Genomic DNA, 72,089 nt, shown 5'->3' with positions numbered 1-72,089 from the left:
TGTTGAAACAACCATTTCAAGGGCATGTCCTCTTCAGCATAGGGCAACATGACCTCTTCAAGTATTTTAACATATGCAAACTGATCCATGATCCTGGTATGCGATAAATAGGCCCAACACCATAGTAGGAGAAACATGCCCATATCATGATGCTTGCACCTCCATGCTTCACTGTCTTCACTGTGTACTGTGGCTTGAATTCAGAGTTTGGGGGTCGTCTCACAAACTGCCTGTGGCCCTTGGACCCAAAAAGAACAATTTTACTCTCATCAGTCCACAAAATGTTCCTCCATTTCTCTTTAGGCCAGTTGATGTGTTCTTTGGCAAATTGTAACCTCTTCTGCACATGCCTTTTTTTTAACAGAGGGACTTTGCGGGGGATTCTTGAAAATAGATTAGCTTCACACAGACGTCTTCTAACTGTCACAGTACTTACAGGTAACTCCAGACTGTCTTTGGTCATCCTGGAGGTGATCATTGGCTGAGCCCTTTGCCATTCTGTTATTCTTCTATCCATTTTGATGGCTGTCTTCCGTTTCTTCCACGTCTCTCTGGTTTTGCTCTCCATTTTAAGGCATTGGAGATCATTTTAGCTGAACAGCCTATCATTTTTTGCACCTCTTTATAGGTTTTCCCCTCTCTAATCAACTTTTTAATCAAAGTACGCTGTTTCTTCTGAACAATGTCTTGAACAACCCATTTTCCCTCAGCTTTCAAATGCATGTTCAACAAGTGTTGGCTTCATCCTTAAATAGGGGCCACCTGATTCACACCTGTTTCTCCACAAAATTGATGACCTCAGTGATTGAATGCCACACTGCTATTTTTTTGAACACACCCCTTTCAACTAATTCAAATAATTGCCCAATTGCACAGCCTTAAGAGCGTGCATATCATGAATGCTGGGTCTCATTTGTTTTCTGAGAATCTACTGAACCTACTGGTAACTTGTTTGCCACGTAGCAATAAAAAAATACACGAAAAACCTTGATTATTCTGGTTAGTCACATTGTACTGCTATTATTTTGAACAATACTGTATGTGCACAGCCTCTCTCTGCTCTGCTATTTACGGAGCGCGCGCTTTCTTCCGGCAAACGTGCCTCAGGGCCCATATAAGGGAAATTCCGCTCCATCTAACGTCACACAGAGCCATACTCGAAAAAACTTTCCGAAACTTGTGACAAACCGGGAAAGAGTATTTTTGGAACAAGAAATACTCCTTCAAACGTACAACTTAATTTTTGAAACTTTGTCCATGTTTAGCATGGGAATCCAACTCTTTAACAGTGTAAAAAACTCAGTATGCATGAAATAGCATTTCACCCCCCCTTAATCAATGAAATTCATCCATATAAAATGGCCTTCCAATTGTCATCAGTGTTTAATTCTAAAGAGCATTAAAAAATGAATGCAAAACCCTTAGATAAAGAAATAAAAAGCTGGTTTTGCTGCAACCTTCTGCAGGAGAAGGTTGCTGGGTTTGCTGCAACCTTCTGCAGGAGAAGTTTCAAAGTATGACTTGCCATCTCCTCTGCTCACCAATGGATCCTCTGCAGTGAATGGGTGCCATCAGAATGAGAGGCTAAACAGCTGATAAAAACATCACAAGTAATCCACAATTAACCTACACCACACTAGTCCATCAACTGACATCATGTGAAGCAAAAAGCTGCTTGTTTGTAAGAAACCAAAAAACAAAAAGGCATTTTTAACTTCAAACCATTGAACCGTTGGAGTCCTCTATATATAATATTGCTTTCTTCAGTGAACAATCATCTTGTCTGAATCAGGATAGAAATATGTGTTTTATATCATCATTATTATATTATTATTATTATTATTTGTTATTATTTTTTAAGTAGGGAGTAGTCTAAGATTTCCCATTTGCTTCAAGATCCAACTGGTAGACTTAGACAAGGTTATTTTAGAGGGCCTCTTTGTTCCTTTACTTTGGAAAAAGGAAGCTCAAAGATTAAATGAGTGGATTTTTTTTTTTTTTTTTGGTAAATACGGTTAATCAGTGCAATTCATCCATATAAAATTGTTTTCCAAGTGGTATCAGTGCTCAATTCTAAGGACGAAATAAAGCAAATCCCTTCAGTAGATAAAGAAATAGATGGTTTTGCTGTAACCTTCTACAGGAGGACATTCAAAGTATGGCACGCCATCTCCTCATTTAATGCATTTGAGGTAATTCATGGCTAAGGGCCCATTGCGCAGTGAGAGGCTTATTTCATACATGTGACGCTCGCTTCTTGAGCTGTGACCGACCTGCAGAATTTCCCCGCTCTCTGCCTCATAAAGGTTGAAACTGTCTCTACTTGTGAATTATTTTATGGGAAGCGGTACCAGTTGAAATAACTTCTCAGTGATGAGCTTTCACATTCTTTCCACATCCATCCAGTTTTCAGTCCTGAAGGACACAGGATGTCCACATACAGTTCAACAGGTTTATATATGGATGAAAAAAAAAAAAAAAACTACAGGTATTTAAATCGACTTGTCTGTGGTTTGTAGTCTTCAGGAAGCCCTGTATAATAAAGCTGACACTCAGACACACTGCTGTGCCAAAGTCTTAGTCTTAGGCAGTCTTTTGTCAGACTGCTTGTGCATTCAACAATCTCACTAGATTATTATTAAAATTAATGGCAAAGTGAATGTTTGAAATGTAAACTGATATTTCCTACTGAAACAGTACAGCAAAATATATAAATAACTGGCTTAAAACCGTTTTTTGGGGTGAAATACTTATGTGCCTAAGACTGTACTTTACAAACGACTGTTGCTACTTTAAAAGAATGAGCATACAGTCATTCACAGAACTGATGAAAGACAAGTGACATGCACACTCATTTTAACTAAATATCAGAGTGATTGACAGAGAAACAGTAGAAACATTATGTGTGGTTTTGTATTAAATAATGACCCAGATCGTGAATACATTTTTTTTAGCCTTAGAGTAAGGGACGCTTAAATGAGAGCATCAAAGGTTGTGTTTGAATGCTATGGATTTTATATATATATATATATATAAAAATGTTCTTTAATTTATGCTTTTTAGGCTTTTTATTCATTTATTTTTTTATAGAGTATCGATTAGACATTGTTTGCGATCGGTGACCATTTTAAAAATCTGATGTGAGATAGTTATACACACAACAACACAAGCTCACACATCTGAATCTGACTCACTGCTAAGTTAACACAGAGATTAAAGGGTCTTACCGATTGTCCTTTTCGTTTGTGGAATGTTGGATAAACGTAAGTGATCTCTTCTTCACAACTTTGGTCTGTTTAAACAATAATAACAGATGCATTAAAACTACTAAACCTTAACTAGATGTTTCCATAAAACATCAAGGCTCAAACATAAGCATTAATGCACACAATTGAACATACTTAATGCTGCATTTAAAAAAGGAAGTAATTATTTTATTCAGTTTGACATTAGAACTGTTTCACACACAGGGTTTCCACTCATGAACACCAGATTCAAGGACTTTTTTAAAGTAACATTTTATTAAATCAGGCACCTTTGAAATACACACCCCCAGCACATAACATCATGGAAGTCCTTACTGTACTTACCATTTCACTTACACTTAATGTTTACATAAAGAAATGTCAGAATAATAATGATGTTTTGAATGTGTATGTTTTATAAATTTAAACCGTTAGACGGTCATGTTTAAAGGACTTGAAGTACATTAAATTGAACATTTTAAACCATGTACATGTGCAAATCTACAAAAAAAAATGAATAATATTATGAACAGATACTGAAACTAACTTAAGAACTAAAGGTGTTCTAAAACAGTGAATGTATAAACCCTCTTGTCTACTTGTCACTCGACAATAAAACACTTTTTTATGTAAAGGTTATCAGTCAAAATGCATTTGGAGAACAATAATTTAACTATAATACTTTCCAAAGAAAGTATGGTCACAAAGACAATAAAGGAAGATTTGTTACTGCCATTCTAAACAGTAATAGTAATAAAGAAATCCATATGAAATCAACGCGATGTCGAGTCTTTCACGTCTCCCTTCACTAACTCTAATGCGACCACCTGCTATAGATATATAATCATCAATGTGAAGCGTGCGGCACGTAAACATTATTAATATCATGTTTTTAAATATTCTAAAATATTCTAAAATTATATTTTATTATATAAAATATTCTAACATTCTAAACATGGTGAATATCTTCAAGAAGGACACCCAACATAATATGGTGTTTAGCATCTGAATCTAACCATATCATGTCAACAAATGGAAAAGTCAGCAGTCTATTAATAATCATGTTATTAATCACTGGCGCCTTTAGTCACTACAGAGGGGGCGCTTTTTACCCCAAATACCATACATTTCATATTCTTTCGTTATTTTTAAAACCGTTGCTTTAATTATCATAAACAAACTGAAAATCATAGAGAAGACCTTTGTCTCAAAATATATGCACTGATTTTAGCTATTGTCAATTGCTACTTAAATCTACAACATTTTAAAAAACAAAACAAAAATATTAGATCAAGCAAGCATCAACTTTGAGCTGCTGCGCGTGATCGCGTCAGAGATCAAACAGATAATCCCCCGTGTTTTGTTCTGTTTTTGACAGAAGCACATATCAGACAATTTAAAAAATAGCAGCATAAACAAAACTGATTTCAAATTTAATTCAAGCACTTTCAAGGACCTGTGTTAGTTTTCAAGTACTTTCCAGGCCTTGAATCCATATGTCTGAAATCCAAGTACTTTCAAGAAGAGTGGGAACCCTGCACACACAAAGTCCTCAGCAGAATTAGCAATAATTATATTTAGAAATTCTTCACGGTGTAATTTTCATTGAAGCTCAAGCAAGACCCACAAACGAAACATTGTCATTCATAGAGAAGACCGGCTGAATGATTAAAATATAGTTATGTTCTGCGGGGATTTGCTAATTATTTCTGATTTCTGTCCTAACGACTGATTCCTTAACTGTCCTGGCGACTGATTGATTTAAAAGCAGTAGGTAAGACTTGCCTTCTTGATCAGTTTTTCTGTATTTCTTGTAAATGCAGAAGAGAACGATGGCAGCTACAATCAACAGAGATCCAGCAGTAGAAATCAAAATATGTACAACATGGGTTGGCCCTGATCTGTCATGGACAACATTAGCATTAATGAATGTTTATGATCTATAACAAAATTCAGAGATCTGGTCAGTTATTTAAACACGCTAATACCTGTGCTGCCATACCTGAACATGTGTGACAGAGTTGTGCTGGTGTCCAGATGTGTTGGTCTGGTTTTCTGATGGGATTGTTGATCACACAGCTGTAGCTGTTTTTCTCCTGATATTCCACCTCCAGAGGTAGAGAGAGACTGATGCTGAGATCAGACACACTGATGCTGGACAATAAACTGTTTCCTTTGTACCAGGAGAGAGTCACATGACCCACATTCACCACTGAACACAACAATGAACAATTCTGCTGTGATGAAGATGAAGATGATGAAGAACATAGTGAAGAGTCTCTGCTGATAATAGGAACAGGCAGTCGAGCTGAAAACATGAGAAAATAAAGAGAAACTTTAATGTGTCGAGTGCATGTTTAGTGTAAATAGTTAGTAAAACAAGAATATATGAGCACAAGACAAATGACTCACCATAGACAGAAATGCTGAATGTTTTTGTTGATTTTTTTGGTCCACTAATTTGTAGTTGATAACGTCCAGTGTGTTGAGTTGTGATGTTTGTGATGGTCAGAGATCCAGTTTGATGATCCACCTTCATCTGTCTCTGAATCTCCCGTCAGGAACATTAAATGTGGAGATTATCTTTTTGTTTATTTTGATGTTCACTATTGGAGATGTTTCAGCTCCAAATTTCCACACTATCCTGCTGTCTTCACATTCAGTATCATCAGTGTTTAAAGTGACAGAATCTCCCTCCATTGCTGACACTGACTGTGTTTCATTTGTCTCAGAACCAAACACACCTGAAGAACATGGACATATTAAAGCTCCCTTTAGTTGAAAAAGCCTTCAATCAGTTGTAGATTGTATTAAATATGAAGTGAATAACATCCAAAACAGCAGAAGGTATTTAGTGTATTTTAAACATATCTGATGTACAATAAATGCAATGTGGGAAGTGGCATAATTTATATACGTTGGATTCTCTTAATTGACTAGTAAATTTCCTTCTGTAAAAGTCTTCTGTAGCTGTGTATGACTACTGCTGTATTCTTAATAATTCAATAATAAATTGCTGGAGAGCATTTGCATTTGTAACCCTCGTAATTAATATATATTAACAAAAGATGCCAGAGATTTGAAAGCGGTTCAATTTAATTTCTTTCTTTATGAGTAAGAAAAATGTACAATCCACAATGGGAGGGCTGGAAATTCCAATCAAATCAAAAAGTTTTCATAACTTACCAATCAGACGGCAGCAGCACAAACAGAACAAAACAAACACATGAACCATGTTCTTCAACAGTTAAGTGAAAAGTCTGATCTAATAAGACTGTACTCGACTTGTTAATCTGGTTTGTGAATCCTCCCCCGGAAGAGTTTGTCCCTCCTAACGCAGACGTACATGCTCTGAACACGTTTAATTTTTTTATGTATGTATTTTTATTTGTTTACTGCATTATATTGTATAATAATAATGTATAATATTCATAAAATTTGTATAAACTTCATAATGTTGGGGTATATATTATATATATATATATATATATATATATATATATATATATATATATATATATATTATGATTAAACATTTTATTTGTAAATAATTTAAGTTAAAAATGAGTTTTATCCTTTTTTGGATTAAATAAATTTTATTAAGTGGATCCACTCTTGATTTTTTAAATGGTTGTATATATTTATTTAGTTCACAGATATAGTATATGGAAAAAGCAACATACATGGTTAAAACTGTCTGCCACCTCCCAGTACTGGTTTAACTGAAGTACTGTTACTGATTCAAACTGAAACCGGCTGCGGTTGGTTTTGCTTTGAAGCATCAAGTACACGAGAATGGCCATTCAGAGCAGGTGTTTTATATGTGAAGAGTTTCTTCCTGTCCTGCTGCTGGCTTTTATGATTCTTTACTCTACAGAAACAATAAACCATGATGTTTGACACAAAGGGAGATAAACAGTGGTGGAAACAGGCAAAATATTGGGAGTTGATGGTGATGATAATGTAAGCATTGTTAATGAGCACTTGTTTAATAAAAAGGGAGAATTGGTTTAAAAACACCATAAAAAAAAAAAGGAGTAGTCAAAAATTTAAGCACACTTAACAAAAAGTTACCTTCACATTATAAGGCTATATTTGACCCCTTAAAGGGATAGTTCACCTAAAAATGAAAATTATGTCATTAATAACTCACCCTCATGTTGTTCCAAACCAGTGAGACCTCTGTTCATCTTCTGAACACAGTTTAAGATATTTTAGATTTAGTCCGAGAGCTCTCAGTCCCTCCATTGAAACTGTGTGTACGGTCTACTGTCCATGTCCAGAAAGGTAAGAAAAACATATACTTTTTTATTACTAATAATAAAAAATTATAATTCATCAAGTGCTCATTTACGAGATAGAGAGAGAGAGAGAGATAGTCTTTTTATTAACAGTGAAGTTGTGGATTTGATTCCCTTAGAAACAATGATGTTACCAGCTCCTTGTTGAGAAAGATAATGTAGCTCTTGAGGGTTTGAGCGATTTTATTGATAAAATTTTGGGGGAGCCCTAAAAAGTTTGTTCATGAATGTCGGAGTGACAACTGATCTGTGTGAGTGACTTGAGCGCGTGTGTGCATTAGATACAGCGAATACAGCGCATTAGTTTACAACTCTTTAAACGTAGAGAGTGTGTTAATTTGTGCAATGACAACCTACCAGCAATGTAAATATGATTTTTTTGTATATATATTAGAATGAGTACATTGCAATATAAATTTATTAGAACTAGTACATTATTATTTATAGGCTTTAAAAAAATGCAGACAATCAGAATATTGAGGTAAGATTTTGTTGCGGCCATGTATCATAAAAGCGTATCATATCGTGGCATCTGTATCGCAATACGTATTGTATTGTGACTTTGATGGCGATACACAGCCCTAGTTAATACACAGGGGAGATTAAAAATATATAAATAGAATTGTTAACCATATGTTAACCAACTCTACGTTAGAAGTAACTAAATGGTCTTACGTTTATTCTTTTGTTTCAGGTTTTCCCCTTTCCCCTTTCCCCTTACCACAAAAGATCTGCAGCAAATGCACAGAAATCAAGAATAAGAAAAGAGCTGTAATAGTTGTTTAAAATTACAACAATAAAAATAAACTTTAAATGTTTTATTGATGACTGTAGTGTACTTACACAAATCCTGTGATGGCAGCATTTCTTCCTCAAGTCTCTCTTCGGCAGATAAACACACGTTTGTCTCATCTGTTCCTGTAACATCCAGAGAAGAGTCAGTCTCCGCTCTGATTTATCTGTGATATACTGCATTTACATGTTGAGTTAGTAACTGACTTTTGATGTAACTCACTTTTCATCCTACACAAATTTTCCTTAAATTACCAATATTGCAAATGGACAAATAAAACAGATAACTTATGTTTAGTTAGTCTATGTAGATGTGCTTGTTTCCATGACTTAAGCCCCGTTCACACCAAGAACGATAACTATAAAGATAACTATAAAGATAACGATATTAGCGTCCACACCAGCGAACGATATCGTCTGTACACGTGCGTCTACCTCTTTAATCCTCGAGCTCGTTATAGCAGGATGGATTCTGATTGGATGTCAATGTTTGTATCGTTCATCAGCTGGAAAAAAATCGTTCTGAAAATGATTCCAACGATACCCTTTTTGCATTTATCATTATAGAAGTAGTGTGGACTCTGCTATTCTTTAATATTGAGAACGATTTTTAGAACTATATCTTTATAGTTTTCGTGCCTTGTTGTGAACGGGCCTTTACACTCATCTGAAGCAGTGTTGTGAGTGAAGAAAATCACACACATCACTCAGATCAGATGCATGTTTCATGTCTATCAGATGAGCTCATATTAAATACTTTTCAAGTATTTGCCAAACAAGCCAGGCAGAAACTAAGTTAACATTACAGTTTGTTACATTTAACAAAACATAATTTACAAAGGAAGAGTAAGAACCATTCTCAAAATCCTAAATCCGACTTTAAAATGCGATTTTGTCCGAGACTATCTCCGTGAATAATGGCGCCTGCTCAAGCACTGGTTTCGCACCGATTGTCGACTGAGCTTCTTGTACCCACAATGCTAAGCGTAATTTAAAAAAAAATACGGAAAAACACCTGTAAATACCCACGACTTAGGTGCCCTTGAGCAAGGCATCGAACCCCCAACTGCTCCCCGGGCGCCGCAGCATAAATGGCTTCCCACTGCTCCGGGTGTGTGTTCACAGTGTATGTGTGTGTGTTCACTGCTCTGTGTGTGTGCACTTCGGATGGGTTAAATGCAGAGCACAAATTCTGAGTATGGGTCACCATACGTGGCTGAATGTCACTTCACTTTCACTTTCACTCACTTTCAAAAAGAAAATACGGACAATTCATTTAAATTATTGCAGTATATTGTACTGTGTTTTTATGGACTTTTCTTTTTTTACAGGGTATGAAATCTAATGTAATCAATCAGAAAATTATTGAGGTGATTAAAAAACTGTCATTACACTATCTGTCTCAGGAGCAGAGGTGGGAAGTCCAGGGGCCAAAGAGTAAAAGTCCTGCCAGATTTTTGTTCCACCCATGAACTCACCAGACGATTTCATCAGAGGAGGAACCAAGTCATTCCTTCCAAGTCACAAACGAGTCTTGAGTCAAATCCCAAGTCCTCAAAGAGTTAAAGTTAATGAGATAATTAAGTGACTAATTAAATGAAGATGCATTAGTGATGAACACCTGCTGTTTACAATCAACATCACTGAAGTAAAGAGAAACACAAGAACTACAACTGACTTTAAGCACAGCCTTGGATGAAATCAATTGAAAAAAAAAAAAAAAAAAAAAAATCACCTTTGCCACCATAATTGTGGTGAGTATTTGCTTCAGTTGATATCTTGAGCCTTTAAGCGGTTTTCACAAATTTGCTTCTATACAATTGTATTATTGGTTTGCAGCAAACATTTGTGCAATGCTGATACAACTCTTGATCTAACAGGTGACTTATGCTTTTGGTGACTGTATGATCTTGATTAAATTTCTTGATTATATGAGAAGAGTTCGTGGCTTAGTTGTTAGAGAGAACTGCCGTGAATTCACTGCTCTGTCTGTGCACTTTGGATGGGTTAAATACAGAATATGATTTCTGAGTACGGGTCACCACACTTAACTGTATGTCACTTTCACAAAAAAGAGAGAAATCGCATGATGCAAATGCCACCATATAATGCTTTATAACACTTCAATATTAATAAAATAAAAATTGGATTTAGGCATTTAGCCATGAACATTTATCATGTGATCCTCAACAGTGGTGAAAATTATTATTCATACTGCAGTGCATTATGGGAGTAATTCATGTATTGCAACATGAAGCATTTTGTTGATTGTAACCATTGTAGAGATTCATATGCTGGTTCTTGATATCTGTGTGTGTCTAAAAAGCACTGGTGTTCAAACTTTTATATGTGTTACAAATAAAAAAAATCCATATCCTGTAAATATTAGAGCAATGCTTTTTTTGTGTGCATGCTGTAGTTTCACTGGAATTATTCAAAACCTAGACACGTGATAAGGAAGAAGACAAAAATATTTGAGATATTTAACCCCTTTCTAGGCACCTCCTTTTTTGGAATGGAGACAGAAATGACATACCCAAAATAAAAAGGTTTCTGCTCATGATTCTTTCTGACTAGATACATATTCAACATATGTTCACAAAGCTGACACTTTAAAGTTTACTGTTCAGGAATCAGAATCACTCAGACTGTTATGATAATAGAGATATATAAGCTCAAACATAAAAACAAAAATAAAAATATTAAAAACATATTTTTTAAATGTATTTAAAAAATGTGTTGATGTAAGATATGAGTTTAGAAATAGAGTGTAGCTAAAGCCACAAGTCTTTCAAAACTTCATTAGAAATTTCATAATCGAATCTGTAAAACTGTGAATTTTATGAAATATTTTCTAAGGCCATGTCATGTGTGTTTTTTAGAGAAGGCAAATCAGATTGATTTATGGCCCTTGTCATCTCTGTAAGATCTCACATGTAAACTCTTCTGTGAATTTTGTATGTGTGTTGGCTTTGCAAAACTCCCCATTCATGATTGTATTGTTCTCACCAAACGAGTCTTTCACACCTCCGCCAGGTACGACACATTATCCACATTATTCTTTTATCATTATTCTTTTGTTTTTATTCCACCTTTATTAGCATTGATTGTGGTTTTTCAGGCTTTACAAAGCAACAAAGCAGCGATCTCACTTCAGTCTCTCTTTGCATTTAGCCCTTATTTATCAAAAGTCTTAATATAAAAATACAACAAAACATTTTCTTACGACATTGACGTGAATTATTGAGACAAAAATGCATTATGAAGAAGAAAAGCACCTGCTATTAGTAGCATCGGAGCTAACGTTAGCATCAAGCTACATCAGACAATTTATGAAATTATTAGTACACTTTTATACAAAACTCACTTTAAACCCCGATCGAGTGTTTATAATAACTTCCTTTAGCGATCAGGGGTGGAATTTGGTCGTTTACTATTGTAAAAATATGCTATTTGTAGCCTTTTTCATCGCTGCACAAGTTAGCATTTCCCATGTACATTTTTTTGTATATTTTATAAAATGCCCCAGATCTCAAGAAAATCTCATACCAAGCTTTTCTATTGTAATCGCGGGTTTATTATTCGGATATTTCGTGTATACAGAGATGTTTCAGTGTTGTTGTGAGCAGATATGAACCAGGAACTGTTCACGAACCATGTGACACGATCTGACGCTGTCCGGTTTTGGGACTGTCAGATTGGCAACCCAAAGGTCCAATCAGAGTCTGTCTGGGTCACAGCTCGAGCACATGGAAGCAAACAAACAGAGACGGCTCTGGCAGAGGCTATTTATCATCAGATCGCGTAAATCAGTGGAAAATGAATAGAAATGACGATTCTGTCTGAAGAAATATGAAGTAAACATCAGTAAATATATCCATATATCTCCGCAGATATGCATCTTTGGTCTATAAATCCTTATTGACGCTGTTCAGTGAGTCTATGTGAACACAAATAAACCGCTGCTGACCTGACTGAATATGAGTGAGTGATTAATTTCTATTCAAAATGGGGCATAATACGGATTTATTATTTTGCACTCCTGACATAAATCACTAAATATCTGTCACTGCAACAATGTTGTATCAAAATATTGGTCAAATATCGAAGCTAGAGTCTTTAAACTTTCAATTGATGCACAGTTTGTCCTGATCAAGTAAGAGAGTGATGTTTAACATGCTGTGAAAGTGAAACAATAATAAACTGGGGCCGTCGGCGATGTTTGCACGTAAAGGGGTTAAACCAGCTCATTGTAACTGTATGTTTTTCATATGTCACAGTTCTGTCTTCTCCACAACAACCCATGCAGAGCTATAGAGAGAGATCTAGCAAAAGTCAAGGGTCAAGAGCAAAATTTAACCAAACACTGATCTCCATGATGGTGGCATATTTTTAAACAATAAAACATCCACATCTGATCCTCTGTAATTCTCAATAACAGCAGGTGTTCATCACTAATGCACATTCAATAGTCACTTAATTATCTCATTAACTTTAACTCTTTGAGGACTTGGGATTTGACTCAAGACTCGTTTGTGACATGGAAGGAATGACTTGGTTCCTCCTCTGGTGAAATCGGCTGATGAGTTCATGGGTGGAGCAAAAATATGGCAGGACTTTTACTCTTTGGCCCCTGGACTTCTCACCTCTGCTCAGGAGATGATTGAGTTCTCCCGAGGCATGCTGACAACCCACCGTGCGCAACAGAGAACACTAGCCGAAAAACTGACCCGCCCTCCTCTGACTCTGATTGGCCGTGAATCTGAAACAAACCAATCAATCCAACGATGGCAGTGAGTCTTACCCAATCAGGGTGAGAATTGGACGAGTCTTCACAGAATGTCGGTGGAATAATTTGTATGGGATGCTGCATTGAAGGCAACTCCGAAAGTACGGGACAAGCCCCGTCCCGTTTTGAATTAATAACATTAATTCAATATTTTATTCTCAAATACGGGATGATTCCGTATTTTAAGGGACGAGTGGCAACCCTAATAGGAAACCTGACAGATCCGTTAATTAATTATTAAAATGTTGTATTGATCTTAGTTAATAAAAACACAACTGTTCATTGTTTGTTGTTCACGTTACTTCACAGTTTATTAACTATGTTAACAAATACAACTTTTATGAACTGCTCCGCTTCCTCCGGTATTTCGCTCGATGGTTTTGTTTTCGCACTATTCGTGTTTACAGCGGAAGTGTGAGAAGGCTGAGCCGGATGTGAGGCGCATAACTCACGTCATTTCTGAACGAATGTGATTGGCTTACAGGTAACCAATGATTTTAAACTTCAGAGAAGCCCTTCAGTTGGTATTACCAGGCTACGTTACAGATAAGCATATCAAAACGAAAAGAACATAAAGCAGCTAGCAGTAATGTATGATAGATACAGAAGAAGAAGAAAAACAAGCAAGGGATAATTAATCGGAATCTGCTGTCATATCATCTTTGTCAGAGGTGGGAAGGCCAGGGGCCAAAGAGTAAAAGTCCTGCCATATTTTTGTTCCACCCATGAACTCATCAGCCGATTTCACCAGAGGAGGAACCAAATCATTCCTTCCAAGTCACAAACGAGTCTTGAGTCAAATCCCAAGTCCTCAAAGAGTTAAAGTTAATGAGATAATTAATTGACTAATTAAATGATGATTGTGCATTAATGATTAACATCTGCTGTTATTGAGAATTACAGAGGATCAGACGTTGATGTTTTATTGGTTAAAATAATGCCACCATCATGGAGATCAGTGTTTGGTTTAATTGTGCTCTTGACCCTTGACTTGTTGTGCTAAATCTCTCTCTGTAGCTCTGCAGGGGTGTTGTGGAGAAGACAGAACTGTGACATATGAAGAACATATAGTCACAATATTCTGGTTTAACTATATCTCAAATGTTTTTTGTTTTCTTTCTTATCAGATGTCTAGGCGTTGAATGATTCCAGTGAAACTACAGCATGCACAAAAAAAAGCATTGCTCTAATGTTTACAGGATATTGATTTTTTTATTGTAACACATATACAAGTTTGATCTCCAGTGCATTTTAGACACACACACACGTATATCAAGAACCAGCATATGAATCTCTACAATGGTGACCATCAACAAAATGCTTCATGGTGCAATACATGAATTACTCCCATAATGCACTGCACTATGAATAATAATTCTCACCACTGTTGAGGATCACATGATAAATGTTCATGGCTAAATGCCTAATTCCAAAACGTTCTTTTGTCCTTAATATTGACGCGTTATATGGTGGCATTTGCATAATGAGATTTCTCTCTTTTTTGTGAAAGTGACATACAGTTAAGTGTGGTGACCTGTACTCAGAATTTGTATTCAACCCATCCAAAGTGCACAGACAGAGCAGTGAATACATGGCAGCTCTCTCTAACAACTAAGCCATGAACTTTTCTCACATAATAAAGATCATACAGTCATCAAAGCATAAGTCACCTGCTAGATCAAGAGTTGTATCAGCATTGCACAAATTTTTGCTGCAAAACAATAATTTAACTGTTTAGAAGCAATTTTTTAAACTCTGTTTAAAGGCTCAAGAGCTCAACTGAAGCAAATACTCACCACAATTATGGTGGCAAAGTTTTCTTTTATTCAATTGATTTCATCCAAGGCTGTGTTTAAATTCAGTTGTAGTTCTTGTGTTTCTCTTTTCTTCAATGATGTTGATTGTAAACAGCAGGTGTTCAGCACTAATGCGTCTTCATTTAATTAGTCACTTAATTATCTCATTAACTTTTACTCTTTGAGGACTTGGGATTTGACTCAAGACTCGTTTGTGACTTGGAAGGAATGACTTGGTTCCTCCTCTGGTGAAATCGTCTGGTGAGTTCATGGGTGGAACAAAAATATGGCAGGACTTTTACTCTTTGGCCCCTGGACTTCCCACCTCTGATCTTTGTTAAAAATGCCTCGGTTTATTTTGATCTCAGTGTTGTCTTTATTCGCTAATGGTAAGACTTTTTATGTTACGATCTGGAGAAATCAACCTTTGAAACGAATATTGATCGACATTATTTTGATAGATTATTTGAGTTAGAGAAGCTTTTAGCCAACCCTCTCACACGTGCTCGATAGTTATATTGAATTATAAATGTTTAAATCTTTTACATCAGATCTCATCACTGTAACGTTACAGTTAGGTATTCCCGCAATCTACCTTATATCTGATGAGTGAATGTGTAAATCAATTATGTTATTCTGCTGTTTGTTTGTATGTGCTACATTATGAATCCAGATAGAACTGTACACTCTTAAAAATAAAGGTGCTTCAAGCGATAATGAAGCTAAACTTTGCAGGACACTAGATTGCTAGGAACAGGAGAAACTGTCTTAGAAGAAACATTTTTGGTTCCACAAAGAACCATTCAGTCAAAGGTTCTTCTATACAGCCTTTCTCAAAGTGGGTGCCGCAGCACACTGGGGTGCCCCCTGACTGTCAGGGGTGCCGCCAAAAAAATACGTACCCACACAGCAAAAGGATCCGCCGCGGAGGTATCGCGGCTTCCGGAATGGACCCGCGAAACGGACCCGTATCGGCGTCCACTTGCGCGCAATGACGGATCCGAAACGAAGGCGGATCGCGGACCCGCCGTCCATTTTGGACCCGCACATTGAAACATATATCCGCCATGGACCCCTAAAAATACTGTCTCATCTGGCCAAGTAACCATGTTAGAGATCAGTGTCTGCTTTAGTTGGGCTCTTGACCCTTGATTTCTGTCTTAGTCTTTTCTCTGGCTGTTATAACCATGTGTTTCTAAAACACATTTGTTGTAACTCAAAAGCCGAAAAGAAATACGTGTTAACCTGTACTTAGGTGTAGGTTGTTATACTTCATATCGGTGATGATAATTGTTCATAATTATTGAACTGTATGGAGTTTAATCTCTGATGAAGTAGGTGTTGTGTAATTAGTAGAAGTGGTTCTAGTAAAAATGACACTAAGAGCCAGTGACTCTGTGATAATTAGTTAATATAAAAATGACTTTTTAAACATTTTGTACAGGTACATTCTTCTTCTATGCCAGTAACTGGTCATACACAGACATCAATAATCAGAATATGAACCTCTACAATGGTGACAAAAAAAACATGCTGCTGGGTACTATTGTAGAACAAAACTCATCCATGGCTCCCAGCATGCTCTGCAAAATTTTTTTATGGTCACCATTGTTGAGATTCATAATCTGATTATTGATGTCTTTGTGTGACTGTTTGACACTGTAGAAGACCAATCTTTTTGAAAAATTGTTCAGATTAACTGATTATCACAGAAGCACTGGCTCTTATAATCACTTTTACTATAATCAATCAAATTACACAACACTTATTTCATCGGAGAGTAGACTCTGTACAGTTCAATAACTGATGATTATCATCACCAACATTAAGTGTAGCAACCTACACCTAGGTTCAGGTTAACACTTTTTCCTTCTGGGCTTTTGAGTTACAAAAAATGTGTTTTAGAAACACATTGTTATAACAGCCAGTGAAAAGACTAAGACAGAAATCAAGGGTCAAGAGCCCAACTAAAGCAGACACTAGCCGCATTTCCACTGTCGGGCCAGTGCGAGCCAGGGCTTAAAGCAGGCCGGGCGGGGCTCATAGCCTCGGGCCAGTAGCACCGAGGCCAGAATAGCGCAGGGTTTCCACCGTGGAGCTTGAAGCACCGCTGCACGTCACTAAAACACGCCCTTTACACGCCTCTCAGAACAACGTCATGCAACCTCATCATTTCACCAACAAAGAGAAGTTATCAGAAAACTAAGAAATAAGTCACTGGAACATGTGCGATCACAAAACGAAGATGATAAAAGCGGCCGTTTGTTTGCATGCTTTGTTATATATTCAAATTAAAAAGCATCGATGTTTTAACTATAGAATAAGTGATACATAATCACACATAAATACACTTATTTCTATTTTATTTATTTATTTTTAACGCTCATGAAAATAGCCTGCTTATTCAGTCGAGTCTGTTTCTGTTTATTAGCCACAGTAGCAGTCATATTTAGAATGAATGATAATATCTCTATTTTTATAAAAGCTCCCGAACAAAAAACATTATTAGGCTATATTCTTTTATGATAGTCAACGTGAGATAAACTCTCGAGACGAGGCTTGTGACAGATAATATAAGTTACTAAATAAATACACGATTGTGATAGAGAATACGGAGCTGACGTCTGATTTCTTCAAACAGTCATATTTACCATGTTTACTGTGGTAACATGTTTAGCGTGCATATCCTTTTCATCGCTTATAAATATTTCTGCCTTGTATGGTGATTATAATCTCAAACACTTGCTGCTGACTGAAAGAGAGTTTTGAGCTCGACTTATTTAAAAAAAAAAAAAAAAAAAAAAAGTGTTTAATGCTGGTGGTAAAGCTGTTATCTTTCTGAAATGATCCTCAGCGCAGACTCTCTATTTTTATAAAAGCTCCCAAACAAAAATCATTATTATATTTTGATGATATGCAACGTGGAGCTAAACTCACGAAACGAGACGACAGATAAAATGTTAGATACTTAATAAATACACAATTGTGATAGAGAATAAGAAGCTGACGTCTGATTTATCCAAGGGGTCCTATTTACCATGTTTACTATGGTAGCGTTAATGTTTAGCGTGCATATTCTTTTACATCGCTTATAAATATTTCTGCCTTGTTTAGTGATTATAATCCACATCGGATCAAGTTATTTCAAACACTTGCTGCTAACTAAGAGTGAGTTTTGAGCTCAACTTATTTTAAAACGTCTTTAATGCTGCTGTTAAAGCTGTTATCTTTCTGAAATGATCCGCGCTGACGCTCTCCAGACGCTGAGAAACTCCGCCTTTGTTCATAACCCCTCCTCTAGCCCCAGCTGGCCCGCTTTGGCCCAAGCTTTTCGTCGGTCCAAAAAACCCTGGCCGTTGGCCCCGAGGAAGCCCCAGCGAAGCACGATCAAGCCCCGGAAGTGACAGTGGAAACGCGACTGGCCCTGGCACGCACTAGCACGCCCGGTCCTAGCTCGATAGTGGAAACACGGCTACTGATCTCTAACATGGTTACTTGGCAAGATGAGACAGTATATTTTTAGGAGTCCATTGCGGGTCCGTGGCGGATATGTTTCAATGTGCGGGTCCAAAACGGACCCGCCGTGGAGGTAAGGTTTTAATCGCGGATGCGGAGCGGATGCAGCGCGGAGCAACGACGGGTCCGCGATCCGCCTTCGTTTCGGATCCGTCATTGCGCGCAAGTGGACGCCGATACGGGTCCGTTTCGCGGGTCCATTCCGGAAGCCGCGATACCTCCGCGGCGGATCCTTTTGCTGTGTGGGAAATGACCCAAGCGGGTCCATATCGGATCCGCGGCGGATCAGGTGCTTCATAAACGGCTCCTGATCAGATCCGCGGCGGTGAACTTCCTTATCGGCGGACACGGGGCAGGTCTGCCCCGGATCTGATCTGAAACCACAATCCTTATCTGTTCCGGATCCGCTGCGCTGTGCAAGTAGACTCCGTTCCGGACCCGTTTGGAGCTTGTGATACCTCTGGGGCGGATCCGTTGCGGAGTCAGTTTGCTATCTGGGCTCTTTCTCTTGGGTTTATTTGTGTTCTTTTTGTTTGTTTTCTGAGTTGTAAATATTTGTATATATTGGTTGTCTCTTTAATGATTTATATTCTTTTTGGTAGTTATTTGGGATTTTCACGTTGTACAATAAATCACATTTGTTGGCAACCAGTGTCTCTGCATTGTCTCTTGCTGCCTCCATCAGTTTCACAGGTTTACCACAAAAATTTTGAATGTTACTCCTTTTACCCCTAGACCATTTTAAGAGGATCGTAACAGTTGGATTACTGTCTTTGATACATGCATCAGTTTTGATGGTTTGGTTCAGTGCTTTTTTATGCTGGAAAACAGATGTATTCAGAGGTAAAGTCAGGCTTTGCTTTGACTGTGAGGTTCATGCAGAAGAACAGGAAGAAGCCCTTTATCTATGAACTAAACGCACTGAACAAATGGCCACTCTCACCTATTTGTTCACCCATGCAGATCAAAGCACTTTTCTGCAGAATCAGACCACAGGTTTCAGTTTGACTTGATGTTGTGCTGCCTTTGTCACACCTCAATACGACTGGCAATAGAATCTTTTAACTTTAGTTTTTTTTTCCATGTACACAATTTAAATATGGATATTCATCTGAATTATAAAATAGGTTAGATCTATTTTACCATGTAACTAAAGGAGATTGACACAATATTCCACAATTCAGCTTTTGCAAACTTAATATAGTCAGATATCTATACCTTTCAAACATTATCAATGTTAAAAATAAAAAAAATGCATGTTGATGTCAAATATTAATAATGGTTAAAGTCTTTGTAAGAACCAGAAGAGCATTTATATGTAACTATATATAACACCTTTTAAGAGAGCATGTGTGTGAACTAGGAGGGTCAAACTCTGTCGTGGGAGGATTCACACCAGACTGCGTGTTTTCAGCTAATAGTCTTATGGAACTGTTGAAGAAAATGTTTCACATGTTTGTTTTGTTCTGTTTGCGCTGGTGGCTCTTGATTGGTAAGTTTTAAAAACGTTTTAATGGCTTTATGGCATTTTTATCTCATATCTGTTTCAGAACATATAGCAAACTGCTCCTACTGTTTAGATTAGACCGTTAACATTAGCTGTTATCTCAGATCAGATCAAACTGGGATATTAATGTAAGATTTACTTTGGATTCAGGTCTGTCAGGCAATATATATTTACTAATTAAAACTACAGGACTTGTAAACCATTAGGGGCCTTAATCTACATAAAACCTCCTTCTGTTTGATATTCAGGTGCATTTGCTGTTGATATGAAGTCAGTGATGGAGGGAGAATCTGTCCTTTTACACTCGATTGTTACTGAAATACATGAAGACGATGACATGCTGTGGACATTTGGAAAGGAAGACTCTCTCATAGCTAAAATCAATAGAGAAAAACAAATCTTCTCTATATTTGATGTTCCTGATGGGAGATTCAGAGACAGACTGAAGCTAGATGATACAACTGGATCTCTGACCATTACAAACATCACAACTCAACATGCTGGACTTTATCAACTAGATGTATTTGGAGCTGAACATTCATCAAAAGTATTCAGTGTTTCTGTCTATGGTGAGTATAGAGATTATTTGTTCAAATATTTATGTTTAATATATATTCACATATTCACACATATTCACAAGTTAAGTTCAATCCAGAGGTGGAGAGTCCAGGGGTCAGAAAGTAAAAGTCCTGCCACATTTTTGCTCCACCCATGAACTCAGCAGCTGATTTCACCAGAGGAGGAAACAAGTCATTCCTTCCAGGTCACAAACTAGTCTCAACTCAAATCCCAAGTCCTCAAAGAGTTAAAGTCAATGAGATAATTAAGAGACTAATTAAATGATGATTGTGCATTGGTGATGAACACCTGCTGTTATTGGGCGTTACAGAGGATCAGATGCTGATGTTTTATTGGTTAAAATTATGCCACCATCATGGAGATCAGTGTTTGCTTTAGTTGGGCTCTTGACCCTTTTAATAATTCAAAGTAATTTGCTTTTAAACACTTGCGGTTGTGTTACGTAGATAACATTAACACATTGCTGAATTAAAAGCTTGAAGTAGAAAATTTAATTGCCCTTTTTTCATCTAAAACATTTTAATTAACTTCATGAAGGTGTCTCTCTTTGGTTTGTTAAATTATGTTCAGCAATTACTGAACTACAAAAAAAGTCCTATTAAACAAATATTATTGTAATGCTTAAATATTGGGGGAAAAAATTGTACAGGCTCGGGATTTTAGACATGAGCACTTATCATATGATCCTCAACAGTGGTTACAATAATTATTCATGCTACAGTGCATAATCAGAGTTTTTACAGAGTTTTATGGTGTTACCCAGCATGCACTTCAGCTTGAAGCGTTTTGTTGATTGTCACCATTGTTGAGATTCATATGCTGGGTCATCATGTCTGTGCGTCTTATTAGGAAAAGATTTTGAAAAATGTATATTTATTACATACATTAGGAAATGTATTCATTATAGTGATTATACCAACGGTTCCACAAGGTAGGTTATTTAAAAACTGAACATTTGTTAATAATAAATACATAAAATTGTTTTGGAAATAAACAGGCTGATGCCTAATAATTACTTCATCATGTAAAACCGGCTAGTAACGGTTTTCTGCACAGCACTGATCGCACTGTTTTATAACAGCACATGTACTTTTACAGAGAAATATCTAACAAAAGAAACCAAAGGTCAAGAGCCCAACTGAAGCAAACACTGATCTCCATGATGGTGGCATAATTTTAACCAATAAAACATCAGCATCTGATCCTCTGTAACGCCCAATAACAGCAGGTGTTCATCACCAATGCACAATCATCATTTAATTAGTCTCTTAATTATCTCATTGACTTTAACTCTTTGAGGACTTGGGATTTGAGTTGAGACTAGTTTGTGACTTGGAAGGAATGACTTGTTTCCTCCTCTGGTGAAATCAGCTGCTGAGTTCATGGGTGGAGCAAAAATGTGGCAGGACTTTTACTTTCTGACCCCTGGACTCTCCACCTCTGGTTCAATCCAATGCATTTATGGCATAAGGCTGATTACCATAAAAATAATGATCACTCTTATATTATTTGTGTCACTGTACTCCTGAAACGATTAGTATTTTATTGTTTGCAGATGAGCCACTTTCACTGACTTTGTGAGTCTCATTGTTTCTCACAGATTTGTGCATTTCTGCTGTAAATACATTGTGGCTCTGTTTATTCTATTGTGTCCGCCAGCTCATCTCCCTGTTCCTGTCATCAGCAGTAACTCTTCAACCTGTTCTTCATCTTCATCACAGCAGAATTGTTCATTGGTGTGTTCAGTGGTGAATGTGGATCATGTGACTCTCTCCTGGTACAAAGGAAACAGTTTATTGTCCAGCATCAGTGTGTCTGATCTCAGCATCAGTCTCTCTCTACCTCTGGAGGTGGAATATCAGGAGAAAAACAGCTACAGCTGTGTGATCAACAATCCCATCACAAACCAGACCACACATCTCAACATTAGTCAACTCTGTTGGACATGTTATGTTAGTGCTGATGTTAGAGGTATGTCAGTGTAGCTATGTAAAGGTTAATTTATAGATCTATTATTGTGTTTTGTAGACAGGACAGACAAGTTCTATCACACTTGAAGGAACACTCCGCTATTTTTTAAAAAAATAGGCTAATTTTTCAACTGTCCTAGAGTTGAGTATTTCCGTTTTCAAATCCATTCAGCCAGTCTCTGGTTCTGGCGGTAGCACTATTAGCTTAGCTTAGCATAGATCATTGACCAATCTGATTAGACCGTTAGCATCTCGGTAAAAAATGACCAAATATTTTTCCTATTTAAAACTGGACTCTTCTGTAGTTAATAATACTGACGTAAAATTAGTATTTTGGCACCAAGTATCTTTGTTTTCAGGCAGAGCGTTAAAGATTTTTCGCGGAAATCCTTTAGAATTCAACCAATCTGATGAAGACTTCGACAGTCCTGAAGTGTTTCTACTTTGTGTCCCATATGGATTAAAAGTTTAGCCAACAGCCCAGCTAGTAACTTCTAACATGACCTAAACTCTTTGGTGATATTTGAGCGTGATGCTAACCGTTTAATCAGATTCAATCATCTATGCTAAGTTAAGCTAAAAGTGCTAACGCCAGACCCGGATATCGGCTGAATGGATCCGAAAATGGTAAAACTCAACTGTTTAACTCTAGGGAAGTTGGTAAATGTGCCTATTTTCAAAAAAGTGGAGTGTCCATTTAACAGCTATTTTTGTTAATTACAGATCAGAGTCTGCCTTCATTGAACATGATGCTGATTTCTGCTGCCGCAGCTGCTGGATCTCTGTTGATTGTAGCTGCTGCCGTGACTTACCTCATCTGCAAGAAATGTAAAAAAACAGGTGAGGAATTCAGTTAAATGACATCAATGAATGACAAATATTAATTCATGCATTTCAATAAGATATGCAGATTACTTATACAAGATTGCAAGCTTTGTTGTTTCAAATTGTTTGTATTATTGTTAATGCAGTCCAGACACAGGAAGAAGACAGAACTGATTCAGCCTTGTGTAAAACAAAATCACAAAAAGCGGTAAGATCATTTGTGATTGTGTTGCAGAAAGACATGTTGCAGTCAGTTATGCTGATTTACGTTTTGTGTGTAATGTGCATCATGTAGTCAGTGAACAGACAAGTGAAATAGAATTGCCCTCAAAGGATCCCTACTAGATAGTTTTTAAGCTTGTTTTTCATTTACATTAAAGGATTAGCTCTCCTCAAAATAATAATTGACAGAAAGGGTATTACCACAATCAAGGTCCAGAAAGGTAACAAGAATATCGACAAAACAGTCCATGTGACATCAGTGGATAAACTGTAATTTTATGAAGCTACGAGAATACTTTGCTGTTGCACAAAAACACTAAAATAACTTTCAAACAACTTTATTCAACAATTCTTCTCCTTCGCATCATCCTAACACCACCTAGTACCACCATGCATACATCAGCAGCACCACACACATTTTTTGTTCATGTGCAGATAAAAGCACATGCGTGTGTGGTGATACTCTCAAAAATGGTGCTAGGGTGACGCTGAGTTTTTTTTGTGCACAGAAGGTATTTTTGTAGCATCATAAAATGTTTTGTTGATGTTCATGGTATCTTTCTGGACCCTGAACACAATAGGACACTTGGTGTCTATGGAGGGACAGAGAGCTCTCGGATTTCATCTAAAATATCATAATTTGCGTTTCAAAGACAAACAAAGGTCTCATGGGATTGGAATGACATAAGGGTGAGTAATTAATGAAAGAATTTTCATTTTTGGATGAACTATCTCTTTACGTGTTTTGTGCTGTTTGCAGTGTAAATATTCACATACCGTATTTCCATTTTGCATGGATAGTTTTAGTTTTGCAGACCTAATGAAGTTAAGTAGCATAAATCAGCACAGAAAAGCATTACACTTTTCTCAATCATCATTCTATTTATGATGTACTTTGCTATTTCTGAGACATACGACAAATGTATTTGCTACTGTTGATTTGTTGCGTTTAGTGTAGACACACTGTCCATTCATATTCCGTGTATATCTATTTATGCAGTCTAATATATAAAGTTGAGGTCAAAAGTTTACATACAGAATTTTGACCTCAGAATTTGCAATATGTCAATTATTTTACCATAAGAAAAGAGCAGAAGTAAAGTTTGATGAGACTAAGTGGTGTTTCTTCTCATGGTGGTTAAGTAGCAGCAGGCTTGCAGGCCAAAGCACGCTGGAACTGCGCTCAAAGAACACTAAAAGTCATGAATATGATACATTTGACAAATGATTGGTGGTCAGAAACATTTCAGGCAAGAAGATTAGTATATATTACCCACATAGCAACATTTTGTCGGCCCAGATCCGGCCCACATCTGGCACCCGTGGAAAGATGATCTGGCCCACATGCAGCGTGGAATGATGGCACTTGGGCGGACCGCTCCTGTTTGCCAGAATTGAGCCACAAGCAGACCATAGCAATGCCACATGTCAGCCAAGAGTAAAGAAATTAAACAGAACTGGACCTTATCTGAGCCACAAAATCTGTGTATATTAAATATGAAGTAATTTCAGCCTTAATAAGCCTGTAACAAGCAGAATCCCTGAAGGAAAGAAGAGAACAGAAAAAGAGATGAGCAGAAACACAAGAACTACAACTGACTTCAGCCACAACCTTAGATGAAATCAAATGAGGATAAAAGAAGACATTAAATCTCTGGAGATCTCACCAGAGGAGGATTAAACAACTCCACAAACAGCTTTACCAGCTTCACTTATTACTAACCAGACTGACTTTATTTCTGTTAGACATCTAAAAAAGTTTTTAATGAGAATTAACAGAGGTTTAACTCTAATGTGTGTCACCATAACAGTGATTAGTGTTTCCATTAGTTTGGCTCTTAACTCTTATTCTATTGTTTATCTTTTTTGGCTGCTGTGAGAGTGTGTTTGTTAAACACATTTGTGGTATCAAAGCAAGCTAACTGAGGTCAGATGATGGTGGTTATCTGTTGATGGTTTTATATTCCTCATGAAAGAGGCTGATTTGCTTTTTTTATCTAACAGTTGTTTCATACATCATAAACCACGTGTTTCTGCCACATGAGAGCCAGCAATATTACAACAATCAGTTAGAAGATTTTAACAAACATGAAAAAGTCAATCTATGATGACACACACAGACATCAACAATCAGCACATGAATCTCAACAATGGTGAGAATCAAATGTACCTTGCTGCAATGCATGCTGGGTACTAGCATAGTACAAAACCCCAGCATGCATTGCAACATGAATAAATTATGCAGCTGAATTGTCCTATTATTTTGTTTAATTCAAAACATTTGCTTATATTTTTTGCTTTTGTTTTCGTTTGTGACTTAGTAGCTTTTCAGTGAAGTTCTGAATTGATCAGTTTATCTAAATATTTTTGATTGTCACCATTATTGAGATTCATGTGCTGATTGTTTATATCTGTGTGTGTCAGCTTAGGTTAAGTTTTTTAAGCTCATGTTTGTTAAAAGATTTTAACTGCTTGTTACAAAACTGCTGGATCTCATGTGGCAGAAACACAGGGTTTGTAATATGAATGGATCATTGGAACAACATAATTGCTAGACTAAAAAAAAACTTTAGTAAACCAGTGTACTTCATGATGATTATGACACCACAACAGATAACAGCCATCACTTGATATCAAGCTACTCTAGCATTGTTTGAAGCTGCAAATGTGTTTAACAAACACACCGTCACAGCAGCCAAAAAATGACAAAATATACAATAAGAGTTAAGAGCCCAACTAATGGAAACACTAATCACTGTTATGGTGAAACACATTAGAGTTAAACCTCTGTTAATTCTCAATAAAAAAATATTTTTAGATGTCTAACAGAAATAAAGTCAGTCTGGTTAGTAATAAGTGAAGCTGGTAATGCAGTTTGTGGAGTTGATTAATCCTCCTCTGGTGACATCTCCAGAGATGTAATGTCTTCTTTTATCTTCAGTTGATTTCATCTAAGGTTGTGGCTGAGGTCAGTTGTAGTTCTTGTGTTTCTGCTCATCTCTTTTTCTGTTCTCTACTCTCCTTCAGTGATTCTGCTTGTTAACAGGCTTATTAAGACTGGAATTACTTCATATTTAATATATACACATATTTTGTGGCTCAGATAAGGTCCAGTTCTGTTTAATTTCTTTACTCTTGGCTGACATGTGGCATTGCTATGGCCTGCTTGTGGCTCAAATCTGGCAAACAGGAGCGGTCCGCCCAAGTGCCATCATTCCACGCTGCATGTGGGCCAGATCATCTTTCCACAGGTGCCAGATGTGGGCCAGATCTGGGCCGACAAAATGTTGCTATGTGGGTATTACATACTAATCTTCTTGCCCCCACAGGCAGATTAATATCTGTTTATTAAACATTATTTTTTATAGTATCATGAGATCATGATCAGCTTTTTAGCGTTTATTTTACATTATAATAATAATAATAATAATTCCTTACATTTATATAGCGCTTTTCTAGGCACTCAAGGCGCTTTACATAGACAGGGGCTATCTTCTCATCCACCACCAGTGTGCAGCATCCACCTGGATGATGCGACGGCAGCCATATTGTGCCAGAACGCCCACCACACACTACCTTACTGGTGGAGAGGAGACGGAGACATTAATCACCAATAGGATAAGACACAGCCACCTGTGTTTTATAGCCTAAAATAAAAGCTAGGTAAAAAGCAATACAAAACAAACAATGTACCGGTTATGTTGTCATTTCTTTTCTAACTGAATGTAATGTTATAATAGGCCTAATCATTACAACAAAATAAGTCTTAATGTTAAGAAAGAATAGTACACAAACATTTCCAAAACTGTAAAAGGTTATTTAAAAAATAAGGCATTCATGAATTATTTTATGACAAACATTTTTTACTGTCTCAAGTGCACTCATTGTTTAAGCCTATAAATTAAAATAATAATAATAAAATAACTATTATTTTTTATCATTATTATATATTATTATACCTACAGTTTATGCATAAGGAACTTTTATCCAAAACAACTTAAAAAAGAAGAACAAATTACTCCAGAGTCAGTCACAAAGCCAGGTTTATTTTATAATAATAATCAAGTGCTTAGATTATCACAAATTAAACAAGATTTTGATGCACATCTTCTTATTCAATCGTTGTATTCCACCTCTTACTACACTTGAAAGAGAATCACTAAAGACACTTTGCTGTAAACCTATTCCACATAATAATATTCATTAAAACTTTATGTTAACACGTAGGAGTTTGCTGCATGAATCTGTGAGTACAGTTTATAAATCAGAGGGAACGGATAGCGAAAGCGTGTGCACAGATAATGAATTTGTGGGTACAGATTCTAAAACAGAGGGTATGGTTTACAAAATCTGAGTGCATGGATTGTAAATTCATGGGGACGGTTTGTTAATCCGTGGGCACGATTTGTTAAACCGAGGGAACAGTTTATGAATTCGTGAGTATGGTTTATGAACTAACAGGACGGATTGCAAAACCGTTGCCACGGAATGATTTTTTTTCTTACGGGTGACGTGCGGGGCTCCGTACATTCGAACCAGAAAGACACAGCTCACATTTGACTGATGGGGCGGTCACACTGCACTTTTCGTTCCATTGACTTCCATTCATACGCATGTGAATGCGTCAGACCGGAAACGCAAGCTCATGCAAAAAATTTTGCATTTCGCTGTGTTCCAAAGTTCAAGTTTGGTGAACTCTGACCTGCGAATTCGCATCACGTGAAGCGTTGGGACAAGTAGAAGATCGATACGTCACTGCGTGACCTCTCTGTAACGTTACAGAAATTCAAAAATAAAGGAAGCGCTATATAACTTTAGCTGTAGCGCAGCGTCCTATTTTATATAGTACATATTTAAAAGATTATAAAAAGAAAAAAAAAAAGCTGCATGGTTAGTGTCAGTGTAAACAGGAACAGATGGTACATTTGAATGAGGACCTTTTATAATTTTTTATTGCTTAGGGTGTAAGAATATATTTATATATTGTGTATGAGGAGATGTCATCACGACACAGCGCCCCGCCCCCAGAGACCGCGTCTCCTCCCCTTTCCGGCATTTTGGGAGGATACCCGCCAGCACAGTTCATTGTTTACATTGGTAGTAGAGGAGGTTGTCGCACTATTCTAGAATGCCTGGAAAACACTGCTGTGTAAAAAACTGCTCCAGTGTCTCACACGATTGTCGTGGAAACCATAGGAACCATTTGTTACAGTTTTTTCGTTTCCCTACATGGAAAAAGCATTTCATTTGAACTGAACGCCACCATGTTTGATCCAGAGCTGCTGTAAGTTACAGCAGAAACAAACTTTGTTATTTTACTGTTGTTATTATTATTATATTATTAATCTGCTTTGATACAATCTGGATTGTAAAAAGCACTATATAATTAAAAGTGACTTGACAAAAGGTGAAGCAACTTACCTTTGCCAGTACAACGGTGTTTTCACAGTTTGGGGGCTTGTAGATGACCAAGTCGCGCACCCAGCCGCAGCACAATGTCTTGTAACTTTCCAAGGATTTCAGGCTTTTGAATTCTAGCATAGTGTAATAACTGATGCCAAAAACCAAGTAATTAACTATTTCCATGTAAGTGCAAGGTGGTAAAGAGTCTAGGTCTTTGTTTCATTCAGCTGCAGGCTGGGTCGACGTTTTTAATATTAGCCAGTTTCTCTAAATACCTCTGTTTGGCATTGGTAGTAAGTTTCTCCCTGTAAGGACCCTTTTCTTTTGCCGCATTCTTCTCCATTTCTTCTTAATTTCTATATTATATATATGTATTTATTTATGTAATTTCTCGTAATTTCTATCCGTATATCCGTTACAATTTGTATCCTTCTCTGTATCGCTCTTACACTGTTGCCCCTGGCAACCAATAGCGTATCCTCCCAAAATGGTGGGCGGGCTCAATTCGTCACGTGACAGCAAGCTACCGTGACGCATCTCCTCATTCTCAATAGAGAGAGAGATACAGAGAGTACAATATAATAAGACGCTTTCGACGCCGTCGGAAAAGACACAGTACAATTACATATTAATCCATGTGATAATTGAGGAAAGACCATTTTATCTTGCTCCCGCCCATATTCGGAGCGGCGTCCGAAATAATTTCACACGTTTAAAGTCTAGTGTGACCGCCCCTTAAAAGGTTTTTGTCTTTATGTTCAACTGAAGTGAAATAATGAGCATATGTCAAATTTGAGAAACTCATTGCTCTCGCTCGCCTTGACTCACCATGACTGCCGCACATATACTTGAATAACGGAAACACACCCACGGTGCGTCTTCGTGTTTACAGTGGTTGGCATCCACCAATCCTACAATGTGTCACTGCTGCAAACCGGTTAGGCTGTAGGCTACACTTAAGCAAAAATGAATTAATTAAAAAAAGTAACGGACAATGCACCATGTGTTATAGTGATGGGAAGTTCAAATATATAAAGTCAATAATCATAACTTTAGTCAGTTAAAAACCTCATAATCATGAAAAATTTACAATTAAGTTTTGCAACAACGCACCCAAATACAGTAACAGCAATAATGTGCATAGGAGGATTTAAGTCTTGAAGATATAAAGTAAATAAATGTCATCAGCAGATAAACCATGATACACTTACTATACATAATCCATTGCAATGTATTTATTATTAAATGAACTTAACGTTTCGCCAGATTGCCCTTCATTTCAAGCCCTCGGTTTACCCACGCTCATGACATTAGCACAGAATCAGTTCAAATTCAATCACAAAAAGAATCAGTTCGGTTCAGACGCGCTGTGAGTCAGTCGGCTTTACGCTGAATCACACATGCACAGTATCATCAGTATAGACAACCCTGCACAGATCACCCCCCCCCCCCCCCAAAAAAAACAGCATTAAGGGACCAGTGGATGGAGTTTATTTTTACAGAGCATCAACGGAGTTGTGCAAGTGTTTGTGTTTGTTCCCTGCATTTCGAAGATGCTTGTTTTACAAACAAGGCCCAGTTTTATGCCGGATTTGTGTATCGTTTATTTCTTAAGGATAATGCAGTCCCAACGAAAAAGGGTCATGATCGTGTGTTGGAACCGCAGGCGGTGAGTAAAACTGCTTCAATATCTCTGTGTTGTTAACTTAACTATTGGCGCGTAAGCACATCAAGTAAACAACATGCGATGTTGGCATCAAACCGCACTTTCCACATGTATAGCTTAAAAAAAAAAGAAAAAAAGACAACATAAAGTGGAACTTAGTCATTTTCCAAAACCGCTAAGCAAATATATACAGTTTCAATACATACCACATAGAGACGTCCTGCACTGTAAACCCTAATGTTGCCTTGACTTAAAAAAATCAAGTAATGTTGACTAAACATTACTTAAAATTTTGCATTTTGGTCCTGTCACTTAAAAATATGAGTTAATTTAACTAATTTACCTAAAAATGCATAAATTTAAGATTTCAAGTGTTGTGAGCTCAAAATCATGAGTAATCCTTTCGAAAAACTCAACGTCACTCTGTTCTTTCTTTAATGTGATTGGCCATGGGAGAAATTCTGCCTAGCAACAAGAGAACAAAAGCACTGATTGGTGGGTTACAAAATTCGTCCCTTTTGGTCTGTTTGGTTGCTGAACTACAATTTCTTTGTGTACTATGTTCGGTGACTAAAATTATGTAGATATAAAGTTGTTTTGCATGATTTCTACTGGTGAAATATGTTAATTTAAATCCTTGTGGTACGTGATTTTTAGATGATTATTGAAACGACAACTTAAGTATTTGATGAAGTGGCCCAATCGTTTTCCTTTGAGCGAAAGAACATGGCAGCTAAAGTTACTGCTTAACTCGTTAGATCGAAAACCCTAATAAGTTGAATGAACTGTAGGGGAATTTACAGTTAAAACCCAAGGACCAGATATGTCGCAATGAAGACCAGGAGTCAGAGATGAGTTCAATTAAAAATAATAATTTTACTTGAAGAAAATAGTTTGCAATTTCATCAGCAGAAGTCAGCTTCAACACTCTCGAAGGAGTTCGCAGGCCGCCCCCAGTACAATACAAAATCAACCACAGTTATACCCTGACAGAGGATACTAATTGCGTCAATACATGAGTCAACAAAATTCTGATTGGTTCCAAAACCTAGATAAACTCTCCAAAGACGTAGATCTGATATGCTGGACACTGGCAGTTGATCGTTTGTCCTGGGACTGTCTGAGCTTCTCCCTGTACAGACAGATACTAACACACATACACAGAGAACTTATCTAAAATTCAAGGCTTTCTAGCACTGGCGAGTGTCTTATCATTACGGTTGGACACACACACATAATATGCGGACATTAATCTTGAGGAAAAGAAATACAGCACACATTAGGTTACACATTTCACTCTTGCTATAACTTGATTAATAGTCAAACAAGAAATCATGTAATAATATAATATAATATAAGTATGAAGGATATGGCAACTTGGCATCCACTCCTTCAGTCCCCCGTTTTAGATCAATGTGGGGTCCAATACCCCACATCTGGTCTAATAAATAAGGTCAGGTGTCGTTGTGATGCATGCTAATAATGCAGGCTGTTGGTCAACTTAAACATCTGCATATACTTAAGATCTCTGGTACTGGCTGACATTTTCTATTAATAAACACATTATTTTGTACAAAATACTTCCCATATACATTCTTACTTCCCATATACATTCATCTACTTACTTAATCCCACAATATCTGCACTTGCACTAGTCTTTCTTCACATAATGTCTTTTCCAGTGAATCATTCTGTGTCCCTCTACCTGGAAAAGTGTCCTCCATCCATATATACTTTCATCAACATATCTTTGTAAATACCTCTCTTCCTACTACAGCTACTTCACACTTACCCTCTAAAACAAAACATTAATCCAACAGCCTTAAGACTAAATTTGCATATTCATTAACCAGATTTAACAAATCATTAAAGAAAACCGCATACACTATAACCAATTAATTTTTTTTTTTTAACCCTTAAGAAGGATATTTGCCTTATTTGTTTTCTTTTAACATGTCTTATACAAATATGATGAATTTTAGTTAATTTGGTCATATCGTAAAATAAACTCATTACAATAAACGTATATATATATTATTCTCTGGAAGCCGGGCTAAATGAATAACCACTGTTATTGCATTCCTGACATATGTCAGACCCTCAGTCACTTCACAAATACCAAATATAGACATTGCTTATAACCTAAATCCCAGTAAAGAGACCCTTATGTTATGAAAATCTATAATTTTCCAGATCAATGGTGCAATTAGAGGGATTGAACATCCATTATACCCTTTCACTCCAAACTTGGTGTTAAAAACACAAAAATAAACAAACCATAAATAAGTAAGATCAATATTGAGCCATCTTTAAAAATAAAAATAATCTTAATCATTATTTCCTCCAAAACCTAGAGCAGTTCCTAGTTTATTACTTAATAGCCCTTTTATTAAGTTTTACTTTCACCACGAATCCAGTTGCAGTCATCATAGTTCACATGCTGTTTAAACATACATGAACCATAAACCTAAACTTGTCATTGTTAACAACATTTGGTCAAAATTACATTTTAAGTATCGAAGTGTCTAACTTTTAAAATACAACTAACCTTTCCACTTATTGTCATGCATGTATTTTTATACCATGTCATTACTGTTAATCATACTTATTGCCTTATTATTACTTTTTTTATGCAAATCTTGTCAATTATCATACCATATTACTGTACTCAGACTATATTAACGACACATTCAGAAGCAAATCCTCAATAATTTGTATAAAGTTAATTTAGTTCTCACTGTTTTGTCAGTGATAAATGCTTACAGGTCAGCAACGTGATCAATGTCTTAAAAACCCTCGTTCATGTTTGTCATTTGGCAGTGATATTTATTTACTCAAAATTATTATAAACTGAAAAAGAGCACACAGGTTTCCCAATACTATTACTAAATGAACAATACTATTACTTAGTTCTAAACGCCCAAATATTTATTAAAGAGACATCCTCAGTTTCTGTAAAACTGTATTGAAACAGTATACATTATCAAAAAGCCCTGTCAGTGTTCACAATATTAATTTGATTTGACCTGACAGGTGTTCATAAGCAGCTCCATAGAGCCTATTACAATTGTTTTGTTCAAACAAAATTTATTATTATTATTATTATTTTTTTTTTGCTATGCTATTTCAATTAATTCAAACCTCTTGTTATGGATTTGCTCCATTAAGGGGCTATCCACACGTTTTTGTTCAACTTATCTCTGTTCTACATAAACCAAACTATTGCGTCATTCAGACCTTGAAGAGCCACAAAGCCTTACAGCTGCTTTTGCTTTTGCACTATATTACATAAACAGGATTCACTCCTTTGTTTTCCCACCAGGCTTCTTTATGTGAGTGTGCTCTCTGGATAATTTGGTTAGTGACTTAGCCAATCTGTCACTGTTTTTCTGCCGTCAAGTCTAAAATATTTACCTTCACCATTCAAACAACAAAGTGTTAACTTGTTAAAATTTAGACCCTCATTTAAATTTAGGCATGGATTTTAAACCCATTTTTGGACGGCAAACTTAAATTTCACAAATCCAATCATATAAACACTCTTTAACATATTAATCCAGAGAGTGATTTAAATCAGTATTATAAAAGACAAAACAAGTCATTATTACCAGTAGCAGACAGAGCTGAATAACCAATCCACTTAAAGCTCGTCCCATGTTTGGCATTGTCTTTTCATTAGTTTCACTCAGAATTATCGACTTCTGTAAAGTAATTTCACTTAACACATCTGTAATGATAAAACACTCATTCCAGAAGTTAGTGACTCAATTGAAACAAAACAGGAACAGAATTGTCCCCCAATAATATATATATAGACATCCTCATGCATGCACATACTTGACACATTTATATTTTAACAGCTCATATTTAAGGTTTTCCTTTTGGTATTAAATCGGAAGGATTTAAACTCAAACATTGTCTGTGCATTTTACCAAGTTTGTACCTAATCTCTTATCTAATCTCAAAATTTGCCTGTTCATTAATGATTTTTATTTTGAGAAAAATCAGCTGGGTTGTTTTGGTCTTAAAATCATTGCTCTGTTTTGGTTACTCTTTCTTAGCAGGCCAATAATAGAAGAAAAGCACCATCCCTGCCTCCACTCAAGCACTCTCTCTCTCTCTCTCTTACTGTGCAAAATATTATTTATTTATTTTGACAATTTTTGCCAAACTTTAACTTAGACTATAATATAAAATTCATTACAACATATAACCCTAAATTATTCAAATAAGTTAAAAATGTCAAAGTTTCTAGATCTAAAATCTCAGTTTAAACTGTTTAAAATACATAATGCTAGGAACATTTCTTTAAAATTATTTTTACCTTACATGCTTAATTCCCTTAACCTTTGTTATCTAAACCATCTCTTGATTAAGCAGAAGCAGTCTTCATTTTTAGCCACCACCATATCTTGTTATTATCTTGTGTCATGCCTAATGACCTGCATGAGTAAAGACTATGATATAGACATATTAGTTCAATATCATTTTAGCCTTATAAGAAATTTTTGTCTCAAAATAATGGCTGTCATCACATGGTCTCAGATGGTTCTTGAAAGCCCATTGCCATTAACTTTTTATAAATAAGCTCCTTGTCCTCAGGGTGTGATCCACTGGTATAGTTGCATCAAGTTGTGGACTCTTGTCACAACAATCAATTAAGGAATGTGGTTGCTGGTGATCAGGTCTGGAGGAGCTCACATTTTGAGGCAGATTGCTGTACTTCATACAGTTCCTCTCGTAATGATGCTCTAGGCCTATCAAGCATCCGCTCAACTCCACTACCATCTCACATTAAACACCTCCCTTCAGGGCAGGTGCCCAGTGGCGGTGACCCCCTGCCTTAGGTTGTCCCCTATTGGCCAGAAGAAGATCTTACCCGTCATTGAGAAATCACCTCATGCACACTGGTAACCACTCTTTCCCATTGCAACATCCTCGACAGTCTTCTTCCAGAATCCAGTATTTCCTGCAGCTTAGGAAAGGTGCACTCAAGAACCATGAGAGCCATTGACAGCACCTACTAGTGTTAAAACATTGAAAAAGGTTAATCAAAACTAATATTTAATCGCTAAACTCAATTGGATACCTCCAAACTATCATGCTGAGATTACTCAGTGAATTTATTTATTTATTTATTTTTTTACACCCGTCCATTCATTGTAATTTTCTGTTGCTTCTGTAGCTGCAGCCATCAGGCCCTGTATGATGGTGGAGACTAAAAAAATAAGACAGATAAGTTACTGGTCATAGAACAAATAGCCAACAATTGCTCCTAAATTGTTATTCATTATTTTTATAATCTCTTATTTCTTACATGCATTGGGCAGTTGAACATTTAACTACCAATTGCCCTCTTAATGCATTAAATCTGAACTCTTTTTAGCATGTCCTTTAGCATCTCTGCCTATGATTTGACTGAAACACTGTGCTGTACTATAAATATCTTATCACTTAAACACAGGCTCAGATAACGGCATTTTAGCTTACTTTGAATGAGAGAGAGAGAGAACTCAGAGGGATTCAGAACTCGTAACAATGCATTATCATTCATTTTTAACATAATTTCATCATACTATCATTTTACAAAACTTGTCAGAAATTATATGCATTAAAAAAAAAACATCTTTATATTTGTATTTTTACTTTATTTTCGCAACTCAAATGTTTCTCAAAGTTCTTTGCAGTCATTGTCATTACTTTTACATCAACTTGTATTTATTCATTCACTTAATTCTGGCCATGGCTTCTGAATTTCAACATGGGTTTTAAATCTGTCAGAGGTTATCTGACCCAGGTATATTACTTTGGGTCTTGCTAGCATGCTGTTTTCAAAGTTACTTTGAAACCCCCGTTTATGTTACTTGTTTACAACTTTATCATCTCATAAACAAAAAATTATAATTTTCTTTTCTCTTCTTTTTCTTTTTTTTTATGATGCTGCGTGACTACAATTTTGCAATCCAACAATAAAATTAATCTTTTGGCCAAACATTAGTAAATATAGGAATTACCAATTTTTCACTCAGAACATGTGTCTGGTACTTTTAAAGCTTAAGCCAGAGTCATGGTGGGGGCCAGCATGAGATAAAACAACTGCTTCATTGTAGTCAAAGCAATTTTATCTTTTAAAGCAAAACATAAGCTTCTAAGTTTTTCCAAAATGCCACTGCCAATTTGTGTGCCTTCAGTTTTTATTTTTTTTACTAACCCAGAATTCTGTTCAGTATGCCCTGTCAGGACTTTCAACAATTATATAGGAACTAGAACAGATCTTATGATATCATTCTTTGTCATTTGAACCTTCTATGCACAGAGAATCAGATTAAATCATCACTCAGTTACTTCTGGGATTATTTTTAACAAATCGGCACATACATTTATACATTTTTATTTCTCTCTGGTTCTTTAAAGTTTAAAGTCAATCAAGTTTTTGTTTTAACATTACAATCAGAATCAAAGCTCAGACTGACCATTCTTTCAATGAATTCAGAGAATATTTTTAAAGTCAGAGCTTCAGAGCCAAACTGTTTACAGCATTTGCTCTCTTCTGTTTCATTATTTCTATCAGGGCTGCCCAGGTTACCTAATTTGTCAGTCATATTTCTATCATAAACCAAAAACATATTGAGGCGGCGATCTTACCAACAGCACTTGACTTCTGCGTGATGAAATTGCAAAGTATATTCCAGAATTTCCATATACTGGTCCAATCCAATCAGGGTCATGAAAACTACATTTTAGCTCTTTTGGGGTTGTTCCTGAGGCATCCCAGATCAATCAATACTTTCCCTTTGCATATATCCCTATATTTTTATAGGTGCACATATGAATTATCACTATTTATTTTTAAACACTAATTTTGGATACTCTTTTCCCTAACCACTGACCTGGCCTATTTCTAAGCTCGGGGCGCCCCTGTCTGTAATGGTGGGTGATCGAGAGTTGGAAGAGCGAGATACGACTAGAACCCCGTCTAGTGTCTTACATTCTTCTCGGGATTTCCCATACCCCCTACTTTGGCTTACCCGGCCGTAAATGCACTGCCCTTTATGGCCTCTCGTGCTTTTTGGCTCTCTGTGCTTGACCCAGCACTGCCTATTTACGGCCCTATGTGTCCCTTGTCCCTCGGTGCTTGACCCAGCACTGCCCTTTACGGGTTCACATGCCTGTTAAGAATGCGTTTTGTCCCCCCCTGGACTGTGCAGCACACCTAGAAACAAATTTTTACGTCTCTCTCTAAGACCTATAGGTGTGCACCTGTTCCCTCTGTAACTGTACACATCTCTAAATATCTTATATCAAGACCTACCGATGTGTACTAGTACCCCTTATACTCACAAGGTTACTTATTTACAGGTATATTGTGACACCAATTTACCTACTCCACCCTGGAGCTGGTGTCTACCCCCTCACGTCTGAGTGAGTCTATCGTTCCTCCTTCTCTCGACCCCCTCCACTTACAGACAGTCCCTAACCAATAATATTAAATCTAAAATCTTTCCTACCTTGGTTTGATGATTGATCAGGGATGTCACCAAAGAACTATTGCCCGCGAATCCTCCACCATAACTGTAGGGGAATTTACAGTTAAAACCCAAGGACCAGATATGTCGCAATGAAGACCAGGAGTCAGAGATGAGTTCAATTAAAAATAATAATTTTACTTGAAGAAAATAGTTTGCAATTTCATCAGCAGAAGTCAGCTTCAACACTCTCGAAGGAGTTCGCAGGCCGCCCCCAGTACAATACAAAATCAACCACAGTTATACCCTGACAGAGGATACTAATTGCGTCAATACATGAGTCAACAAAATTCTGATTGGTTCCAAAACCTAGATAAACTCTCCAAAGACGTAGATCTGATATGCTGGACACCGGCAGTTGATCGTTTGTCCTGGGACTGTCTGAGCTTCTCCCTGTACAGACAGATACTAACACACATACACAGAGAACTTATCTAAAATTCAAGGCTTTCTAGCACTGGCGAGTGTCTTATCATTACGGTTGGACACACACACATAATATGCGGACATTAATCTTGAGGAAAAGAAATACAGCACACATTAGGTTACACATTTCACTCTTGCTATAACTTGATTAATAGTCAAACAAGAAATCATGTAATAATATAATATAATATAAGTATGAAGGATATGGCAACTTGGCATCCACTCCTTCAGAACTAAATTGATTGAGTAAACTCATTGCCTCAATTTAATTGAGTAATGGAGTCTCCCAAAACTTACATATTTAAGTTTATTTAACTTGACGGTTTTGTAGACTGTACACTGAAAACCCTAATAAGTTGACTGAACTAAATTGATTGAGTAAACTCGTTGCCTCAATTTAATTGAGTAATGGAGTCTCCCAAAACTTACATATTTAAGTTTATTTAACTTGACGGTTTTGTAGATTGTACTTAAATCACTCAGTTCACCAAACTTGATGCTTATTTAATGTTCTTAAACAATTATGTTCACTTAACTTGGTACTAATTTCAAGCGCACTTATATATTTGTTAACTCAACATGTAAATTTAACTGAAAATGATGTTCTTATTTTTGACAGCACACTGAAGTAAAACAAATAACAGCATATTTAAACTTTGACCTTTTGACAAACTGTCACAATATTCATGAAAATACAGTAAACCCTATACTGCACTGTAAAAAAAAAAGTATTTTTATGTCTTTGCAGACATTGAAAAGACATCCATTGAGGAGAGAATGTTTTTTATGTCTTCTGTACATCCGATATAGATGTTCACATATCCTCCTTACAAGGTTCTGTGACTTTATTTCTGTCAGACATCTAGAGAAGCTCTTATTGAGAATTAACAGAGGTTTAAATGTGCATACATGATTCATTTGAAGTCACCATTGTGGTGGAAAGTGTTTGGTTTAGTTGGGATCTTGGTCCAGATACTTCTTATGTTCGCTTGTCTCTTGCTGCTATAACAGTATGTTTTAAAAATGCTGTTTTTGTGGTGAAGAAAGATGACGTTTAAAAGAGCTGAGATGTTATCAGCTTTTTGTTGGTGTTAGCTTGTCTCTTGCTGCTGTAACTTGTGTGTTGTAAAACACTGTTACTGTAGCAAAGAGAGTTGAGATCTAACATACACATATCTTGCTTGTAATGGTGACTAATTATAGTAAAATAAAATGTATTGCTGCAACTATGGATATACTTTTATGGATCTAAACTTTGTAGATAAAACAATGTACTTACTTTTAGAAAACCGATCATGTCGTCACAAACAGACATCAAGATTTTGGATATGCATCACATCAATGGTGACAATCAGAACAAAAAAGGCTGGAAAATAAGGAGTTTGTGCTATGGAGCTCTTTTGTTTGTCACCATTATTGTGATGCATATGCTACATCTAGAAGTCTGTGTGTGTGAAAACTTGATTGATTCTTTTACTCAAATTATTTCAAACACATTCATTTCGTCCATCTTTAAAATAAGTATTTTACTCCTGGTGCCTGTTAAAAATATCAAACAAAACTTATTTTATGATCTCAAATACGTTTTATGCGATGAGTTTCTCATCAACAAAAACATCAAATAACACCTGAGCTCATTTAAATTTGTCTTTTTTCACCACTAAAACAGCGTTTTAAAATACACTGTTACAGCAGCAAGAGACAAATTAACACAAGAAGTAACTGGACCAAGATCCCAACTAAAGCCGCGTTTCCACCGCAGGAGCTTTACCCAGGAACTAGGGACTTTGGCCTGGTACTTGGTGTGTTTCCACCGCAGGAACCAGGAACTAAATAAAGTTCCGGGTAAAAAAATGCCCCTCAGAAAGTCCCTGCTGGCGAGGTGGTACTTTTTCAAAGTTCAGGAACTTTCGGGGGCGGGACTTTGGCGCTAAACATTCTGATTGGTTGAGTTCAAACACCATTTATTCGGATCATTTTCAAATATTACTGTTATTGTGTCATGAAATGTAATTTTAAAAGTATTTCAGGCGAGAATGTAGTTGTTTAAAACTCAAATCTGTGGTTTATTTATAAAGACAGCGCCTATTTAAAAATGTGTTTCGCCGATCTCTGCGACGGTGAGCTCCACTCGATCAGCGGGAGCTCAGTCCTCATATATCCGCCGAGAAACAGCCTCTCCTGGGATAGACCTTCTGATATGTGCCGCTGGCTCTGATGTGTCTTTAATGGTTATACATAAAATATAATTCAGCTGCGGGGTATACCTAACAGGTTTTCTTTGGCCTGTATTCAATTTATCTATATGTTAAAATGAAAATAAAAAAGGCAAATTTATATAATATTTCGTTTCATATATATATAGTATATAATTACACTGCTGTTTATAGATTTACCGGACTTGCATCGTTGCGGACATCACACTCCCCAGTCGAATGCACAAAGTCTGACCTACCGATGATGCACGTCCAAAATCAGCGTACTTTTTTTTTTTTTTTTTTTTTCAGCAGTACTTTGTATTGAGAAACGCGCACGGACCTACGTCACCAGTCATTTGCCTAATCTTCCCGGTACTTTACACCGCGGTGGAAACGCAGAAAGCAACAGGTCTGGGGGGAAAAAAGTTCCTGGTAAAAATGTTCCGGGTAATTTTGGTGGAAACGCGGCATTAACCAACACTTTCCACCACAATGGTGACTTCAAATGAATCATGTATCAACATTTAAACTACAAAACCTTCAAGTTAAATAAACTTAAATATGTAAGTTTTGGGAGACTCCATTACTCAATTAAATTGAGGCAACAAGTTTACTCAATAAATTTAGTTCAGTCAACTTATTAGGGTTTTCAGTGTGCTGTAGTCATTGCTGCTGCTGCTCTTGTTAAATTTCAGCCTCGGGATCTGATTCTGGATCATAAATATACGGCTGAATCTGACTGTTAGCCATGGTTTGTTTTAGATGATGGTTTTTTCCTCACGGTAATGTCACAACTTCCAAACTCTCTCAACGCAAAAGACTACTCGCGCTCATGATTCTTTAGCTCCGCCCACACATCACGCCTCCAGCCGCTCTTGTTTTTCCGGGAAAATAATGGTACAGACTATCTTTCTCTTATAAATATAATAAAACTAAAGACTTTTTGGAGTTATGAAGGATGCAGTACTACTCTATAGGTACTCAAGATTAACAGGATATTGAGGGAAAACGAGCATTTCACCCCCCCTTTAAGTACATGAATTACTCCGAGATATTGGTTTATTCTGACTCAGAGGGAGTGTCAGTCATGTTAAAAAAGTTAACAGCTTAAGGAATTTGTGGATTAATGCTTATTGGAGGAGTGAACTGTTTCAAACAATTCAGTTCGATTTGGTGAACTGGTTCAACCAGTTCACTAAGAAGAACCGGTTAAATTAAACGATTCGTTCGCGAATGGTAACGTAACGGAGTTAATTTATTTAAAAATAATGCAGTATTTGAAGTAACAGTATTAGTTACTGTCAAAAGTAATTGCGTTAAGGCGGTCGCACACCGGACGAAAAGCGCCGCGTCGCATCGCGCCACATCGCGCCACATTTAGGACAACTCGAGGCATCGCACACCGGACGCGCACATTCTATATGCGTGAGCTCAATTTCGCAGCAAGATGGGAGAGTTTTAACTTCATCTATTATTATTATTTTAAATATATGATTTTAATTGATAAAAGCTGAGTTTTGAACGTTAATTAATGAAAATAATCTGTGTTATAATCACTGATCTATATTATAGATCAGTGGTATAATAAGTCTGTTATTGTTTTGTTGTATCTGTTGTCTAGGCAACTGTGCAGCCTTACTGAAAACATAACCAAACACTTTTTAATGTTTTATTTGAATGAAACAAATGTACTGTATTTTAGTTTCAGTTTCAGTTTATAACATCTGTTTTTTTTTAATATAAAACTATGCAGATGGCGCTCTGTGGCACGGCAGAAATTTGAACCGCGTTCTGAGTCGTAGCTGGGCGCTGGGGACAGACACCGAATGGTGCCGCCGGTGTGTGTACGCTCATAGAGAATAATGTGTTCGAATTTTAAAGACGTGGCGTGACGCGACGCTTCTCGTCCGGTGTGCGACCCCCTTTACTGTAATCATACAGTGGGTACGGAAAGTATTCAGAATCATTTAATTTCATTTTATTTTCCTCAGTAATGTACACACAGCACCCCATATTGACAGAAAAACACAGAATTGTTGACATTTTTGCAGATTTATTAAAAAAGAAAAACTGAAATATCACATGGTCCTAAGTAGGGCTGGGCGATATATCTAACGATATGATCATGCGCATCTAATCAGTAAAGCTGCTTCCGTGATCACCGCTAAAGTCGCCATCACCTGCTTATAATTGGAGTGGCATTTAATAGACAGAGCCGTAGATCGCTGACAAGCCACGCCATATCGCGTTCATTATCGCAGATGAATCGCCTTCGATATGAACGCGATATGGCGTGGCTTGTCAGCGATCTACGGCTCTGTCTATCAGAGGTGGGACTTTCAAGTCACAAGCAAGTCTTCAAGTCATATCCCAAGTCCTCAAAGGGTTAAAGTTAATGAGATAATTAAGTGACTAATTAAATGATGATTGTACATTAGTGATGAACATCTGCTGTTAACAATCAACATCACTGAAGTAAAGAGAAACACAAGAACTACAACTGAATTTAGCCACAGCCTTCAACTGAAAAAAAAAAAAAAAACACTATGCCACCATATTTGTGGTCAGGGTTTGCTTTAGGTAGTCTCTTGACCCTTTTACTAATTCAAAGTAATTTGATTCAAAACAACTTCAACATTGTTTTTGCAACAAACATGTATGCATTGCTGAATCAAACCTTGTAGTGACAGATGATCTTATGCTTTTTCTGCTTATAACTCATGTTGATTTGGACATCATGAGATAGTCTTCTTTGGATTGTTGACTGACATTCAGCTTTTACCAGAGTTGGGACTTTCAAGTCACAAGCAAGTCTTCAAGTCATATCCCAAGTCCTCAAAGGGTTAAAGTTAATGAGATAATTAAGTGACTAATTAAATGATGATTGTGCATTAATGATGAACACCTGCTGTTCTTGAGAATTACAGAGGATCAGATGTTGATGTTTTATTGGTTAAAGTGATGCAACCATAATGGAGATCAGCGTGTGCTTTAGTGGGGCTCTTGACCCTTGACTTTCATGTTAGATCTCTTTATGTAGCATTGCATGTGGTGCTGTAAAGCAGCAAGACGAAATTAATTTATTTAAGTTTAGCATAATCAACTCAGTTAAACTACACTATGGAAAAAAAATTAAAGTAAGTGAATTTTAAATCTACTAAGTGCATACAAAATTTGAAAATCTATACTCTGTAGACACACACAGACATCAAGAACCAGCATATGACTCTCAACAGTGGTGACAATCAACAAAATGTTGCATGCTGGGTAAAAACTCCCGTCATGCACTGGAGTATGAAAAATTGTCACCACTGTTGAGGATCGTGTGATAAGTGTGTTTGTCTAAAAACCTGAACTGATTGTCTCCTTTTGTGTCTTTCAACATTTAGATTTTTTTTTTTTTACTTCAGTTCAGTAATAGCTGAGTGTCAGTCTACTATCCAAGATAAACACAATTTCATGATGTTCAGTCATCATGAGTTATAATTAGAAAACACATAAGATCATCTGTTACTGCAAGGTTCGACTCAACAATGCATACATGTTTGTTGCAAAAACAATATTGCAATTGTTTTGAATCAAATTGGTTTGAATTAGTAAAAGGGTCAAGACACTACTTAAAGCAAACCTTGACCACAATTATGGTGACATAGTGTTTGTTTTTTTTCGTTTACTTTTTTTTCAGTTGAAGGCTGTGGCTAAATTCAGTTGTAGTTCTTGTGTTTCTCTTTACTTCAGTGATGTTGATTGTTGACAGCAGGTGTTCATCACTAATGCACAATCATCATTTAATTAGTCACTTAATTATCTCTTTAGCTTTAACCCTTTGAGGACTTGAATATGACTTGAAGACTTGCTTGTGACTTGAAAGTCCCACCTCTGATAGACAGAGCCGTAGATAGCTGACAAGCCACGCCATATCGCGTTCATTATAATGAACGCGATATGGCGTGGCTTGTCAGCGATCTACGGCTCTGTCTATTAAATGCCACTCCAATTATAAGCAGGTGATGGAGATTTTAGCGATGATCACGGAAGCAGCTTTACTGATTAGATGCGCATGATCATATCGTTAGATATATTCCCCAGCCCTAGTCCTAAGTATTCAGACCCTTTGCTGTGACACACATATATTAAACTCAGGTGCTGTCCATTTCTTCTGATCATCCTTGAGATGGTTCTACACCTTAATTTGAGTCCAGCTGTGTTTGATTATACTGATTGGACTTGATTAGGAAAGCCACACACCTGTCTATATAAGACCTCACAGCTCACTGTGCATGTCAGAGCCAATGAGAATCATGAGGTCAAAGGAACTGCCTGAAGAGCTCAGAGACAGAATTGTTGCAAGGCACAGATCTGGCCAAGGTTACAAAAACATTTCTGCTGCACTTAAGGTTCCTAAGAGCACAGTAGCCTCCATAATCCTTAAATGGAAGACGTTTGTGATTACCAGAACCCTTCCAAGAGCTGGCCGTCCGGCCAAACTGAGCTATTGGGGGAGAAGAGCCTTGGTAAGAGAGGTAAAGAAGAACACAAAGATCACTGTGGCTGAGCTCCAGAGATGCAGTCGGGAGATGGGAGAAAGTTGTAGAAAGTCAACTATCACTGCAGCCCTCCACCAGTCGGGGCTTTATGGCAGAGTGGCCCGACGGAAGCCTCTCCTCAGTGCAAGACACATGAAAGCCCGCATGGAGTTTGCTAAAAAAAAAAAAAAACACCTGAAGGATTCTCTGGGCTGATGAGACCAAGATAGAACTTTTTGGCCTTAATTCTAAGCGGTATGTGTGGAAAAAAACAGGCACTGCTCATCATCTGTCCAATACAGTCCCAACGGTTAAGCATGGTGGTGGCAGCATCATGCTGTGGGGGTGTTTTTCAGATGCAGGGACAGAGAAAGATGAATGCGGCCAAGTACAGGGATATCCTGGAAAAAAAAACCTTCTCCAGAGGGCTCAGGACCTCAGACTGGGCCGAAGTTTCACCTTCCAACAAGACAATGACCCTAAGCACACAACTAAAATAACGAAGGAGTGGCTTCACAACAACTCCGTGACTGTTCTTGAATGGCCCAGCCAGAGCCCTGACATAAACCCAATTGAGCATCTCTGGAGAGACCTGAAAATGGCTGTCCACCAACGTTTACCATCCAACCTGACAGAACTGGAGAGGATCTGCAAGGAGGAATGGCAGAAGATCCCCAAATCCAGGTGTGAAAAACTGGTTGCATCTTTCCCAAAAAAGACTGTATTAGATCTGTTATGTGGCTGTATTAGATCAAAAGGGTGCATCTACTAAATACCAGAGGTGGGACTTTCAAGTCACAAGCAAGTGTTCAAGTCATATCCAAGTCCTCAAAGGGTTAAAGTTAATGAGATAATTAAGTGACTAATTAAATGATGATTGTGCATTAGTGATGAACATCTGCTGTTATTGAGAATTACAGAGGATCAGATGTTGATGTTTTATTGGTTAAAGTGATGCAACCATAATGGAGATCATTGTTTGATGATTGTGCATTAGTGATGAACACCTGCTGTTAACAATCAACATCACTGAAGTAAAGAGAAACACAAGAACTACAACTGAATTTAGCCACAGCCTTCAACTGAAAAAAAAAAAAAAAACACTATGCCACCATAATTGTGGTCAAGGTTTGCTTTAAGTAGTGTCTTGACCCTTTTACTAATTCAAACCAATTTGATTCAAAACAATTGCAATATTGTTTTTGCAACAAACATGTGCATTGCTGAGTCGAACCTGGCAGTAATAGATGATCTTATGCTTTTTCTGCTTGTAACTCATGATGACTGAACATCATGAAATTGTGTTTATCTTTGGATAGTAGACTGACACTCAGCTATTACTGAACTGAAGTAAAAAAAATAAAAAAACATCACAATGCTTCAATGTTGAAAGACACAAAAGGAGTCAATCAGTTCAGGTTTTTAGACAAACACACTTATCACACGATCCTCAACAGTGGTGACAATTTTAATACCGCAGTGCATGACGGGAGTTTTTACTAAGGTTTTACCCAGCATGCAACATTTTGTTGATTGTCACCACTGTTGAGAGTCATATGCTGGTACTTGATGTCTGTGTGTGTCTACAGAGTATTAGTGATGGGATTTATGGCTCTTTGAGGGGATCCGGATCTTCGCGATCCGTTCCTTTCAAAGAGCCGTTCAAAAGAACGGCTCTTTTGGCTCTTTTTAAATATCTAGTCAGTTTTAAGAATCTCAGTTTATCCTGGAAATAATCACTGGGAGGAATGATGAGGTGAGATTTGTAGTCAAATAATTAAAACTCGGATATCACACACCAATATCTGAGTTTGAATTATTCTGAAATATTGATTATTACCTCATTTGTCATGTGTGGACTATATTCCATAGGGTTGCACAAATCCCTCTGCTTAGACAGTGACATCACTATTTTGGATTTACCTTTAGTACAAAGTGTGTGTGTGTGAGTGTAAAGCTACGTTGACTTATGTTATTCATGCAATACCTACTCACAAATAAACATCAAAAACAAAGCCGGCTGCAATGAATGTCTGTGGAAAACAGCTTTTAGTGAAAAATTTCAATACAAGAACAGTATCACAAAAGAACATTTTTAATGTTTTTAAAAGAACAAGTTTTAAATGAACACAAAATGCAATGTAAATAAATACAAAGCAGTTCCTTTATGGCCTACCCAATGACAGAGGAACGCAGGGTTTTTTTTCCACTGGAGTACTCACGTGAAGGATGCGTGCACAACTAATAACTAATATCATCACGCTATAAAGGGTTGGCCTGCGCTGGGTGCGCCCCTCCCCTATAACTGTTCTGTCTCGCGGAGGAGCTCATTTGTATGAATCTGTGTGAAACACGCATAGGAAAAAAGAACGACAGAAAGAACGGCTCTCCTCCAGCCGCGACTCGGCTCCCATCGTTCATGTTTATGAGCCGTTCAAAAGAATCGGTTCGTTCGCGAACGTCACAACTCTACAGAGTATAGTTTTTCAAATTTTGTATGCACTTAGTAGATTTAAAATTCACTCACTTAAATTTTTTTTCCATAGTGTAGTTTTACTGGGTTGATTATGCTAAACTTAAATAGAGCTAATGTTAATTTGATTGTAATCTGACCACCTATCATATACAGATTAATTTCTTCTCTCTGCTTTACAGCACCTCATGCAATGCTACATAAAGAGATCTAACATGACAGTCAAGGGTCAAGAGCCCCACTAAAGCAAACACTCATCTCCATTATGGTTGCATCACTTTAACCAATAAAACACCAACATCTGATCCTCTGTAATTCTCAAGAACAGCAGGTGTTCATCATTAATGCACAATCATCATTTAATTAGTCACTTAATTATCTCATTAACTTTAACCCTTTGAGGACTTGGGATATGACTTAAAGACTTGCTTGTGACTTGAAAGTCCCAACTCTGGTAAAAGCTGAATGTCAGTCAACAATCCAAAGAAGACTATCTCATGATGTCCAAGTCAACATGAGTTACAAACAGAAAAAGCATAAGATCATCTGTCACTACAAGGTTTGATTCAGCAATGCATACATGTTTGTTGCGAAAACAATGTTGAAGTTGTTTTGAAGCAAAATGCTTTGAATTAGTAAAAGGGTCAAGAGACTGCCTAAAGCAAACCTTGACCACAAATATGGTGGCATAGTTTTTTTTTTTTTTTTTTTTTTCAGTTGAAAGCTGTGGCTAAATTCAGTTGCAGTTCTTGTGTTTCTCTTTACTTCAGTGATGTTGATTGTTAACAGCAGAAGTTCATCACTAATGTACAATCATCATTTAATTAGTCACTTAATTATCTCATTAACTTTAACCCTTTGAGGACTTGGATATGACTTGAAGACTTGCTTGTGACTTGAAAGTAGGGCTGGGCGATATATCTAACGATATGATCATGCGCATCTAATCAGTAAAGCTGCTTCTGTGATCACCGCTAAAATCTCCATCACCTGCTTATAATTGGAGTGGCATTTAATAGACAGAGCCGTAGATCGCTGACAAGCCACGCCATATCGCGTTCATTACCGCAGATGAATCGCCTTCGATAATGAACGCGATATGGCGTGGCTTGTCAGCGATCTACGGCTCTGTCTATCAGAGGTGGGACTTTCAAGTCACAAGCAAGTCTTCAAGTCATATTCAAGTCCTCAAAGGGTTAAAGCTAAAGAGATAATTAAGTGAATAATTAAATGATGATTGTGCATTAGTGATGAACATCTGCTGTCAACAATCAACATCACTGAAGTAAAGACAAACACAAGAACTACAACTGAATTTAGCCACAGCCTTCAACTGAAAAAAAAAAAAGTAAAAGAAAAAAAAACACTATGTCACCATAATTGTGGTCAAGGTTTGCTTTAAGTAGTGTCTTGACCCTTTTACTAATTCAAACCAATTTGATTCAAAACAATTGCAATATTGTTTTTCGCAACAAACATGTATGCATTGCTGAGTCGAACCTTGCAGTAACAGATGATCTTATGCTTTTTCTGCTTATAACTCATGATGACTGAACATCATGAAATTGTGTTTATCTTTGGATAGTAGACTGACACTCAGCTATTACTGAACTGAAGTAAAAAAAAAAAAAATCACAATGCTTCATTGTTGAAAGACACAAAAGGAGCCAATCAGTTCAGGTTTTTAGACAAACACACTTATCACACGATCCTCAACAGTGGTGACAATTTTTCATACTGCAGTGCATGACGGGAGTTTTTACTAAGGTTTTACCCAGCATGCAACATTTTGTTGATTGTCACCACTGTTGAGAGTCATATGCTGGTTCTTGATGTCTGTGTGTGTCTACAGAGTATAGTTTTTCAAATTTTGTATGCACTTAGTAGATTTAAAATTCACTTTAATTTTTTTTCCATAGTGTTGATTTACTGGGTTGATTATGCTAAACTTAAATAGAGCTAATGTTCATTCGATTGTAATCTGACCACCTATCACATACAGATTAATTTCTTCTCGCTGCTTTACAGCACCTCATGCAATGCTACATAAAGAGATCTAACATGACAGTCAAGGGTCAAGAGCCCCACTAAAGCAAACACTGATCTCCATTATGGTTGCATCACTTTAAACCAATAAAACATCAACATCTGATCCTCTGTAATTCTCAAGGTGTTCATCATTAATGCACAATCATCATTTAATTAGTCACTTAATTATCTCATTAACTTTAACCCTTTGAGGACTTGGGATATGACTTGAAGACTTGCTTGTGACTTGAAAGTCCCAACTCTGGTAAAAGCTGAATGTCAGTCAACAATCCAAAGAAGACTATCTCATGATGTCCAAATCAACATGAGTTATAAGCAGAAAAAGCATAAGATCATCTGTCACTACAAGGTTTGATTCAGCAATGCATACATGTTTGTTGCAAAAACAATATTGAAATTGTTTTGAATCAAATTTCTTTGAATTAGTAAAAGGGTCAAGAGACTACCTAAAGCAAACCCTGACCACAATTATGGTGACATAGTGTTTTTTTTTCTTTTACTTTTTTTTTCAGTTGAAGGCTGTGGCTAAATTCAGTTGTAGTTCTTGTGTTTCGCTTTACTTCAGTGATGTTGATTGTTAACAGCAGAAGTTCATCACTAATGTACAATCATCATTTAATTAGTCACTTAATGATCTCATTAACTTTAACCCTTTGAGGACTTGGATATGACTTGAAGACTTGCTTGTGACTTGAAAGTCCCACCTCTGCTGTCTATTAAATGCCACTCCAATTATAAGCAGGTGATGGAGATTTTAGCGGTGATCACGGAAGCAGCTTTACTGATTAGATGCGCATGATCATATCGTTAGATATATCGCCCAGCCCTACTTGAAAGTCCCACCTCTGCTGTCTATTAAATGCCACTCCAATTATAAGCAGGTGATGGAGATTTTAGCGGTGATCACGGAAGCAGCTTTACTGATTAGATGCGCATGATCATATCGTTAGATATATCGCCCAGCCCTACTTGAAAGTCCCACCTCTGCTGTCTATTAAATGCCACTCCAATTATAAGCAGGTGATGGAGATTTTAGCGGTGATCACGGAAGCAGCTTTACTGATTAGATGCGCATGATCATATCGTTAGATATATCGCCCAGCCCTACTTGAAAGTCCCACCTCTGCTGTCTATTAAATGCCACTCCAATTATAAGCAGGTGATGGAGATTTTAGCGGTGATCACGGAAGCAGCTTTACTGATTAGATGCGCATGATCATATCGTTAGATATATCGCCCAGCCCTACTTGCTTGTGACTTGAAAGTTCCACCTCTGCTAAATACTGAGCAAAGGGTCTGAATACTTAGGACCATGTGATATTTAAGTTTTTCTTTTTTAATAAATGTGCAAAAATATCAACAATTATGTGTTTTTTTTTGTCAATATGAGGTGCTGTGTGTACATTGAGGGAAAAAATGAACTTAAAATATTTTAGCAAATGGCTGCAATATAATAAAGAGTGAAAAATTTAAGGGGGTCTGAATACTTTCCGTACCTACTGTATATGATATGGAGTTAAGCAATGGACTGATATTCCTTTATAAGTCTTTTTTTAGTTCATTTTGGTGCATCTACATCTGTAAAAGACCATTTTTGTGCCATCCTCTGACATAAGGTTCTGTGGAGACCAGAGGTCAAAAGGTCCCCTTAAAGTAATTTCAGTATGGTTCATTTCTTCTGGGTGGAGGAAATCAATCGAAAGAACTTATCTTGATTACTATCATGGGTTTACATGTGATGGTCAGGCTGTGCATCTCTTTGACCATCAAGAGAGAGATTTATTTATCCTTTCAGAAATTTGTTCTACACCATACAGTACGTCTGATACATTTATACATAAGACAATAAGACAGTTGACAAGACAGAATTCAAAACAAAATATACAACAAAATTTCCCTCTCCCCAAACACCCACACCCTTCCACACCCCCACACATACCCAACATCAGGACAGAAGACTCAAACCCCACTACACATAACTATCAACCTGGATTACTTGCCCCAAATTTGACAATCTCTTCTCCGAAATGAAGTTGTCAATAATTGTTCTAATGGTGTTAATGTTGAAAGCTGTTCTGTGAAAGAGTTGGTTGGTTATCTTGCTTCAGACTGTGGTGCTAGGAGTTGATTTACAACATCCTGTTGCCTCAGACTGTGGTGCTAGGAGTTGATTTACAACATCCTGTTGCCTTTCTTTGGAATTTGTCTCATGTCTCATGTTTCAACCATTATCCCGATCAAATCATTAATCTCTATAATTAAAGGTGATTTGGTGGTTTTGGTTAGTCATCATCATAAAATGGCTAAATTCACACCACTCACCCAAGGTCTGCTCACTGTCATCTAAAGTGTTTTTTTTTTTTCATTAATAAATAAAAAAAATTCTAACTGTGCATCTCATTCAAGCATTTAAAAAGTCATGTGATGTGTTTGACTAAAGTGTATGATGTTATTTCCTCTAGCTGTTGTTCTTGTGATGCTTTGATGATGCTACAGTTCTTAACTTTGAAATAATCAAGACATTCAGACAAACATACAGTCAAATAAATTGTAAAAAATTAATAGTGGAAATGGTTTGAAATTAATTTACACTCTGAATAAATTTGAAGCAAATTTATATTCTTATTCTAAACTGTTGCATCTGCACAGTCCTAATTGAGTGTATTTTTTTCTTTGCAGAAATCAAGGAAGAATGCGGTGTATGAAAATGTCCCCAAAAAACGATGATCAAATACTCTATCTGCTTGAATTACTGGACGATTACTCATACCTTTTGATTTTGTTCACATTTATTCTCTGAAAGAATGTCTCTGTTTTCTTTTATAACATTTTGGTGTTATTGTGATATATTAAATTTTGTTGTCTTTTTGTGGTTCCAGCTTTAAGTTTATTGTTTACCTAACTTAAATTATAAAAAATTTAATTACATCCCTTCTCTGTACTACAACCCACATAGCAACATTTTGTCGGCCCAGATCCGGCCCACATCTGGCACCCGTGGAAAGATGATCTGGCCCACATGCAGCGTGGAATGATGGCACTTGGGCGGACCGCTCCTGTTTGCCAGAATTGAGCCACAAGCAGACCATAGCAATGCCACATGTCAGCCAAGAGTAAAGAAATTAAACAGAACTGGACCTTATCTGAGCCACAAAATATGTGTATATTAAATATGAAGTAATTTCAGCCTTAATAAGCCTGTAACAAGCAGAATCCCTGAAGGAAAGAAGAGAACAGAAAAAGAGATGAGCAGAAACACAAGAACTACAACTGACTTCAGCCACAACCTTAGATGAAATCAAATGAGGATAAAAGAAGACATTAAATCTCTGGAGATCTCACCAGAGGAGGATTAAACAACTCCACAAACAGCTTTACCAGCTTCACTTATTACTAACCAGACTGACTTTATTTCTGTTAGACATCTAAAAAAGTTTTTAATGAGAATTAACAGAGGTTTAACTCTAATGTGTGTCACCATAACAGTGATTAGTGTTTCCATTAGTTTGGCTCTTAACTCTTATTCTATTGTTTATCTTTTTTGGCTGCTGTGAGAGTGTGTTTGTTAAACACATTTGTGGTATCAAAGCAAGCTAACTGAGGTCAGATGATGGTGGTTATCTGTTGATGGTTTTATATTCCTCATGAAAGAGGCTGATTTGCTTTTTTTATCTAACAGTTGTTTCATACATCATAAACCACGTGTTTCTGCCACATGAGAGCCAGCAATATTACAACAATCAGTTAGAAGATTTTAACAAACATGAAAAAGTCAATCTATGATGACACACACAGACATCAACAATCAGCACATGAATCTCAACAATGGTGAGAATCAAATGTACCTTGCTGCAATGCATGCTGGGTACTAGCATAGTACAAAACCCCAGCATGCATTGCAACATGAATAAATTATGCAGCTGAATTGTCCTATTATTTTGTTTAATTCAAAACATTTGCTTATATTTTTTGCTTTTGTTTTCGTTTGTGACTTAGTAGCTTTTCAGTGAAGTTCTGAATTGATCAGTTTATCTAAATATTTTTGATTGTCACCATTATTGAGATTCATGTGCTGATTGTTTATATCTGTGTGTGTCAGCTTAGGTTAAGTTTTTTAAGCTCATGTTTGTTAAAAGATTTTAACTGATTGTTACAAAACTGCTGGATCACATGTGGCAGAAACACAGGGTTTGTAATATGAATGGATCATTGGAACAACATAATTGCTAGACTAAAAAAAAACTTTAGTAAACCAGTGTACTTCATGATGATTATGACACCACAACAGATAACAGCCATCACTTGATATCAAGCTACTCTAGCATTGTTTGAAGCTGCAAATGTGTTTAACAAACACACCTTCACAGCAGCCAAAAAAAGACAAAATATACAATAAGAGTTAAGAGCCCAACTAATGGAAACACTAATCACTGTTATGGTGAAACACATTAGAGTTAAACCTCTGTTAATTCTCAATAAAAAAATATTTTTAGATGTCTAACAGAAATAAAGTCAGTCTGGTTAGTAATAAGTGAAGCTGGTAATGCAGTTTGTGGAGTTGATTAATCCTCCTCTGGTGACATCTCCAGAGATGTAATGTCTTCTTTTATCTTCAGTTGATTTCATCTAAGGTTGTGGCTGAAGTCAGTTGTAGTTCTTGTGTTTCTGCTCATCTCTTTTTCTGTTCTCTACTCTCCTTCAGTGATTCTGCTTGTTAACAGGCTTATTAAGACTGGAATTACTTCATATTTAATATATACACATATTTTGTGGCTCAGATAAGGTCCAGTTCTGTTTAATTTCTTTACTCTTGGCTGACATGTGGCATTGCTATGGCCTGCTTGTGGCTCAATTCTGGCAAACAGGAGCGGTCCGCCCAAGTGCCATCATTCCACGCTGCATGTGGGCCAGATCATCTTTCCACGGGTGCCAGATGTGGGCCAGATCTGGGCCGACAAAATGTTGCTATGTGGGTAGTGTAAAAAATAAATAAATAGAGAAGAAACATATTTCATGTTAAACTTTTGAAGTTTTTTTTTATTGAACACTCTAAAAACTGCTGGGTTGAAAACAACCCAATTTGGGTTATTTTGACAACCCAGCGCTGGGTCAAAAAGAGACGTACCCAGCGCTGGGTTATTTTAACCCAACCAGTTGGGTTATCATATTTAACCCAGCCTGCTGGGTTGCCTTTTTTATGGTTTAAAATGACTACATTGCAGGGTTTCAAAAACCAGACAAGGTGTTTTTTATCACTGTATTTCAGAAGGAAAACTACTGTATTTAGAAAATGTTCGATATCATTTCGCATGTAATGCTTGATGAGGCAGTGTTTGTGATTTATTAAAAACAAGAGAAAAGTCAAAAAGTTACATGTTAGAAGAAATGCAGAAAAGGATGCCATTAACAACTAGAGAGTTCATAAATAAAGCATTGAACATTTGATGAATATAACTTATAATCAAATTGGACTTTGTTCAGTTGAATATATTGTATAAAAATATACGAAAACACTTATACAATAAATTTACAATTAGTCAAGTTCTTTACCAACTATTCTGGCATGACAGTACACAAATAAATCACAACATTAACTCTGATATTATAACACTTAACAGACGTGTGTGTGTGTGTGTGTGTGTGTGTGTGTGTCTGTGTGTGTGTGTGTGAAAGAATGTGAGCAGGTGTATGAATGACAGAGTGTAAACTCTTCTACTAAACAACACAGAAAAAGCATTTAACATTGTTTTTACAAATTATACACTTACAGTTTGTTTCATAGTCCTGAATACAGATCATGCATCACGGTCAATTTTCATGATCAGATCAGACTGAATTTATTTCTGTTATACATCTACAAAAGTTTTTAGTGAGAATTAACAGAGGTTTAACTCTAATATGTGTCACCATAACAGTGATTTGTGTTTCCATTAGTTGCACTCTTTACTCTTATTCTATCGTTTGTCTTTTTTGGTTGCTGTGACGGTGTGTTTGTTAAACACATTTACGGCATCAAAGAAAGCTAAAGCTAATTTAGATCAAGTGATGGCAAAGAAAGCTAAAGCTAATTTAGATCAAGTGATGGCGGTTATCTGTTGATGGTTTTACTATCATCATGAAACAGGATGATTTGTTTTATTAATATAGCAATTTTTTCATTAATATATATACATCACAAACCCTGTGTTTCTGCAGCATAACATCTAGCAGTATTACAATAATCAGTTAGAAGAGTTTAAAACTCAATCTATGATGACACACAGACATCAACAGTAAGAACATGAATCTCAACAGTGGTGACAATCAAATGTACCTTGCTGCAATGCATGCTGGGTACTAGCATAGTACAAAACTCCCAGCATGCATTGCAACATGAATAAATTATGCAGCGGAATTGTCCTATGATTTCGTTTAATACTTAATATTTTCTTATATTTTTTGCTGTTGTTTAGTTGTGACTTAGTAGCTTTTCAGTGAAGTTCTGAATTGATCAGTTTATCTAAATATTTCTGATTGCCACCATTATCGAGATTCATGTGCCGATTGTTTATATATGTGCGTGTGTGTGTGGCAGCGTAGCTTACTTTTATTTATTTTTTTTAGCTCATGTTCGTTAAAAGATTTTAACTGATTGTTATAATACTGCTGGATCTCATACGGTAGAAACACAGGGTTTGTAATATGAATGCATCATTGGACAAACATAGTTGTTACATTTAAAAAAAAAAAAAACATCAGTGAACCAGTGTACTTCATGATGATTATAAACCATCAACAGATAACAGCCTTCACTTGATCTCATGTCACTCTAGCTTTCCTTTGAAGCTGCAAATGTGTTTAACAAACACAACGTCACAGCGGCCAAAAAAAGACAAAATATACAATAAGAGTTAAGAGGCCAACTAATGAAAACACTAATCACTGTTATGGTGAAACACATTAGAGTTAAACCTCTGTTTATTCTCAATAAAAACTTTTGTAGATGTGTAAAATAAATAAAGTAAGTCTGGTTAGTAATAAGTGAAGCTGGTAAAGCTGTTTGTGGAGTTGTTTAAACCTCCTCTTCTGAGAGCTTGAGTGATTTAATGTCTTCTTTTATCTTCAATTAATTTCATCTAAGGTTGTGGCTGAAGTCAGTTGTAGTTCTTGTGTTTCTGCTCATCTCTTTTTCTGTTCTCCTTTCTATCAGTGATTCTGCTTGTTAACAGGCTTATTAAGGCTGAAATTACTTCATATTTAATATACACAGATTTTGTGGCTCAGATAAGGTCCAGTTCTGGTTAATTTCTTTACTCTTGCTGACATGTGGCATTGTTATGGCCTGCTTGTGGCTCAAATCTGGTAAGCAGGAGCGGTCCGCCCAAGTGCCATCATTCCACGCTGCATGTGGGCCAGATCATCTTTCCACGGGTGCCAGATGTGGGCTGGATCTGGGCCGAAACAATGTTGCTATGTGGGATGGCTCCCATTATGCATTGCGGCATTAATAAATTATGAGCTGAATGGTCTTTTTAATGTTTTATTCTAACTAAATTTAATTTTTGCTGTTTTCTTGTGAATTTTTAGTATCTAGTTTTGTGATGTTCAGAGTAGCTCTGTTTATCTGGATATGCTGTTTGTCACCGTTGTTGAGATTCATACGCTGATTCTTGTTATCTGTGTGTGCCTAAAATTAAGACTCTTTAATAAAAAAAAAAATAAAAAAATCACAATCACTTGCAAGAGATGGCTACAAAATGTATAAAAAATGCAGACGCTTTCATTGTGGAATCAAAGCTGTTACAATCAATAATGGAAGTTTTATTTAGAGAAAACACTGTAAATTAGTTCAGTAACTCAGTTCAAACACAGATTACATTAAAACATAATCATCACCACCCAATGACCTTTGCTCTTGGCTTGTGATGCAAAAAATTTACTTTCAATCCATGTCAGACAGTGGGTTGGTATTTTAGTATGCAAATTTATTCAATGAATATAGGAAATGAGAGTACAACTCATAACTTGCAAACAGATTAGTAAGTATTAAAATCAGCTTCAAATATAGAAAATACAAATCCAAAATTAATATTGTTTTAAAAGCAATCCATATATGATGGATTTTACTCATCTAAGATTAATACAATACCATTGGTGAGAATATTCAAAAGTAATCAAACTGTTAGAGGAATAATACAAAGTATATAACCAGTATATAAAATACCTGCATTTCAAAGTAACAATACAAGACAATGTATCTGATTTGAATAAAAACCTGTAAGATGATCAAAGAGTTCAAGTGAGCCCCGGAATATGAGAAGAAAAAGGTGAGAAAAGACTAAGTCCAGCTAGAAGGGTCTAGTCTGAACTCAGCCTGTGCTGAGGAAGGAGGGTTGAATTGCCTCCTCTTATAGTTCTGCGAATCCATAAACCTTGTGATCAAACTGATGCCACGTCTCTGCAGCCACATCTCAAATAGATATCAAAACATTAGCCATACGTCTCCGAAAATACCAGATGAGCCTTGCAGCCTAGTTTCACTTCCATATTTCAGAAGGTCAACAGATAGTTGTTGCTGTTGGACTTTGAGCCCATACCTGAGGAGATTGACTGTCTTATCTTCCCTTATTAAAAACCCACAAGGATCAAAATAACTCCAAATACAGACATGTGATGCAAATACTCAGACAGCCAGAATCATGCGGTTTAGAAATATAAACGTTTCGTGGAACTAGATGGAAATCTATGTCTTTTTGTTTTTCTATTTCTAATATTAATGAAGAAGTCTTCTAAAGTCTAAAGTTCAGCTGAGGCCTTCAGAACAGACTGCCCTGTACTTTTAAGCACGCAGCAAATGCACACATGACAGAAGTCAAAATTTTGGTTACACCAGCTTGCCAAACAATTTTTAAAAGTAAAAAGCCACAAGCCAAGATCCCAACTAAAGCACACACTGACCACTATAATGGTGACACACAAATTGTGATTTTCTCATTTGGCGAGTCTGCTTGTTAACATCAGGTGTCTTCAATAATGGTCAATCATAACTCAATTAACTTCTTAATTATCTCATTAACTTCAACTCTGCTTCAGTGTTACTTTTAACACTTCTTCAGTGTTTATATGAGTCCACACTCAGAGTGTTAAATTAACACTGGAGATTTTGCTGTGTATAAGAGCCATTTGTGGGTCTAGTGTAATAACCCATCTGGGCCCCATAAGGGTTTTGTATGTGGCCCACTTTGGCCCCAGTTATTAGAACCCATTTGGGACCCATGTGGGCCCCTCTAATGAACACCCACTTGGAGCCCACTATGGAACCATCATGGGCCCCTATGGGTTAACACACACGGGGCCCAAGTGGAGCAGATGGACAAAAATGTACTGGTCCCATTTGGGTTGCCCATGCAGGGCCCAACTGACAGCCCACCAAAAACCCACATGGGGCCCACATGGAAATGTTGGCTGGGAGATAGCCTAAACAACAGTACACGACAGAAAATAATATAAATATAATATAGGCTAAATAAAAAACATAAAATAGGTCTACAATAGCTAGCTATATATTTTTTATACTTAAATAATTTATGACGACAAAAATAAAACACTGAATCGGTTTGAAGCTTTGAAAAACTGGCAAAAAAAAAAGTCCCCATCAGACAAAGTTTTCTCGTATAGATGTTTCTGAAAACTTAAGGCTTTTGTCTTCATAAAACGAGTTGGACATAATGACACAAATGTCTGCGTATGGACCAGTTAAATTGGAAGACTAAAATTCGCTTGCAGAGAATAAGGATGTCACAAAAATAATGAGCCACTCACACAAGGTATAAGGTTTAACTGATTTATTTTGTTTTTGATTTGCATATAATGCAAATTTGTAGAAATTGAGAAGTAGATAAAATAAAATACAGGAAATGGAAAAAAAATAAAAAAAAATACAGTGTGCTTCAACAAATAAAATAATTTCTTTAAACAGTTTTTTTTTTCTTAGGGTTTCAAGGAGTTTAAATACTCAAGGACTCATTTTCTAAACAAAATAAATAAAGGACAAAAATAAATATATATTCTGCTATTACTTTATGCTAATACTTGTTTTTAACATGGGTTACACACCTCCCAGCAGTTTATGCATAAAAAAACGGGTTATATAGGCTAAGCATTTGAAGGACAATTCCATTGACTAATGCAAAGTTTTAGAAAACAAATAAAAGTACAGTTAAAAAGGGGATTAACATTCAATGATCAACATTCAATGAGGTTGTTAATGCCCATCTTGGAGAGGATTTTGTGCAAGTTCTATAGCTTATACACAGACGGGACAAATGTGATGTTATTTATGATGATGCCCGTGGTAGCCTCAGTACCAAGGGACATCCCATAATCTTCATTAGAGGGTCTGATTGGTCAATCTGTTTGGGGGACGTTCCAATGGTAGTGCTTTTCATTAAAGGGACGGTCATATTAGGGGATGTCCCATTGGCAGCGTTCTTCATTAGAGGGTCTGTCATATTAGGGGATGTCCCATTGGCAGTGTGGTTCATTAGAGGGTCTGTCAGATTTGGGGATTGTCCCATAGGCAGTGTGGTTCATTAGAGGGTCTGTCAGATTAGGGGATGTCCCATTGGCAGCGTGGTTCATTAGAGGGTCTGTCAGATTAGGGGACGACCCATTGGCAGCGTGGTTCATTAAAGGATCTGTCGGATCAGGGGATGTGTCATTGCTAGCGTTCTTCATTTGAGGGGCTTTCAGATTAGGGGATGAGTCTGCTAAGGTATCATTCTTCTGTAAGTACAGAGGTTCACAGAAGGTAATATAAATGAACAGCTTTGATGATTCAGTTACACAAGTACAATAAAATACAAGATTAGAGAATGCTACTGTCAGGAACCGTTATAATAAGAAACTTGCTCTCTAAATGATGTTGCAAGATTTTTTGTATTTGTTAATTATCTTATTTGGGATTTTTTATTATTATTATTATTATTATTATTAAGTACTTTTTAAAATGTATTTATTTTTGGTTCTGCCTAAGATTGAATGTCTCTATTCATGTTGATAACAACAAGATAAAAAAAACTATACAGTGTAAAATTATGTTCTACTATGACACTAAAGTGTGGTCATAAACAAAATATTATTAATATAATAAGTCACTGTAAGGTAAGAATTATTAGACAGTAATTATTAACAGCAAATAAATGTATTTCTGAAACCATGCAACACACGGATCACAGATCTGTGTCTGTAGTTAATTCAGTTTTAGTAAGCATATTTAATGCAGGAAGAATCATCTGTTCTTGACCTTGATTGTTATTGTTTCAACAGACATTGACATTCAGCACAAAGTCAACTCAATACACATTACTTTGGTTACTTAGAATAAAACTACATTTTCAAATCTTTTCATGAGTCTTTTCACACTACACAAAATAAATCTCATATTTTTTAATCTTACGTCACCTTTACTTGCGATAGACCGCAGCAGCAGCAGCAGCAGCAGCAATGAACAGCAAAACAGCAGCAACACATATTCCTGCTATGGCAGCTGAAGACAGTCCTGGATCTGAAGCAGCTAAAGACAGACAGTCATTATTACTAGAGAGTGATGTTATCCATGTTATATTTATCAATATCTTAGATATTTACGCCTTTCTACTTTTCTACTATTAATTTAATAAATGGCTCCATTTGGTGGGATGTTGAAGAATGGCACAAAACAGCATCATCTACACTAGTGGTTCACAACCCGTGGCCAGTCACAAATTCAAATGCACCATATGCAAAAAAAACTTCAGTTTTACAATTAATTATTATTATTATTATTATGTTTTACATCATTTAAAAAATTAAGGCTACTAATGAAACAAGCTATATCCTAATGTTTTTATGTTAATTTTTTTTTCATATATTATTTTCAGAAATTAACAGTCCTACTCACATAAAGTTACGCATTTAACGAACACTATACAAGCGCACACTTTGGCAGAATTCAATTCAAATAGTCATCAACAGCCATCGCTTCAAAATGGACCAATTTGTTTTAAGGGAGGAAAAGAGAAGTGGAGAATGCCAGCAAATTAACACACACACACAAAAAAAAGAATAGTCGCAGTATCAGTAGTGAAGGAGAAGTGCTGGATTTTCGGTTTGCCCCGCAACTCACTTGAAGTTCAGGCAAATAGAAACACCATATACTACTTAGCAATCAAGTGTTTCGAATAACGGCGTTTAAAAAAAAACGGCGTTAGGTAATGACTACCTATATTTCAATGAATGTAACAGATTAGATATCTTAATATCTAGGCTATAATATTATAAATCATGTTGGTTTGTATTTGTGATGTAATATGTAAATTATATGCGTGCGACCCGCGAGACATGCACTTGACAAGTCAAGTTTCTGATTCCTTGCTTAAGGCCTGTGCTAAAACCATAAAACTTTCTTCGCCTCATGCTTTCCTGTCTAAAAAGGATGTAAAAATACAATAAAATAATAATGTGAAAATTGTGTCACTTGGCATGCACGTGAATGAGTTAAATGTGGTATGTGTTTTAACAGACAGCCACACAGTAAACATTACTGAAAAATATACACGCTGCTTTTAAACATTCTTTCAATTACTCACCAGTGACCGTAACATTGAAAATCTTTGGACTGAATCTCCTGATGTGGCGGATGCCCTGTAGTTTATATTCTCCAGAGTCTGTGGTTCTGGTGTCTGTGATGGTCAGAGATCCAGTCTGATTGACCAGTGTCAGTCTATCTCTGAATCTCTCTTTACACTGAACATCTGAACAGATCTTACTCTGGTTTACACTAATTTGAGCCAAGCGAGTGTTACTAAAATACCAAATAAGTTTCTCTTGCTGGTTTGTTGTAACACCAGTGTTAAGAGTGACTGAATCTCCCTCCATTACAGACACTGACTCTACATCAGCGCCAGACACACCTGGAGAAGAAATGAACAGTTCTTTATTAAATCATATTTTGGTTTATGTAACATGCAAACAGCTGAAAAATGTCACTGAATCACACTTTCTCTCATCAGAAAAACATACAGTCTCATGGATGATCCTAGACAACTGAAGATCATACAAAGCACATCCTGATTCATATTTTAATTGTAATTAAATTTTTAATTTATATTGTACCCTCTTTTACATGGCCTATATGTAAAATACATAGCATGTACATAGCCTATATCACCGACGATTGGTCTGGGAACGCCCCGTCACGTGATGTGAATTTAGCCCGTGGGGGAAAACATTGCCTTGTTTTCCCCCCCTAACTTTTTAGTGCATGCAATTCACAATTTAAACTATGCAACTGGGATAAGTATTTTATTTAAAAAAAATGTATCAAGTTTTTAAGCTAAGAACACAAGTCTGTCAACTGTCTGCGGTTTTAAGAGAAGCTCTGTGGCATGAAACTATGTTCCTACTGACACTAAAACCCCTCTTAGATGGGGAGCTAATTGCTGAAGCACATAGCTATTTCTTCTATATAAATATATATATATAAATGAATACCAAAGACTTTTGCATTCTCTCTGTCTATATTATGGAAACTGGTAAACAGTGAAATTTCCCAATAGTAGTTCCAATTGGCCATAGCCTATGTTTCTCTATTCAAACATCAGCAGTCGAGTAAGTGCATTTATTTTGCGATCACAAATGCAAACATTACAGTTGAGATCTCACGACAGAACACAGACCGGCTGAACGACGCTTTCATTATATCACTCAATTCCAGCTTGTTAGTGTTTTCAGATTATCATCGGAGGCAATTCCACAATGAAGGGAAAGGGCACGTGCGCATGGTTGCCAGATTGCTTAAAATAAGCAAACACCGGGCATAAAAATGTATCCTTGTAACAGTGGAGCTCTACGCTTTCATTAGATCGCTCAATTCCAGCTTGTTAGTGTTTTCAGATTATCATCGGAGGCAATTCCACAATGAAGGGAAAGGGCACGTGCGCATGGTTGCCAGATTGCTTAAAATAAGCAAACACCGGGCATAAAAATGTATCCTTGTAACAGTGGAGCTCTGATTCTGAGATTTAAACTCTTGTTATCTGGCAACCGCTATCATTAAAGCTCTCGTAGTAGAGGGGCGTAGAGCAGTCAGCAGTTACAGGTAGGGCTGGGCGATATATCTAACAATATGATCATGCGCATCTAATCAGTAAAGCTGCTTCCGTGATCACCGCTAAAATCTCCATCACATAATTGGAGTGGCATTTAATAGACAGCAGAGGTGGGACTTTCAAGTCACAAGCAAGTCTTCAAGTCATATCCAAGTCCTCAAAGGGTTAAAGTTAATGAGATAATTAAGTGACTAATTAAATGACGATTGTACATTAGTGATGAACTTCTGCTGTTAACAATCAAGCGAAACACAATAACTACAACTGAATTTAGCCTCAGCCTTAAACTGAAAAAAAAAAAAAAAAAACACTATGCCACCTTATTTGTTAAAGTTAATGAGATAATTAAGTGACTAATTAAATGATGATTGTGCATTAATGATGAACACCTGCTGTTCTTGAGAATTACAGAGGATCAGATGTTGATGTTTTATTGGTTAAAGTGATGCAACCATAATGGAGATCAGTGTTTGCTTTAGTGGGGCTCTTGACCCTTGACTGTTATGTTAGATCTCTTTATGTAGCATTGCATGAGGTGCTGTAAAGCAGAGAGAAGAAATTAATCTGTATGTGATAGGTGGTCAGATTACAATCAAATTAACATTAGCTCTATTTAAGTTTAGCATAATCAAACCAGTAAAACTACACTATGGGAAAAAAATTAAAGGAAGTGAATTTTAAATCTACTAAGTGCATACAAAATTGGAAAAACTATACTCTGTAGACACACACAGACATCAAGAACCAGCATATGACTCTCAACAGTGGTGACAATCAACAAAATGTTGCATGCTGGGTAAAACCTTAGTAAAAACTCCCGTCATGCACTACAGTATGAAAAATTGTCACCACTGTTGAGGATCGTGTGATAAGTGTGTTTGTCTAAAACCTGAACTGATTGTCTCCTTTTGTGTCCTTCAACATTGAAGCATTGTGATGGTTTTTTTTTTTTTACTTCAGTTCAGTAATAGCTGAGTGTCAGTCTACTATCCAAAGATAAACACAATTTCATGATGTTCAGTCATCATGAGTTACAAGCAGAAAAAGCATAAGATCATCTGTTACTGCAAGGTTCGACTCAGCAATGCATACATGTTTGTTGCGAAAACAATATTGCAATTGTTTTGAATCAAATTGGTTTGAATTAGTAAAAGGGTCAAGACGCTATTTAAAGCAAACCTTGACCACAATTATGGTGACATAGTGTTTTTTTTTCTTTTACTTTTTTTTTCAGTTGAAGGCTGTGGCTAAATTCAGTTGTAGTTCTTGTGTTTCTCTTTACTTCAGTGATGTTGATTGTTAACAGCAGATGTTCATCACTAATGCACAATCATAATTTAATTAGTCACTTAATTATCTCATTAACTTTAACCCTTTGAGGACTTGGATATGACTTGAAGACTTGCTTGTGACTTGAAAGTCCCACCTCTGATAGACAGAGCCGTAGATCGTTGACAAGCCACGCCATATCGCTTTCATTATCGAAGGCGATTCATCTGCGATAATGAACGCGATATGGCGTGGCTTGTCAGCGATCTACGGCTCTGTCTATTAAATGCCACTCCAATTATAAGCAGGTGATGGAGATTTTAGCGGTGATCACGGAAGCAGCTTTACTGATTAGATGCGCATGATCATATCGTTAGATATATCGCCCAGCCCTAGTTACAGGTTCCTTTTTTGGACATTCTGCGCTTTCTTTTGGGAAAGTATATTTGAATTTGAAATATTCAATATTCCCGATATATTCAAATTTGAAATGTCTATTTTCATAATCTGCCAGGTGCCAAGCTGAAATAATGTCCCAAAGGGTTCTTTTTTTTAACCCTTTACTGCACCTGACCGGAACCCGAAAAAAATCTAAAAATGATATAGAATAACATAATAGCATAACATTATAAGTGAACAACATACAGAGACAAATTAACACATTTTCCCATACAATTCTGATCCCAGGAATTTAACAGAATGGTTATTTTTGACATTTGACAACATATTGACCTTATTACTGGAGGAAATAGCAAAAAATGGCCAAAGATGTGTAGAGGATCAACTATTTTTTCGTTTTCTCAAGCGCATAGGGCGATTTTTTCAAATTTCAATGGAACCTGTTCACAAATATCCCTCATGTGGTATGGTGAACTGACGTCTTTACAGAGTCTAATATCTCACTTACTGTGTAGATATGTTAGCTTCTTGCGTGCTCTCCCCACCTGCATGTGTTGAGTGTTGTAAAATTACCATACTCAGAAAGAGTTGAGACATGTAAAATACGCGTTAGGGAACGAAAGCTCTTTGGAGGCACTTTAGCTGTGTTACAATGTTTAATTTTCCCCCTGGTAAGTGTGTATGAAGTATTGAGCATGAAATAGCTAGTAACTACCTGTACCAACTAAGCTACCAACACTGCTAGTCAAGAATATAGATTTGATTTCCAAAAGCCTGCGATTATAGTAAAAACTGTTGAAAAATAACTTTAAGTTATGACTACAAAAGGTATATCTTAATTATAGTTTCAAATACTTATTGAAATTTTTTCCAAAAGAGAGAGCAGTGGGAGATGGTGATCTGCAGGTATGAACTGATGACCACCAACTGCAAAGCCCCAAAATTCAAAAACTTGCAGTTTAAGCTCAGTCAACTTTTTGGACCTTTTTGGATTTTTTCTATAGTTTTTTTATTTATTTTTTTAAGTTAATTTGCTTTGTTTTTTTAACTTCAAAAGTAAAACGATTTTAAATATCTTCAGGTTCAGGATAGGTGAAGTAAAAGGTTCAAATAAATCCTATTTCAGGCTGTTAAGTATAATAAAAACGCTGTCAAATGAACTTTTTTCGCTCTTTGACCACAGATGGTCAAAATGTTATAAAACATAACAAATAATTTCTGGGGTCAGAATTGTATTGAAAAATGTGTCCATTTGTCTCTGAGTTGTTTACATCAAAAGTTATGCCACTTTAAATCATATTTAGATTTTTCAGGTTTGGTGCAAAGGGTTAAAAATAAAGCATTTTGGACATTATTTCAGCTTGGTACCCAATTTAATCTTAAAATAGAGACTTGAATGATAAAGAAATAACAGAAAAAAAAGAAAAAAAAAAAAAAAAAAAATCACCCTATGCGCTTGAGAAAACAAAAAAAATAGTTAATCCTCTACACATCTTTGGCCATTTTTTGTTTTGTCCAGAAATAAGGTCAATATGTTGTCAAATGTCAAAAATAACCATTCCATTAAATTCCTGGGGTCAGAATTGTATGGGAAAATGTGTTAATTTGTCTCTGTATGTTGTTTACTTCTAATGTTATGCCACTTTCTATATCATTTTTTGATTTTTCGGGTTCCGGTCGGGTGCAGCTAAGGGTTAAAAAAAGAACCCTTTTGGACATTATTTCAGCTTGGCACCTGGCAGATTATGAAAATAGACACTTTAAGGATTTAAAAAAAAATCAGGTGGCATTAAAAAAGCCGGGGGGTGCGCGTGGACCCCTATTTCCATCTAGACTACAGTGGAAACAGGAACAGATGGTACATTTGAATGAGGACGTTTTATATTTTTTATTGCTTAGGGCGTTTATATTTATATAGAGAGAGATACAGAGAATGCAATATAATGAGACACTTTCGACGCCGTTGCAAAAGACACAGTACAAGCACATATTAATCCATGTTGTGATAACTGGAGAGACCGTTATCTGGCTCCCGCCCATACTCGCAGCGGCGTCCGAAATAATTTCGCACGTTTAAAGTCTAGTGTGACCGCCCCTTCATGCGAAAAATTTCGCTGCGTTCGAAAGTTCACGTTTGGTGAACTCTGACCTGCGAATTCGCATCACTTGAAGTCGTGTGACCAGTAGATAATCGATACGTCACTGCGTGACCTCTCAGTACAGAAATTTAAAAAATGTAAGTGCTAATTTTAGCCGTAGCGCAGCATCCTATTTTATATAATACATATTTAAAAGATAATAAAAAGAAGCTGCGTGGTTCGCAGTGTCAATGGAAACAGGAACAGATGGTACATTTGAATGACACGTTCTATAATTGTTTTTTATTGTTTAATGTGTAAGTTATGTTTATATAGAGAGAGACAGAGAGTAATGTTACAATAGGCCTGGGCGATATATCGAACGATATGCTCATGCACATCTAATCAGTAAAGCTGCTTCCGCGATCAAGACACTACTTAAAGCAAACCTTAACCACAATTATGGTGGCATAGTGGTTTTTTTTTTTCTTTTTTTTTTTCAGTTGAAGGCTGTGGATAAATTCAGTTGTAGTTCTTGTGTTTCTCTTTACTTCAGTGATGTTGATTGTTAACAGCAGAAGTTCATCTCTAATGTACAATCATCATTTAGTCACTTAGTTATCTCATTAGCTTTAACCCTTTGAGGACTTGGATATGACTAGAAGACTTGCTTGTGACTTGAAAGTCCCACCTCTGCTGTCTATTAACTGCCACTCCAATTATGTGATGGCGATTTTAGCGGTGATCACGGAAGCAGCTTTACTGATTAGATGCGCATGATCATATCGTTAGATATTTCGCCCAGCCCTACGTTACAATAATATTGTGTGTCTTTTGCGACGGCGTCGAAAGCGTCTTATTTTAAAGTTAAAAGATACTACAATTGTTCTACGCGTCTCATAGTAGCCCAGAGTGCAGTCACGACACGTTGGGGTGGAGCGACACCTCGGCGGTTATTGGTTTATGATTAAGATGAGATTGGTATAAAGATGAGTGACGATTTTACAGCTTATTGGTATAGAGAATTATGACGCTGTGAGCAGGATTGGAATGCGGGAGTAGACACTCAGAGGACTAAACTCTTAATATAAACGAAAAAGCGAATATAAAAGTTGTGTTTTTCATTTATTTTTGCGTTTCCACAACATCCCGTATAAATACAAAGAGTTTTGGATTATGACGAACAATAGAAATAAATGAAATAAAACCGACATGATACAAACAATACAGGAATAAAAACTTTAATCATTCTTGCACCTGACAAGATGCAACAGACCACTTACCGTTGTTGAAGAAAACATAGCAGAATAAAACAAACAAGATGTGTTGAATTGCAAAAACAACTATTCGTTGGGCAGAAGCCATGATCTCGTATTCAGCTTTAACGCAACTATAATAACAAACGTAACCAATCTATGCCGATTATTTCACGAATATTTCACGACCACGACGTCCTAAGAAATTAATTCGTAGTTCATACAGGTAATACGACCACTCATGTCCCATACACCGCACGACAATGAGTAGTACTGCATGCAATTTAACAGCATATGATACTTCGCAAGTATCATTTCTGTCTGAACTTTTGTAATCCGAACCCGATATGGTCTCTCTCCCCTACACCTCTCTCAATGACGGTGACAGTCATGGTATAACTGTGCGTTCACACCGCCGGCGTCGAGAGCGTCAAAGTGGCCCGAAGTCATTCATTTTCAATTAAGCCGGCGTCGAGCAGCAACGACGCGGCGCGACCTGGCCGTTGAGAGCGTCAAGGAGAGTTGAAATCAAGCCAACTTTATGGTAATGAGCTATGACGCAGCTGGGCAGCAACCAATCCGCAGTGTTGCCATTTTAGCGGATTTGTCGCTAGATTTAGCGACTTTTCAAACCCCCATAGCGATTTTTTCCCAAAAAAGCGACTAGCGACAAATCTAGCGACTTTTTTTGACAGACCTTATTCTCTGAGACTCTCCAGTACTGCCGAACGAGCACAAGCGCGCGCTCTCTCTCTCTCTCTCTTCCCCACAGGCAGCGCGCGCACACGCATCTTTTCATAAATTTGCTTCTATACAAATTGCATTATTGTTTTGCAGCAAATATTTGTAAATGAATTATTTTTGGATGACAGTGATTTTGCTCATGACTGGTAAGATATAATTTATTTTCTGTTCTTTCCGCTTGTCAGCTCTAATCAATTTACACTCGAAAAAATAAGTTGTTGGACTGAAAATGACATGTTTTCTAAACAAAACATTTTTTGGGAACTTTTACCAGGATATGGTGACATCATATATATGATTTAGTACTGTATGTGTAAATTTTGTTAGTATGATTTTTGTTTAGGCTAATATAATAGCTTACTTTGTTTAAAGGGGTCAAGAACTGAGAAATCATTCCATTGATCTTTATATTATAAAAGATCCTCAGAATTTAAAAATTATCGTAAGTTTAAAATGGCTCGTTTTTAAGACAATCTGCCAAAACTGAGACGTTGTGGAATGTGCCACTTTATACTTTCGACTGTGTCCTTAAATGGGACACACCATTGACGTGAGTGACTCTATATGCACGCAAAACTGACAAAACAAGTTCTTATGTTGCTGAATAACTCATAAATCTTTTGACAGTTCCAGTTCCATAGTCTGTATTTAGATTTCAAAGATTATTAGTTGTTTTCATGCCTATTGCAGACTATTGCGTGCTTTTCATCTTCAGAAAGATCTTTCTTTCTCCACATACTGTATTGCATGAGAACTGTGGCCTGCTTAATAATGTGGAAAAATCTCAAGTAGTTTTTTTTCTTCCATTTATACCTGACTAATACTTTTTTTTTTGAAAACTAAAATCTGAATGTCTGTAAGTCCTATGAGATGCCACTTGAGTAATACTTTATAATAGTGAGTGTGCATGAATCAAAATGTGGATTCACAAGATGTGATTCGAGAGACAAATGGAGTGATTTTTTTTTTTTTGATGAGTGTATGTGTAAATAACCAGGGGTGTAACAATTTTGTAGTATTACTTGGACAATGCTGTTCAATAGACCTACTTGAAACTTAAAGCACTGTCAATTATATCTTGGTTATATTGTTTTGATTTTTGTATATTTTGGTCTCACAATTGTTGTAATGTATTCTCTGTTTCTTCTGCAGGTGCATCTGCTGTGAAGATAGATGTGTCAGTGATGGAGGGAGATTCAGTCACTCTACACACTGATGTTACAAAAACCCAAGACAACAAAGTGCAATGGTATTATAATGGTGTTCGCATCGCTCGAATCACTGGAGATCCCAGTAAGACCTGTACAGATGTTCAGTGTAATAAAGGTACTGAGAGATTCAGAGACAGACTGAAGCTGGATCATCAAACTGGATCTCTGATCATCATGAACATCACAAAGACAGACTCTGGATTTTATAAACTGCAGATAATCATCATCCCCGACAGCAGCAGCAGGAAAAAGATCTTCAATGTTACTGTCCATGGTGAGTAATATATGTTTTAAGCACATTAAACAGTGACATTCTGCAGCTGTGTTTTGTAGAGAGGACAGTTTCTCATCATGACCTCTGATTTACATGACGTTTAAACTTTGACTGTCATTTGTTGCCTCATGACTTTTTGATCATATTATTACCTGTAACATGTCTGTGCTGTCCAGAGGCAGACAGTAATGAAGCATTTTTACTTTACACAAGTTAATTTAAAAAGTGTCTGTAATTTATCAGAGTGTTTCTCTTTGGAAAACTTTACTTCACTACATTCCAAAGCATAAAGTCGTACTTTTTTACAAATAAAAGTTTTTTTTTTTTGTCTTTAATATTTAAGAACAAGTACAGACACCTGAAAAGCACTTTTACAGTAGAGTAACAATACTTCACTACTGTCTGCCTGTGATTGTACCCAAATCAAGAATTAACAAAAATTTCTAAAGCCATTGCAAAGATACAGTAAGATACAGAAAGATCGAGAGCGTCTATTTACCTCAGCAGCAACCAATCTCGTGTTCATCTGCAGCGCTTATTTTGATCTTTAACATTAGATCTTTCCTGTTCTTGGAAAAAATGAATACTAAAGGTTGATTCACTATTTCTCTTAATGAAAAAATAAATAAAAATAATAAATCCCACACACAACATCAGCAATACTACAATTACAATATTATTATACATTAAACTTTTATTAACACAACAAATAAGACATATCCATGTTGTAAAATAAATAAAAGGTTTTTGGATTTTCCCCTTACTTCAAATGAATGCTTAGTTTGGCTCATTATTATTATTATTATTATTAAAAATGCTATACAATAAAACAGATACAATGACAAATTCACTTATATTTAACTTTGCACTTATATTAACAATATGAATAAGAAAAATGGGTTTTGCCCACATTGTAACAC

At 36.5% G+C, this 72,089-nt stretch overlaps 2 long non-coding RNA genes across 2 annotated transcripts; both read left to right on the top strand.

Moving 5' to 3' along the window:
• Window positions 1–22,418: 22,418 nt before the first annotated feature.
• Window positions 22,419–23,587, top strand: LOC113093409 (uncharacterized). The gene is made up of 3 exons (XR_003287737.1): window positions 22,419–22,496; window positions 23,219–23,335; window positions 23,467–23,587. It is a non-coding gene; the product is annotated as an uncharacterized LOC113093409 (long non-coding RNA).
• Window positions 23,588–28,607: 5,020 nt separating this feature from the next.
• Window positions 28,608–52,732, top strand: LOC113093411 (uncharacterized). Its single transcript, XR_003287739.1, has 3 exons — window positions 28,608–28,826; window positions 30,561–30,614; window positions 52,489–52,732. It is a non-coding gene; the product is annotated as an uncharacterized LOC113093411 (long non-coding RNA).
• The last annotated feature ends 19,357 nt before the right edge of the window (window positions 52,733–72,089 follow it).

Source organism: Carassius auratus, unplaced genomic scaffold, assembly GCF_003368295.1.
Source record: "Carassius auratus strain Wakin unplaced genomic scaffold, ASM336829v1 scaf_tig00215021, whole genome shotgun sequence".
Taxonomy (NCBI): Eukaryota; Metazoa; Chordata; class Actinopteri; order Cypriniformes; family Cyprinidae; genus Carassius; species Carassius auratus.
Note: the sequence above shows the minus strand (reverse complement) of the source record. Positions and strands in the feature narration are given on the sequence as shown.